The 54,979-nt window shown below is 35.1% G+C and overlaps 2 protein-coding genes across 12 annotated transcripts; one reads left to right on the top strand and one right to left on the bottom strand.

Moving 5' to 3' along the window:
* Positions 1-5,110: 5,110 nt before the first annotated feature.
* On the bottom strand, positions 5,111-37,518 carry MMUT (methylmalonyl-CoA mutase). Of its 5 annotated transcripts, XR_004804144.2 has the most exons (14): positions 37,278-37,401; positions 34,673-35,098; positions 33,032-33,399; positions 29,188-29,345; positions 27,680-27,851; positions 26,435-26,683; positions 23,796-23,907; positions 22,645-22,760; positions 20,023-20,138; positions 16,896-17,027; positions 15,363-15,510; positions 11,503-11,670; positions 9,051-9,191; positions 5,172-5,380 (listed from the first exon to the last, which is right to left on the bottom strand). XR_004804144.2 is itself a non-coding variant. In XM_025418982.3 (13 exons), the coding sequence occupies exons 2-13, from the start codon at positions 35,055-35,057 to the stop codon at positions 5,252-5,254; spliced, it is 2,253 nt and encodes a 750-aa protein (XP_025274767.1). In that variant the 5' UTR covers positions 35,058-35,098; positions 37,382-37,518; the 3' UTR covers positions 5,111-5,251. The 5 variants fall into 5 exon arrangements, 4 of the variants coding, with proteins under 4 accessions (XP_025274767.1, XP_025274766.1, XP_035553483.1 ...); XM_025418982.3 differs by lacking the exon at positions 9,051-9,191 and having other exon boundaries at positions 5,111-5,380; positions 37,382-37,518; XM_025418981.3 differs by lacking the exon at positions 9,051-9,191 and having other exon boundaries at positions 5,111-5,380; positions 37,282-37,415.
* CENPQ (centromere protein Q) lies at positions 37,477-53,915 on the top strand. 7 transcript variants are annotated; one of them, XM_025418986.3, is made up of 9 exons: positions 37,477-37,653; positions 40,875-41,017; positions 42,077-42,125; positions 43,634-43,760; positions 44,829-44,897; positions 48,654-48,783; positions 51,113-51,232; positions 51,368-51,445; positions 52,526-53,915. In XM_025418986.3, the coding sequence occupies exons 2-9, from the start codon at positions 40,916-40,918 to the stop codon at positions 52,655-52,657; spliced, it is 807 nt and encodes a 268-aa protein (XP_025274771.3). In that variant the 5' UTR covers positions 37,477-37,653; positions 40,875-40,915; the 3' UTR covers positions 52,658-53,915. The 7 variants fall into 7 exon arrangements, with proteins under 7 accessions (XP_025274771.3, XP_048948106.1, XP_025274772.3 ...); XM_049092149.1 differs by having other exon boundaries at positions 43,640-43,760; XM_025418987.3 differs by having other exon boundaries at positions 40,910-41,017.
* The last annotated feature ends 1,064 nt before the right edge of the window (positions 53,916-54,979 follow it).

Consider the following 54,979-nt stretch of genomic DNA (forward strand, 5'->3'; position numbering starts at 1 on the left):
CGAGAAATTAAGGATTCCAAAACAAGACATATGTCCCTAATCACAGCAGCCTTGGTCAATCCTAGGCAAAAAGGGAAATGCAAAATGTCTCCTTGCCTCCTATCCCATTGGCATTTGAAAAAGCTATTATCTATTATTTGAAAAAGAGGAAAAAATGCTTATAGCTCAGATAAAGAGAAAAAACATAAAATTTTGTGGCTGCTTCAGTAATATACAAATATCTTCTACTGAAATCAGTGAGCTACCTGGAGGAAGTCAATTTTTAAAAAAGATTTCACAGTAAGATGTTAATGATAAAATCCATATCCTATCTGTAACATTATCACGAATTGCATGCTTCAACCACATTGACTGTCCCCAACTCCCTGAATAAGCTCTGTTTCCACATACCTGTTTTACATACTCACACTTCTGCCCACTTAACCTCTTTCCTTGTTTCAAACTCCAGATGTTGTTTCCTCTTTGAAGCTTTCATTTCTCCCACGGGAGAAAATCAACAAGTCTTCTTGTGTTCTCACAGCACTAGGTAGAGACCTTCTTTACAACCCTAGTCACAATCTCCATGAGTTTATCTGCTGCAAACTGGCTACCAGCTCCTTGAGAATAAGAATTATGTCAAATGAATATATTATTTTTATTTCCAAAGGCTAGAAGTGAGGCTAGCAAAAAGTATGATAATAATTACTATATGAGACACTTATTGGTGGTTTACTGTCTGCCTAATAGTTCAAAGCAGGTTTCATGCATTATATCATTTAATCCTTAAAACAAACATTTGATGTGGGTTCTATCATCATCCCTTTTGTACGACTGAAAATCGCAGCAGAATACATGCAGGACTATGACAGCACAAGACTTACCAAGTAATTGGCTCCCCCTGGAGTCTGGCGGTGCACAAGCTGTGCACAACTAGCAAGCTCTTTCAATGTTTTTAGAATCAAATTTAAATGTTTAATATTAGGTTTTTACCAGATAAATTTGTAATTTAAAAAATATTTTTGGAGGTCTTGGATGCTTTAAACTAAATATGTTAGACTTATCTGCCTTGTGTCCTTTTAAACTTATTATCTAAATAACCACTTATTCTGACGGAAGATTGTCACTGATCTGATCAGTGACAATTTTGATCACAAAATTGCTCTGATGACCATATGGGTTAATAAAATGACTAAACTAAAGGAGGCAATAGGATAGACTGTTTGAAGTCCAGTAAAAACAGTCCAGAAAACCTGAGAATGTCATTACTGTTATTCTACTCTTCTATCCTCCCACACCCCAACACATACATACAAGTTCTAGATTAAGATTTTCATTCATAGAAAGAATTAGCAAAAGTGTCTTTTTGCTATGGACATATGTAATGCTTACTGGCCATGTGCAGCTCTGCTAAAACACAATAAAATGTTGTATGTTTTTATTTTCCAAAAGTAATAGCATATTAGAACTTAACAAATGGTAACCAACCAATGAAAGTACATATTACATAAATTCATGACATTTATCTTAATTATATTTTGCCCATGATCTCAGAAGCAAAAATGTGTTATTAAATAATCCTGAAAGAAGTTATTAAATTCTGCATTGTTCTTTTTTTAAGGGATTTCAAGGAAATTTATATTTTGTGTTGTGTGTAAATACTCTTAGTATGCCCTCATGGCATGTTAAGTGGTAAGAGGAGGTCAGTATAACAAGGGATTTGAATGCAGAGGGAGGAAATAGGCCATGAAGAATCAGTAACTTAAAATAAGTTAATGTCAATTAGAGATAAATTTACTAAATAGAATTCAATAATAATCTCATATCCAAGGTCATATTCTAGCTTCACTGCTAATGAACAAATCATTTTAGCACAAATGCAGCATAGTTTATGAATAATTATCAACATGTAGTTGTACTGACCACAAATCACAATCACAAAGGATGACATTAAGTACATCTAAGCAGATTATGAAAAAGATGTGCTTTTCCTGAAGTGTTTACAGAGCCTATGGGTCTCTGGATCTCTAAGATGGACATCATTTCAAATTATTTTTTCAAGGAAACAGAATAATCCTGAACTTAGAGAGACACCTACAGGTACAGCAGGAAAAATAAAAGGAAGATCTGAGAAACAGAGAACAGTAGCATTATGTTCATTCAGGAAAACCAAAATGATTTTTCTTCAAAAATACTTTTGAATGTCAAGAGGATTTTCATAATGTTAGGCACAAATTTTCGTCTAATGACCTAAAGGATGGTTCATAATTCTTCGGAAATGGAGTCAGGGTTTGCCTATTGGTAGAAATAACATTATTTGTTAACATCATCAGCATCATTTTTACTATGTCTACCAAATAGCAGTAAAAATATTTACATATTCATCACTGTGCTAAGTCTTTTTTCCTCTCATTTAAAATAAAAATATACCTGGTAAAATAAACCTGTTCTGCATTAGCAGACATTTATGTCTTAACATAAATGGTTTTATGTTAACCTTTTTTTGTAAAGGAAAAGTTTTTGAGTAGTATGAAATGAATAGGCATTTAAAGATGCTAGAAGAGGGTGGTCGAGACCCCTGGCATAACCTTGTCTCTGGGTAAATAGGTTTAGAGTTGTTTAACATGCCCTCAGCTCTCCCCTCCATTGTATTAATCCCCACTCCCTGAAATGGAAATCAGAGGAAGAAATCATCCGGTTTCTTTAACTCTTCTATTTCCAGGCAGGTTTTGTTCAGAAAGGTTGCCCCTTCAAAGCTCCCCTCCATCTCCTGTACTATGATAATATTTATATAACACTGACGTTTCCATTAAGTTGTAGGGAAAGGATTTTAATGTCTTCAGAGTACCCTTAAGATGTCATTCAGGGTGTTTCCAAAGCCAGAAAAATTCTAGTATTGACAGAAAGACTACTGGAAAACAAATCCCATTATTTGTACCTTTTCCTGATTTTGACATTATGCCAGTATATCCAGTCTCAAAATCGCTGCACATCAAAAACAGCCCACAAAGGAACAACCAATATAGGTGAGAGGATATAGCAGATTCCACACAGTGAATATTCAAGGATCAAGAGCCCCCCCCCCCCTTTTTTAAGATAAAAGAGAGATTCCATCAATTCAATCTCCCAAAATAAGATCTTACCCTCTCCATGTTTGTCATCTCTGAGCAGCACCCGAGCAGATAAGTTTCGTTACTGGAAATGCCTCTAATACATTATTCTAACAGTCTTCTCTCATTGTCAGTCTTGCCCCCACCCATCAAAAGGCATCTTCCACACCACTGGTGTGCTAAACACAAACTGTATCAGATTATTTCCAGAGAAAACCCTTTTATGATTCTGTCTTTATCTTCAGGACAAAGTCCAAATCCCTTAACTTGTCTCTGTACATAATCTGGCTCCTGCCTACCTTCCCAGTTTCCTGCCTTACCATTCACTTTTTTTCAACAATAATAATAATACAATAAAAATACCAATAGCATTTATAAAATAAACATGTCAGAACTATCCTTATAAATACTTTTATTGTGGTAAAATACATGTAACATGACAATTACCTTATTCACTATTTTTAACTGTGCAGTTTTGCGGCTTTAAGTTCATTCACATTGCTGTACAACCATTACCATCACCCATCTCTAGAACGTTTTTATCTTCCCCAATTGAAACTCTGTAACCATTCAGTTCCTTAATTTCACATTCCCTATCCTCAGGCCCTGGCAACTACCATTCTTTCTGTCTCTATGAATTTGACTATTCTAGAAATCTCATATAAATGAAATATCTGTCCTTTTGTGACTGGCTGACTTCACTTAGCATATTGTCTTCAATACTTTACCTAGTTGATGCATGTTTCAGAACTCCCTTCTTTTTTTTAAGGTTGAATAGTATTTTATTTATCCATTCATCTATCAGAGGACACTTGGGTTGCTTCTACCTCTTGGCTATTGTGAATAAAGCTGCTATGAACATGGATGCACAAATATCTATAGGACACCTCACTTGCAGTTCTTTTGGATATATACCTAGGAGTGAAATTGAAATTACTGGGCCATTTGATAACTGTTCAATTTTTTTTTTTTTTTTTTTGAGGAATCATACATTTTCCCCAGCAGCAGCAGCAGCAGCAGCAGCAGCAGCATTGTACGTTCCCACCAGCAATGTACAAGGGTTCTGTGATAACTTTAGGTAATAGGTACCTAGAATAGGTAATCAACTTGAGTGGCCATGGGATGCCCTGATTACGTATTATATCTGGGTGTGTCTGTTAGGGTACTTCTGGATAAGATTAGCATTTGAATCAGTGGATTTAGTAAAGTAGATTGCCCTCTCCAGTGTGTGAGCATCACCCAATCGGTTGAGGGTCTGAATGGAACAAAGGCAGAGAGAAAGAGGAATCCACCGGTTTTATTTCCTACCTAACTGATCTGGGACACATCATATTATCTTTTCCGGTCCCTAGGCTGTGATTTACACTATGGGCTCTTGATTCTCAGGCCCTTAGACTTGGACTGAGTTATACCAACTAACTCTTCCAGCTATCATAGTCCTTCTACATTCCCAGTTTACATCATCATTCTGAAGAAAGCCATATTAACAACTTAAGCACCTTCATTTTAGGGAATATTCATAAATATCCACTCTCCTGGGGCTTGACCATGCCCAGCAATAACAGGGTCACATGTTCATGCCCAGGAAAAAAGTAAAGTCAGATTTGAAGAAACATTCTGCCATTTCCTCCCTGTTCCAACCTTCGGGTCTGATTTAACATTCTTACTGAAGTGATTCCAGTAGAAGTTGGCTGAAGATCGTAACCATATTATATTTCTTTATATAAATACTTTTCCTTATTTTTTCCAAGGTAAGTATCATTATTTTGTTCATACATGGATTTTATTTTCTGGTGCTCAAGTCAATACAATACTAAATCAAAGAATGGGACTAGTCAGATATTTTTTAGGTAAAGTTTAATTTTTAAAATAGACTTTAATAAGAAATACTTCAAATAAATATCATGACTTTAAAATAATATCATTGTCTAGAGTTTCTGATGATGAATTAAACATATGGAGTTTTTAAGGATATATATGTTTTGATTTTTAAAGAAACTATATACACTTAGAGCATCACAAAATTCTTATAAGTCAGGTATTTTAATGTAAAGCTTTCAGGAAAGCACATATCAAATGTTGAAATAAATTGAAGACATGGTTTTATTCTCTGATCATCATTGAAAGTCTATTTTAGAAAGAAAGTTAACACAAAAAACAGGATGTTACATAGATTGTTGCTTCTTTTCCAAACACTTCTCAATATCATCAAGCACTTGAACGGCAGCCTTTGGAATTCGAGTCCCAGGACCAAATACATTGGAAACTCCAACTTCAAATAGAAACTCATAATCCTGTTGAAAGAATTTATTTAATTAAAGAAGAGACAATATTTTTAATTTCAAGGAAATGAAACTAGGGCAGTAATTACTGATGCCCCCAGCTTTCTCAACTGGTATACTATTCATATTTGAAGCTAAAAAATTTTTCCTTCCCTGGAAGTGCTAATAATAACCACTTGTACCCATTTTCCAAATACCCCAGTGTTTGATATGTGGTAGGAAACATGGCCCACTGAGCAAGAAGTTCTATGCCCCAAATCATATAATTTTCTTTTGCCTTGATTTTCACTACTTGTAATTATTTGTGTTAAATTTAGTATCACATTATAGGTTTGCATTATAAGGCTATTTATTTCCTCTAAGATATTTTGTCTACAGCTAGTGAATGCTAATACTTTTGGGGGGTGTTTTGTTTTAATTTTTTTTTTGCATATAGTTGACATACAGTGTTACACGATTTCAGGTGTACAACACAGTGATTCAAGTTTATACATTAGGTTTTGCTCACCACAAGTGCAGCTACCATCTGTCATGTTACATTGCTATCACAAGATCATTGACTATATTCCTTATGCTGTCTTTTATTTGCATGACTTTTTCATTCCTTAACTAAAAGCCTGTCTTTCCCACTCCCTTTTACACCCTCCCCTCTGGCAACCATCCGTTTGTTTTGTATTTATAGGTCTGATTCTGTTTTTTGTTTATTCCCTTATTTTTTTAAATTCCACTTATATCTGAAATCATGTGGTATTTGTCTTTCTCAGTCTGACTTACTCCACTTAGCATAACATCCTCTAGGTCCATCCATGTTGTCACAAATGGCACAATCTCATCTTTTTTACAGCTGTGTAATAGTCCGTGTTATACACACACACACACACACACACCTTCTTTATCATTTGGTCTACAGACTGACACTTAGGTTGCTTCCATATCTTGGCTATTATAAATGATGTTGCAATAAACAGAGGAGTGCACATATTTTTTTGAATTTGTGGGGTTTTTTTCTTTGGGTGAATAGTGGTACTTTGAATTTTGCTTCATGATGAAATTAGATTTTCTATAAATGAAGATTAGTTCATTTAAAAAAAAATTTCTCTCTTGTTTCCGCTGCTGTTTGTCAGTTTATTTTAAACACAAAGTTTGAGTGAGAAGATTCCCAGGACACAAATACTGCTCCAGGATGTATTCGGTTTAAAAATGAAGGTACCTGTAGCTATAATATTAAGTTTTAAGACAGGCTGTAAATCCCTGATCCTTATCGACTAGGGTGATCATATGGTTTTGTGGTTATTATTATAGCACCCTCTTTATTTTTATGAGTCTTTCTTTTTTCTATTGATGTATAATTGACATTTAACACATTAGCTCTAGGTATACAACATAATGATTTGATATTTGTATATATATTGAAAAATGATCACCACAGTAAGTCCAGTTAACATCCATCAAAAAGTCACAAAACTTAAAAAAAAAAAAAGTTACAAAACTTGTGTATCTGTGTTGAGAACTTTTAAGATTTACTCTTAGTAAGTATCAAATATATGATGCAGCATTATTAACTACAGTGTAACATTATATTCCTATGACTTATTTATTTTCATAACTGAAAGTTTGTACCTTTTGACTAAGTTCATTTGTTTTGCCCATCCCCTGCCTCCTGCCTCTGGTAAGCACCAATTTGTTCCCTGTATATGAGTTTGGGTTTCTGTGGGAGTTGTTTTGTTTTTAAGATTCCACATATAAGTGAGATCACATGGTATTTATTTTTCTCGGTCTGACTTATTTCACTTAGCATAATGCCCTCAAGTTCCATCCATATAGTCACAAATGGCAAAATTTCCTACTTTTTTATGACCAAATAATATTCCATTATGTATATATACCTATCTTCTTTATCAATTCATCCATTACTGGACACTTAGGTTGTTTCCACCTCTTGGCTATTGTAACTAATACATGAACAAACATAGGGGTGCATATTATCTTTTTGAGTCAGCGATTTCATTTTCTTCAGATAAATACCCAGAAGTAGAATTACTGGATTACATGGTAGTTCTATTTTTAATGTGAGAAACCTCTGTACTGTTTTCCATAGTGGCTGCATCAGTTTAGATTCCCACCAACAGTACACAAAGGTTCCCTTTTTCCACATCATCACTAATACTTGTTATCTCTTGCCTTTTTGATAATAGCTATTCTAATAGGTGTGAAATAACAGCTCATTGTGGGGTTTTTTTTTCATTGTGGTTTTGATTTGCATTTCCCTAATGCATCTTTTCATGTACCTGTCAGCATCTGTATATGTTCTTTGGAAAATGTCTATTCAGGTCCCCAGCATCTGTATATGTTCTTTGGAAAATGTCTATTCAGGTCCTCTGCCCATTTTTTAGACTTTTTCAACACCTTTTTAAAAGCCCTATATTTATTCTTGAAGTCACATTTAGATGATGAATATGTGGTCATGCCAATTATCCTCCAACTACTTTTTTTTCCTGTCTTTAATATTTCCTTGTAATATTCTTGTAAATACTATATCCTGGCAATGACACTTAACACATCTTACTGAACTTTTCTCCTAAGTCTGAACATATTTTTTTCTTTTTTTTTAAGATTTTTTTTATTTTGCGATGCCTGGGTAGCTAAGTTAGTTAAGTATCTGCCTTTGGCTAGGTCATGATTCTGGAAGCCTGGGATCAAGCCCTATGTCAGGCTCCCTATTCACCCTTCTCCCTCTCCCTCTGCCCCTTCCCCTGCTCATGCTCTCTCTCTCTCCTACTCACTTTCTAATAAATAAAATCTTAAAAAAAAAAAACTGATTTTTTTTTTGGTAAGTAATCTCTACACCCAACGTGCAGTTCAAACTCACAACTCTGAGATCAAGAATCACATGCTCTACCACTACCTGAGCCAGCCAGGCATCCCCTAAGTCTGAACTTCTAAAGTCAGAGAACATTTCTAATCATTTTTATAACCTCAACATTTGACACATTAAAAACACCTCAAGCATGTCATTATTCCTGGGCAGGTGCTATAGATTTAAGATTTCATAAGAAAACAATGAAATAATAAATTGGGGATGGTCAAATTGATAGGTTATCTCTTCTATCTTTCCTAATAATTCTATATATCATTTGCTCTGATCCCTGACTTACGTATTTGAAACGGAAGACTTATCTGGGAAAGGATGGAAATTTTGCAAATGGGGAAAGGGTTCTAGATCTACCTAAGCCTTATAAAATGTACTTTAGGGATCCCTGGGTGGCGCAGCGGTTTGTCGCCTGCCTTTGGCCCAGGGTGCGATCCTGGAGACCCGGGATCAAATCTCATATCGGGCTCCCGGTGCATGAAGCCTGCTTCTCCCTCTGCCTGTGTCTCTGCCTCTCTCTCTCTCTCTCTCTCTCTCTCTGTGACTACCATAAATAAATAAATTTAAAAAAATAAAAAAATAAAATAAATAAAATAAAATGTACTTTAGTGAGCAGATAAAATGTTGGAAACAAGTAACTCTAAATAAAGGATACACAGGTATTCTTTGTACTATTTTCATTTTGTATCTTACTATTAGTTTGAAATTATTTTCAAATAAAAACTTATTTCAAAACATCGTCTACTGAGCTGGCCAGGCATATAATCATAGTGTCTACTACATAAAATAAGTAAGCATCATGGGGCTGCTAACCTTGCCGAAAATATTTGGAAACCACTGCGTTGAAGAAGGTCAGAAGTTCCAGACTGTAGTTAACACACACTGGTGAGGACAGATCATATTTATTTAATTGAGCTGCAGAATCTCTAAGCTTCACGATGGCAGTGGCAAAATCTGTTTTGATTAACCACCATATATTAGTGATTCCTAATTTGAAATCTAAATGACTTTCAGCTGAGTAATAGTGCTATTTTATATACTTACTGCAAACAAATAATGCGAAAAATGCATAGGTGGTGACTGCTACAATTATAAAGGATACTCATATTAACACACAAGTGTGTCATTATTGAAAATAATCTTTAGTCTTTAAACTCACAGGGAAAAAAGTATGGAAAACATTTACAGATGCTTTGAGTAATTCAAATATCCATATCCAGAGGGTTAATACAACTTGTGTAAAATGTGTTTCTTGAAAATGTCAGCTCATTTAGATAGCAAGCCTGTGTTTTTTCTCAACTCATATTGCAATTCCAATATTTTGTGCAGCCTAATTATTTTAGTTCTTAAATTTTAACATGTCTAAGAGCTTAGACAGTATAGATTCTAAAACTGCAATACAAATAAAAGTTTCCATAGACAGACAATAAAGAATAAAAGCCCTTTCAAAAGCCCATATAGTAAAGTATATTTGTGAAAATAATAAGCAAATATGTTTAGAAAAGCAGTTTTCTGTTGACTATATCACCATAAGTATTATGTTGCTAGAAAGAATAAATAATATAATTTGGTTGCTAGCCCCACATTATTATAAACCTCACAATTTCATACATATATTTTCTGATTTCCTAAGTAGTATATAAGTCACTATTTTATATTCTGAATGGTATAAAAGAAAAAATTTTAGACTTAGACATAAGATCACATTTCAATGATAGGTTCCTACTATAGGGGAGGGGTCTTAGCATCCATCAATCTCATTTAGAGCAATCTCATATATACTTCTACTTTTTCTATTCTCAGTAGAAAAAGAAAACTTGATATAATTGAAAACTGGATTGGAAATAGAACAAATTTGTATCTTAACTAATTATTTTAAATGACAGGTAAGGTAATATGTGGAAGGTATCACCCCATCCCATCAATAAATTAACTGATTGTCAACTAGCATTCATTTCTCCTTTTCTAAGAGGATCCACATTTTTATTCAAGAATCCACCTCTTCTCCAATCAGGGAAAATTCAAACTATTGACTTTTCAGGGCTGGCTGATTCCATTTCTGGATTACGATATTTTTAGCTCTAAGAAAACTATACCCCAATCAAATTAGTTTTAATGAAGAAGATATTCTGCAAAACCATGTAACTGAAACAGCTCTGAGTTAGGGCAACATCCATGGATGGAAACATGGAAGAAATGAATAAGGTAAGCTACTCTAAACCAATAGAAGCATGTGCTGCTGACTGGTTAACCAAAGGACTCACTTCATTACCAAGACAAAGAGTGTTCCTATATCTGTGCTTGAGGGTTGATACATGCACTGGTGTGTTCATCATTCTTCTCTCTTCTAGCTGTGAGATTTTATTACTTTTATCCTGTTCCTTTTCCATCATTCTTTATTGAATATGAAGAAAGTATATATCTAGGTTACTAATTTGCAAAGAGGTAATTCCCTCATAAAAGCTTTATAAATTGTTAAATTTGGGGATCCCTGGGTGGCTCAGCGGTTTGGCGCCTGCCTTTGGCCCAGGGCGCGATCCTGGAGTCCCGGGATCGAGTCCCGTGTCGGGCTCCCGGTGCATGGAGCCTGCTTCTCCCTCCTCCTGTGTCTCTGCCTCTCTCTCTCTCTCTCTCTCTTATAAATAAATAAATAAATCTTTAAAAAAAATAAAAATAAAAATAAATTGTTAAATTAAATTATATATAATGAATTATAATATAGCTTGAATAGAAAACAACATCCCGATCAAATCAAATGTGGGAATTCTCTAAGCACAGAGCCCTGAACTCTACATAGCACTCTACATAGCTTGCCCATGAAGCAGGCTCTGTTTTGTAGTTAGCTTTCTAATCACAGGTGCTCACTAACAGGCCCAAAGGCAGAGTAGGAAACAAGCATCTTGCCCAAGAGCAAACATCCCTTGCTAGAGGGATGCAACTTTCTCTCCAACCCATGCCTCTCACATCCATCTTTGCCCCAGTTCTTTGAAACATCTTATGTAATTGGGAAACACTTGGGAGGTTTTGCTAGAATAAAGAAAAAAAAAAAAAAAAAAAAAAGAAAGAAAGAAAGAAAACAACATCCCCCACATTTTTAGTAAAATTTACTTTGTAAAATCACCAGGAAATAATTTAGATCAAAATCTATATCAAATTTATCTTTAGTAAACATATACAGTAAATTAGAAACTAAATATAAACTAATATTACTCAGAATTCCCATTACAGTACTAGAAAAATACAGAATACAGGAGATGAACAATACCTGTGGTGGTATCACCCCTCCACACATGACAAGAATATCTGGCCGTCCGAGGGAGTTAAGTTCTTTGATGAGTTCAGGAACAAGGGTTTTATGACCAGCAGCGAGTGTGCTCACACCCACAGCATGAACATCTGCATCCACAGCCTGCTGGGCCACTTCACGGGGAGTCTAAAATAATCAGAAGGTCAAGAAACAAATCATCATTTATTCCAAAAAGTATTTTAAGACTGTTACCTACTTAACTGGCATTCCAAGGTTTTCCTCATTAAAAATCTTGAAGTGAATAACTTCAAATTTCATCATTCTCAAATCATAAATACCAACTCATCCAATTGATAAAATAAACACTAGTGCTATATTTGCTTCTAGCCCTAGAATTTATCAATTAGATTTAAGTTACACCAAAATATAGTTCCCAAAAAACCTTAGATAAGAAATATAGACAAAATATATTATCTTTCCATGTTACAATTTTTGAAAACTACATCTGTTGTCTTATCAACATTTATTGAATGGTTGAGCAGTACAAGACAACACATTATATAGTATCTATGAAGTAAAAGACTAAACATAAAATTCAATATGAAAAGTGAATCTTCAGTTTTAAAATAGAATGGGAAAGAGTTATGTTAGCAAGATGGCACACTAGGAAGCTCCAGGACCTCGGTCTCCCATGAAGACACTGAACAACGTACAAATCAAAATAACATGAGAACTCTAGAAACCAGTGAAGGGACTACAACATCTTGGCAAATACATAAACAAGAAAGGAATGGTGCCAGTATGATTGTTCTTCATTATTAACTGGATTTAACCAGTATGAAATACAGAATCATAAAGGATATTTTCAAGTATTCAATTATGTACTGAGTTACCCAGAATCATATTCATTTTCTGGAATGAGTCTATACCATTTGCTTTGATCATGTGCATGTATTCAAATCACTTCATATAAAAGATACCTACAAGCTTCTCATTGTAAATATACTGTAATTTGAGAAACTTGGAAAGGAAAAGGTTATCTCAAAAACCACTGAACAATCATAAGCTCAAAAAATTATCAAAATCTGAAAATTTCCTTAATTTGGGAGTATTTTAAGGCTCATAATTTCAGTGTGAAAACAAAAGATTCTATGTTCTCAGTAATGGAGCCACATTTAAGATCTTTAGGTAAAACACACAGCGTATTGGTAAAACCTTCAGTCTGGTGAAAAATATAACCTATGAAATTAAAACCTTTAAGAAAATGTGCATATTCTTGGTATTAAGAAATTTAATTGTTATATGCATGATTGGTCATTCACATCATCCATGTTATAAAATTTATTAGATTAAAATTCCATTTAAACAAATTCAGTTCCATGCTTTATGCTTATACACATTAAATTGAATTTTGTGTTCAAATGTTGAACATCTTAAAACTTCAAATTTAATTTTAATTAAATCAGACACAGAACTGTAAGAAAGTACCTTCACCCACAGATAAGTTTTCTTTTTTTTTAAGGACAAAGTATTATGTTAACAAAGTTGGTAGTACTAAAAGGTAAATTATATTTTTATAGATGGCATTTAATGGGGAAATGAACCTACAGCTCTTTGAAAAATTCTTGCAAATGCCAATGGATGACAATTGTTTTTAATTACTTTTATTTTATATAAAAAAATATTTCCCAAAAGCTACTGACTAAATATCAGGAATTATTATATTTGGTCATTATTTAAAACAAAGGAGCACCTAGGTGGCTTAGTCAGTTAAGTGTTGGAGTCTTGATTTCAGCTCAGCTCATGATCTCAGGGTCCTGGGATCAAGACCCATGTTGGGCTCCCACTGAGTGAGGCACCTGCTTGTCTCCCTCTCCCTCTGCCCTTCCCTCCTGTCTCTCTCCCCCTCCCTAAAACAAACAAATAGGCAAACAAAAAGCTAACATAAAAGGGTGGTAGAATAGAAGTAAAAAACTAGAATGGGAAAGTATTCAACTCAAAGGAAGAATGAAAGCAATCTATTTATTTAGTCTAAAATATATTTGAGATTCTTAACAAAATCTAGCTTAAATGCATTTATGAATTTACCTACCAACACAGCTCAAGGATGTATCTATCTCCTGAAGTTCAGGCTAACTCTTCATAGTAAAAACTTCTTCTAGACTCTCTAATAGTAGTATTTAAAAATTCAAAAGGGAAAACTTACAAATTCTACAAAGGGCCGCCCTCTTCAGGAAAGTTTACTTTTTTGCTGGTGAAAAGTCTTCACCTTAGTTGACCCATCTGCAGTGTGGAATAACAGACTTTCCTTTTCATTGAAACTCTTTCTTCCTCAGTTTTTTATCTCACTCCTCACTCCATTCCCTTTCCCTTCTTTGCTGCCTCCTTTTCTTTTTCCTTTTAATGTTCAAGTTCTCATCTCAAATACATTCTTAGTGGGAAGTTAAATCAGTTTCCATGGCTTTATGTACCATTTACACATTGATAAGTCTGAAAATCTTATTTATTATGGAGGCCTCTCTTCTATGCTCCAGACATGCATATAAACTCACATGGTCATCTTCACCTGAGTGTTCTGTAAGCCAGTTCTCTTAAGCCTGCCTCCTTATCTGTAAATAGCCCTCTCTTTAAATTTTCTTCACAATCTTAGCTGACTTCTGCTAACCCTGACACTGCTTCAGTTAAGGCCTGCCTTGCTTCTCACTCAGATTACTGAACTACTTAACTGGATTCTTTGCACCTAGTCATGGCTCTTCTCAATCCACTTCAGAAAGTGATTTTCCGTGCTCGCTTCGGCAGCACATATACTAAAATTAGAAAGTGATTTTCCTGGAAAGTGAGCTTTCTAAAGTATACATTTGATTGTCACTCTGACTAAACACCTTTGGGATAATGTTCAAACTTCTCAGAATGGCATATAAGGCTCTTCATCTTAATCTACATACCATCCCAAGCTCTGTATTCTAACTGTACTAAACTTCTTACAGTTTCCTGAAGACATCATGCCTTCATGGTTCTGTACCTCTGCTCAAGCCAACTCTTCTTCTTAGCATGCCCTTCCCTGCCTTGCTCTCCAGGCTTCTGAAGGGCACAGCTCACCTATAAGTTCCAGGACACTTGGACAAGTTCCTTGTTCAAACTTCAATTACAGTGATTATTATTCTGCTATGATTACTGATAAGTAAATCTCTTTCTGTTCAGAGTCTGTAACCTCCCTGAAGACAAAAATCATATCTTACTCAACTCTGAACCTAGCATTTGATAGATGATCAATAGGTATATAGTGGATAAAGCTTTTTAATATAAAAGTTATTACAATGTACTCAACCAAAGATATTTTGTAAAGAATGACTGTTGTATCACTCTATAGAGGATTTCAGCTTCATTTACTTCCAACAAATTAACTTGCTGAATCAAATATTTTGTGATTAAATAAACTACTACTAGAGAATAACAAGAATAGAAATCTAATTATGAATTCCGCTCTCACTGTGATGTTTGATTTCCCTTTCAAAACACTTTCCACCAATCCATTATGGGCTATCTTTCCCATAAATTATTAGTCAAATCTCAATAAATGATACAATAAGACCTCTGAAAATAACCTACAGTTTCAGAAGCCTAGTAACAATTTTAGTTACTGATACTGATTTTACAAAGTTTTAGAAACACGTACATTAACATAAATTACATTACTTTCCTATTTCTGCCATAATTAACTGGATTATATGCATTTAAAAATAGATTGGGGAATTTTGCTGAACTCATCTTCTTTTATAACTTGAAAAATATTGTCACGGTTTATCATCTTAATATTATTTTTTCTGAATTTAAGTGATTTATGACCCTCTTTTTGAAACTCCAACAATTTTCAGTACCTGAAAAAGAGGACCTATGTCCACATCAAAACCAAGATCAGCAAATCCTGTAGCAATAACTTTTGCTCCTCTGTCATGTCCATCTTGTCCCATTTTTGCCACAAGAAGACGAGGTCTGCGGCCTTCGCGTTCCATAAATTTATTAACCCTAAGAACATTTTAAAATAGAACAGCTACTAAAAAGTAGTAATACTAAAATACAATGGTTATATAGCAATTGTCCAAAGGTAAGACATAAAAACTATAATTTATTAACAGCAAATCTTTCAAGTTTATTTAAAAACACCTTTTTACATCTGTTTACTCATATTTTGTGAATATCTCTATTTCAAATTGAGAATTCCATTAAGGCCTGGATATGCTTACCACCTTTCCCTTAAAGGAAAGTCTGAAAGATGGCACAGCCAATAAGCTCGTAACAATTGAGAAAATCACGGTGAAACACGATGAGGAAATGACAACTTTTCACCTTCTTAAGCCAGTCTCCAGAGTATAAGATACATAAATATTTAAATATAAACTAAAAGGTGCCTTTCAGAGTTATTTATAAAAATGTGACTCACTAGTTGTTTTGAACTGTCCGTATCTCACTTACCCATCACAAGTGTGAACTCCTCCAAGCTGAAAGCAATGTGGTGCCTTCTAATGACAGTTAATCAGAATATCTGCTAGCTTAAATCAATAAATTTACACCCCATGTGAAAAAGTACTACATTTGTTTTTTTTTTAAGAGAAAAAAATTTCCATTTTGATGACTTTCACCTTGGATGTTTTGATATTTATAACTAGTGACATAAAAAGAGGGAAATTTATTACAAAGGTTGAGAAGAACAATCATCAGAAAGCTACATACCTGGGAAGTATGAAAAATTTATATTAATTTTAATGTCCTAATCATGTTTGACAGTGTTACCTACTGTCAGTCAAGAGAGTTTGATTTTAATTTATGTATAGATGGCACAAAATACTTATTTTCAAACAGGAAAATTATTTTATAATTATAATTATTTCAGCAATTAAACAATTTGAATAAACTTAGGAAATGTATACTGTAGTAAGGAAACTAAAATATAAGTACCCAGGGGATATGAAGCAGTATCAATGTTAATTAGACAAACATTTGTTTTATTTATATTTATATATATATATATTTTTTTTTTTTTTTTTTACATTTTATTTATTTATTTGCAAAAGAGAGAGCTCACAGAGGGAAAGGAAGAAACAGACTCTTGGCTGACCAGAGGGCCCCACATGAGGCTTGATCCCAGGACCTTGTGATCATGATCTGAGCAGAAGGCAGATGTTTAACCAACTGAGCCACCCAGGTGCCCACAAACATTTGTTTTAAATGAGAAATACCTAAAGGGAACTATGGTGAAAATTCAAAATATTACATTAGTAAAACTACAGACTAACAGGACAGTCGATTCAAATGTTTTCCAAATGGTGTGTGAGAAAATTAAGCCTGTAGCTGACTCATGGGTATTAAGTTAATAAAAAAGACATTCTGGTTAAAGAAATCTCACATATTACCTCTTGATAGCAAATGTTATTTCTTTACTTTCTCCAAATTCCTGGCGATAGGCTCCACTCACCATACGATCATTAGCTTTATGTTCACCAAACACCTTTTTCATAGCATCTGTGATTTCTCCAACTGTACATCTAAAATATTAAAATAATAAAGGCGCTATTAACATCATCATTGAGACAAAAGTACTTACTTTAATACTTAATATAATTAGACATATTTTATTACCTAAGTAAAAAATAGGCTATCAAAAATCTTATGCTATTTGTCTTTCTCTGATTGACTTATTTTGCTTAAATAAGAATGCTTTTTTACTGCATTGATAAAAGTCTCTCTCCTCAGAATACTTATGAAAAATAATTCTGGAAGCCTCTATACATAGCAATATCTTTTTAACAACTGTTAACTAAAAAATGACTAAATGATTTAAAAACTGTAAGTAGATAAGCATGTAAAGGTTACATGAATAATTCACCAAATACAATTTGGCAATACAAATAGGCAAAGAAAGCAAGATTCCCACTGATACTTTTTTTTTTTTTTTTTTTGAGAGAGAGAGAGAGAGAGCATGAGCAAGGGGAGGGGCAGAGGGGGAGAGAGGATCCTAAACAGACTCCAGGCCCAGTGCGGAGCCAAACTTGGGGCTTGATCTCACAACCCTAAGATCATGATAGGTCAGCTGAAATCAAGAGTTGGACACTTAACCACCTGAGCCACCCAGACACCCCTCCTGCTGATACATTTTGATAGGAAGTAGGTCTTTTAGCATATTCCATCCATTTGTTTATTCATTCAACATTGATTGAATGCCGAATATGGGCCAACCAAGGTAAGTGCTAGACATATGGTGATAAATGAGACTGGGGTTGATCTTATAGAACTTATCTTTTAATCAGGGGACACAGATAATACACAGGCACACAAATGAATTAATAAGAATTTCATATGATAATAAGCACTTTGAACACACTGAAACAGGTGAAAGAGGGTCTCTGGGGAAGCTATTCTAAAGATAATGAAGATATTAAGATACAACTTTTCAACTAAGACCTAAATGATTTGAGAAGGAGAAACTCAAGGGAACATAAGGGGGAAAACTATTTGAAAAAGAAAGTACTAAATGCAAAAATTCTGAGAGGTAGAAAAACATGTTCTTTGCTCTAAAACTAGAAAGAAGGACACTGGGAACACAGCATCATGAAGGAAATAGAATAAGATGAAGTCACAGATACAGGTCAGAATCATATCTCACACAATCTTGCAGGCCGTGGTAAGATTAGATTTTAATTTTATTTATTTATTTATTTATTTTAGATTTTAATTCAAAAGCCATGGGAGACCATTGCAGGACTTTAGCAGAGAAGTCTTATTTCTTTTAAGAAATTAAAACTGGAAAAAAAAATACACACACACAAACCCAACCCATATACTATGTATTTACTCTATCCCTTAAGCACTTAAAACAACATGTTAAAAAAAAAAGTTCATTATATTAGGCAATACGTAACAAAAGCAAAAATAATTCATTTAGTGACATCATATACTGGAAGAAATTTTTCTGTGGTTTACTTGCTTTTCTGCATGTCCTATTAGGCAAAGCATTGACTGCCCTTTATTTTCGACTATCTATTCAAAGATAACTACACAGTGAAAAGCTTTGGAAGACAGAGAAACCTTGTCTACCTCTGAAAAGAGAGTAGGTTTACTGTTAAAAATAAAAATGTCTCCCTATACTTGAAAGTACATCAAACTTCTCAATCTACAAATGAGTGACATGAATTCATTACAATAGTTTCAAATATCCTGGGTCATGGGGAAATACACAGTATTAATATACTTCACCCACTCTGGTGAGTAGATGGTAAAGGAGGCTTAGCTGCCTCCGAAGGGCTTCAGTGAGTTTTTTTGTTTTCACTTGCTGCAACTCTTAAAAGGCTGGTTCATCTTTTCTCATCTTTGAATACTTTTGACCCTTTCCCAAACCTTGTTAGAAAGCTTTAGTAACTAGTGGCTAAACAAAATTTAGCTGGTTGCACAGATCTGTTAATGAACTCAAATACAGAATCTGTTCACTGATTTTAAATACACCTTCAATAGCTCCACATGCATACAGAATAGCTCCACATGCTTACAGAAGAGTGGACCCTAGAGTATCATGAATAATGCTTTATCTGCTCAAACCCTGGTAATGACCAAGTATTGTAAATGCATAAAATGTCTTCAGGAACCCCACTGTTTGGCTAGCTGGCCACCTGGCTGCACTGTCCTGCAGCACACTGTGGCACATGGATTCCTGGGGTGCTCAGCATGCTACCTTTCATCCAATGAAGGAAATGGGAGAGCTTAAGCATCTTTCTTGCTCAGAAAGGTTTCATGATACCCCTGGAACCTACATGAATTCACTTATAATTCATTACCATCAAGCTGCTAAAATGACCAACCTTCAGCTTTTTCCTAGAGATGGGAAATGAGCACATGCACCTGAACAGTTCTCACTACCTTATTTTGCCAGTAACTGAATATGACAAAATCAATCACTTTTGCCCTGTTTTGTTCATTCATTTGTAGAAATGTTTAGAACTAAATTAGCTAGTTAATAATGATCTGAAGGTATTTTCCTTTGTAAGATGGGCTTTCTCAAAACCTGAGGACTGCATGCTTGTATATTTTAAATGTTAATGTTTCATTTTTAAATTTTATTTAAGAGGATTAAATCCTCTTAATGTTTACATGTTTAAAAAAATATGAATGCTGTAAGCGCACAGATATTTAAAGAAAATAAGAACTAACTTCATTTGAGTTTCCAATACTTTCTTTTAGGCTCACATGGTTTTTATAATCAACTTTTTTAAGTAACTACACTTTAAAAAGCTAAACTGGTCCACTTCTATTATTTGGAAATCTCCAAATTTCTTTTTTTTTTTTTTTTTAAGACTTTATCTATTTGTTCATGAGAGACATAAAGAGAGAGAGGCAGAGACACAGGCAGAGGGAGAAGTAGGCTCCATGCAGGGAGCCTGACGTGGGACTGGATTCCGAGTCTCCAGGATCATGCCCTGGGCTGAAGGCAACGCTAAACCACTGAGCCACCCAGGCTGCCTGGAAATCTCCAAATTTCAATATCCTCACCTTGCACGAGCTGCATCCACTGCAAGAGCCAGAATATTCCCATCTCCACTAGCAGCACATTCAGTCAGTGCAGAAAGACATCGTTCAGCCAAATCTTGATCTCTGATGGCTTTGACCTTATGAAAAAGTCAAGAAAAGGGACAATTTATGTGAATACCTAATAAAACAGAGATCAGGAAATTAGACATTGATATATATCACATAGAAATTGTTCCATAATCCTAAAACTCAAAAACAAAAGGAAAGACAAGGAGAGAATAAATGTATCCTAGGTCGGATACTCATTCAATTCATTCATTCATTCATTAAATAAACATTAAAGGGCTTCCTAAAATAATACTGAATTCTGGATAATTCTGATAAGTCAGAAACAAGCAGGGCAATAATAAAAAATAGATGGTGACTCTCCCATATAGTACATGCTACTTAGGCTTTACTAAGGTAACAGGACATTGAAAACAAGTAGATCTTTTATATGCATAATTTCAAAGGCACACTAAAGAATAAGAGTGACAAGGAAGAAAAAATAATAACAGGTTATAATTTAGAAAATATTTCAGTTACATGTTGTTTTCCTTAACTAATTAACAATATATTGGTAATAATATATCCGTGTATTGTTTTTCTTTATTCAAAAATAACCCAAAGAGGGGCACCTGGGGTTGGCTAAGTCAGTTATGTATCAGTCCTGTGATCTCAACTCAGGTCTTCATCTCTGAGTTTTGAGTTTAAGCCCTGTATTGGGTCTAAAAAATAATAAAGAAAGAAATCCAGAAGAGACAAGAGACAATGAAAAATAGCAAGAGAGTCAAAAAGACAATGAAAAGCATGGTCAAAAACTTTTCCTGTCAGGTCCTAGCTCTACTCTGCTTTACCAATAACCTGCCTAAACAAAGTTACATAAAATCCAATTTCTTACAAGTTTGCATCACCTATAAAAGACTAAAATATGATACTACTCAAGATGCTACTAAAATCTTGTATCTATACGCAGAAGTGGACCAGAAATCTTATATTAAGGGCAAGGAAAAACCCAACTCCATTATCATTATTGAATTTTTCTCTTGCTTGAAATAAAGTTTAACATCATTTATGGCAAATGAAACCCCTCAAATTATGAGGGTGCAGAGTTAACAAAAGCCTAAAGTATAAGAGAAGAGAAAAGGAGTTTTCCTAACATAATAAATATTCAGACTTTTGTGATGACTGAAAATAAAATGCTACATCCTAAATAGGACCTTTTAAAAAATGACAAAAATGTGAGAGAGGGGTCATTGTCTCCTGATTGAGGGTGAAAATGGAAATAATGTCATTAAACATCTGCCATTACTGGGCGCTATATTTTATGTTGGCAAATTGAATTTAAATTTTAAAAAATTAAATAAAAAAATAAATAACTGCCATTAACTATAATAGAAAAAAATAGAAGATGATAGTTGTGCATTCAGTTTCACTGAACAAACCCTATTAGATTCCTAAAGAATATCTAAACTGAGGAGGGGAAAAAGAAGTCAGATCTTAAATTTTCACAGGGAAATTAAACTGAGGAAAACCATTAAAGATCACTAAAGAATGTCAAGTCTCTTGCCTTAGAAATAAAAGTAAGTATAAAAGATAAAGAGCCCACCATAGCTTCATACAATAGAAATATATAGGTTGTTAACTGTAAGACCATGTTTTATCTTAGTATTTCATATACTTTGATTCATCTTGGCAAGAAATTGGAACTAAAGTAAGACAGAACTCTAGTTTCAATCAAAATAAATATATTTCATTTATAAACTGTATCTTACTTACAGCACCATCAAATATATTTGAATTAAAAAGAAACAGAAAGCAAATGATTCTTTCAGAGTAGTATCAGAAACCAGGGTCTGATCAGAAACAAATTATAGTGAGAAGTCCTGGGTTCAGATACTCTGAACTTAATTTGGTTTTGATTTTGAGTGAGTTACATAATCATTTAAGCCTTTGTTTTAATCTATAAATTATGGGAAGTATTATTATTATAGCAGTTTTTAATAGCAATATGTAAGTTTCACAGAGACAGCTGTCAAGATTTAAAACATGAGTGTTACAAATAAACCATGAAGTTCCAACAAATAAACCATGAAGGTCCAATTTTTCTAAAATAAATAAATAAATAAATAAATAAATAAATAAATAAATAAAACATGAGTGTTTAGTGTCAACAGACTTACATTTGAGTCTTGGTTGTTCAATTATTTATTCTGGTCAAGTTTCTCAAACTCAAACTTATCTTTAGTTTCCTTAACATTTTTTTTTTTAAGATTTCATTTATTTATTTGACAGAGAGAGAGAAAGCACAAGCAAGGGGTAGCACCAAGAAGAGGGAGAGAGAGAAGCAGACATCCCACCAAGCAGGGAGCCCAACAGGGGGCTCAATTCCAGGACACTGGGATCATGATCTGAGCCAAAGGCAGATGCTTAACCCATTGAGCCACCCAGGTGCCTTTAACTTTAAATTTCTTTAACTTTAAAATGTTGGGAAATAATGCCCACCTCATGTAGTTGTTATGAGGCTTAATAAGCACAACAATGTAGGGGCTTATACAGTGCCGAGAATATAGAAAGCACTCAAAAAACGATAGCTGTTATTACCTTCTTGAGTTTTTCAATTTGCTTGTTACGCACTGAAGTATTATCAATCGCCAGAACTTCCACAGATTCTTCTTTTTCCAATTGGTACTTATTTACTCCAACAATTATTTCAGAACCTATTAATTTCCCAGAGGAAAACAATATGTAGATAGTAATGCTCTGATCATCACTTACTTTCCCTATAAGCTTAATATTTTTACATAGTATTCTTAAATCCTAATAAAACTTCAATATAGATCAACAAATTATATCCCAATAAAATGAGAAGAGAGGGGAAAGAAAAGTTATGTATCAGAATCTCTGTAAGGGATTTTTGTTTTATTATTGTTATTTTATTATTCTCCCAAAGTTATTATTCTTCCCAGAGTTTCCTGATAAACACTTCTAACACTACAAAATTAAAATAATAATACCAGCAACATCAAGATTTAAAAGGGAGAAGATTAATATCCAATAGCATTTCTAATATATTCTTGAATTCTCTTATAACCCAATCACTTTTAACAAAAAATACTCTTAAAATTTAAAAGTAATAAAACAGAATTATAAAGATGTTTAGATGTTTCCTGAACATAGTAAGAATATATTTTGCCTCAAACTACCAGATTATTACTGTATCTAAAGACATCCTGCCACCCACCACTTCTCCTTATTTCCCTTATAGAACTCATCACAATCTATAATTATTTTGTTTACTTGGTCATTTTCTCTTACTAAAATGCAAGCTCTAAGGGTGCAGAGAGCATGTCTAACCTGTTCACAGGTGTATGCCCAGATATGGCATAGTGCCTCAAATACTAAATACTAAAAAAGTGTTGGCTGACTGAATAAATTAATACTCCAATGCAAGCATAATGACAATATCTTTAAAACGCTGAAGATATCCACCTACACACTATACACACACACACACACACACACACACACACACAATGGCATACCTCCACTCATACTCTACATACGCTTACCCATGTGCATCCATGCAAAAATACAAAGAGACAGATAGAGAGATAACAGAGATGAAACATTTTATCCAAGTTTCATTTTTCCATTATTTTTGTCTTATTAACTACATATATTATCTTCAAACAGAAATTAATATCTCTTTTTAAATACTAGATTCACATATAAATGTTTTCATTTTATCTTACCAGAGTCTATCCTTGCCTGCCTTCGGGCAGCACATTCTTCAATTCGAAGTTTAGGTATTCCTTCTGCTACAGCTTTGGCCATTCCACCCATCTCTTCAATTTCATCAATGAGCTAATATGAAAAACAGATTAGTAAAACTGGAAAAGAATATAAAGATATTTCTATAAACTATACAATAGTTACACTATATAATTACTGATATTAATAAAGTCATAAACTATTTTAGTGGCAAGTTTAATGTTTCATAAGAAAAGAATTAAGTTAATATCAAGAGCACTGATTAGAAGTTCTACAGAGTTAGGGGCATCTGGCTGCCTTATTTGGAGGGAGCATCCAACTCCTGATCTTGGGTTGGTGAGTCTGAGGCCCAAGCTGGGTGTAGAGATTACTTAAATGAATAAATAGAAACTATAAAAAACAGAAAGAAAGAAAAAGAAATTCCATACAGTTAACAATACACTATTGTGTATTTGAAAGTTGCTAAGATAGTAGATCTTAAAAGTTCTTATCACAGGAAAAAATTTTATAACTGTGAAGTATGGATATTAATGAAACTTATTCTGGTATTCACTTCACAATTCATAGATATATATACATATATGTATATCAAATCCTCATGTTGCATATCTTAACCTAACACAACATATGTCAATTACATCTCAACTAAAAGAAGAAATTATGTACTTAAAGTTACTGAAAAACAGAAAAACTAGGACGTAGAATATAGAAAACAGTCTTGTTAGTCTTGAGAGAAAACTAACATCAATTCTGTAATCTTATTTTTAGTTACACAAGTAAAATATTCATGATCACATGAATAAATACTCTTTAAAAATATATTCCAAAATGCAATTTTATTTTTGATTTGAGCAGCAGAGTAATGATATTACTCCATCTTTACCAATACTAGAAAATACCTAAACCTTTAATCACCGCCTCATACATACACAAGACAGTGGGAAAATAAATGCTGGAAGGGTATATGAGTTAGCAGAAAGGAACAAAGTTAAATTTGTTTTTTTCCTGAAGAATTCAAGAAATAAGAATTTGTGTTGGATTCAAAAGAAGCCAAAGCTAAGATAGGAAGCTAAAAAGAGGGGAATACTTTAGAATTTGCAACTACCTCTTTCCCATTCTGTCAAGAGAAAATGCCTTGAGGAAGTTTACTACCCGCAGAAAATGGACCAAAATTTACTTCTGCAGAAAAGCAATGGGCTATTAAACACCAAGTACAGAAAGAGGCAAGGATAAGATGTCTTGGTGAAATAAAAAGCTGCATTCTGAATAATAAGACTAAAGACAAAAGGCACATAGAGGAAACAGACAATACGGGATACAGAAGAAAACTTTAAAAAATATAATTACTATCCTCAGAAAAGAAGATTAGGTTCTGTATTAATGAAGCAAGTAGGATTAATATACAAAGGAGAAATTCAGAAAACAAAAATGAGCTTTTGAAAATTAAAAAAATGATATATGAATTTTAATATATAAGTAGAAATTTAAAGTTGATGACTCTTCAAGAACAGAAAACAGAATCTCATGGATGAGTTATATAACAGATAAGAACATCAGAGTATCTTTTAAGAAGGTCCTTATCCAATAACTAGGAGTTCCAGAAAGAGAAACCACAGAAAAATGGCAGGGAGGAAATTATCAAAAAAAGTAATACAAGACAATTTCCCAGAGCTATGAGAACACGAAAGTGGGCGAGATTAAAAAATGCCCACTGAAGGTCCAGTGCAATGTAGGAAAAAAATACATACACCAAAGTCCAGCAACTCAAAAAATAAAGAGATCCTAAAACTGTTAGAAATTTCCTGAGAGTGAAAATAGCATGAGATTTCAAACAGAAATAGTTGGAAGTTAGAATAAAAAGCTAGGATAAAAAGTAGATCAATGCTTATACACTCCCAAATGAAAATAATTTCAAACACAGACTATCTATCAAATCCTGAGTAGAGTGAAGACATTTTCAAACATCCAAAGTTTCATATATGTCATCTCCCAGTTACCACTTTTAAAGGAGGTTCCTATGAAGTGTGCTTCAAAATAACAAGGGATAAATCAACAGAGGTGGACACAGGATTCTAGATACAAATTCAACATAGCGGACGTAAAAATAATTCCCAAGGTAATGTCAAAGGGAAGTCAAAGGACTATAATGGTCAGCAGGTCTAGAGAGAAACTAGAGAGAAAAATCAAAGGAGAGCATTGGAGGACTTCAGAAGGATATATACATACTATTGAGATATAATTGTATTGGTAGTATTATAAGACAAGAGAAAGCAGAGGTAAGAATCAGCTAAAATACTACACTACCATACTACAAAGCAATAGATAATGAAGAACTTAGACCTAATAGATACGTGTAATTTTAAAATATGGAGATAAAAACAAACAAAACTGATGTATTTGATTCAAGGAAGCAGGAAAAAAGTAAGTAGAAGACAAAGGACTACTTTTTTACGTTCCAGCCTTTTAACACTAGTAGGCTTTTCAATTCTTTGAACAAAATACTTTAATATGAATACACATGTATTTTTAAATTATGTTTCCACTTGTATACTATTAAAGTTGAATCTGAAATTCTTTTTCTCTCATTTTATAAATCTTGATATAAATAAGAGAAACTGACCTTCAAGGCAGCATCATAAACATCATTTGTGAGAGATTCCATCATATAGGAACCTCCCCACGGATCAGCCACTTTGGGAATCCCAGATTCTTCTTGAATAATGATTTGTGTATTCCTGGCAATTCGAGCACTTTTCACAGTTGGCAAACCCAAGGCTTCATCAAAAGAATTTGTGTGCAAAGACTGAGTGCCTCCAAACACTGCTGCCATTGCTTCTATTGTAGTACGAATAATGTTATTATAAGGATCCTAAAACATTTAGTGAAAAGCAAAAAGGCAAAACAAAACAACAGTTGATAAACGATGCTATGATTAAGCAGTGGCTGCTGTATACTTTCTTGCCAATGTCTATACTAGGCTTCAGAATATCCAATAAATTAGTAGACGCCAGACTTAACAGGCACTCAGCAAATGATTTATTAATAAATGATAAATGAAGCAGATAAACAATGTACTAGGAGATAAAAAATCTGGATTTATTCTGTTCCTGACTGTGATCGGCAAATCACTGGACCTTTCTGAACTTTAGTTTCCTTAACCATAAAAATGAGGAGGTTAAGACAAATGATTATTAAGGTTTCTTCTAACCCTGAAACTGTATATCTTCATTTATAAGTACCTGAAGTCATATTTAATATGGATATATTAGTTTTTATGCACTTTTAAATGTGTAAGAACAATGTAACTTTAAAGTTATGAATTATTTTTAATGTATCAAAATAATTTAATATATAAAGAAAATGCATGAAAAAAGATCACCACACGATTTTCTAATAGAACGAAATTAAAACACTCACATGACAATAGCCTTTAAATGGGTCTGTGTGCATGCATACTTACTTAAACATAACTAAAATATTTTATGTGCACAAAATTTTAATTAGGCAATTTTATGTTATGAATTTGAGTTAAAATTACTTAGGACAATATTAACTAAGTCATGATTTTTACTTCCTCCTTATCATCACATTTTTTTTTTTTTTTTTTTTAAAAAGGTAAAACAGCACTACAGTTAAGTGGATTTATATGATTTTATATTGTTAACCACTAGAGGGAGCCAGCCTTATTTATTATAATATGTGTAAAAAATCTAAATGTGCATTATATTTCAGAATGATAATTTTCAAATATTAACAGCTGGTTTCTTAAATCTACTTCCTGATTGTGCTATGTTGCTTATAAGACAATATATGACTAAAACTTTACACTTTATATATATATATATATATATATATATATACATACCTGCTCAGTAAGTGACCATCCTGATGTCTGACAATGTGCTCTTAGAAGAAGAGATTTAGAGTTTTTAGGCTGAAACATTTTCTCTATTAAGTGAGCCCAGAGTCTTCTCCCAGCTCTCATTTTTGCTATTTCCATATAAAAGTTCATCCCAATTCCCCAGAAGAAAGACAACCTAAAATAGTAATGTTAAGTCCATTATTTGTTTATACATATTTGATTATACAACATAAAATGGAAAATAAAACTAATTGTATCACACACTAAAGAAAATAGTGTCCAGATTTTAATTTCAAACAATTTAATTTGAATTAGAATCAAAGAATATATATTAAAGTAGCTTTAAACCTAACAAAGTACAGTTTTAGGCACACAGAAGAAAGGGCTGTGATTATTTGCCTCACTAAGAAATTATTCACTTTACAATTGGTTTTCTTTATAAAAGAAGTTCCTCTTGCACCCTTAAATAAAGAATGAATAGTTATCCAAAAATAAAATACTTCAAGAATACCCAATATGTAATTCAGGGGTCACCTACACAGGGAATCAAACAACAAACTTGTTTTCTTCGGATAGCAAGAAGTTTTCCTGTTTTGGTTTTTTTTTTTTTTAAGACTTTATTTATTTATTTGAGAGAGAGTGAGAGAGATCGTAAGAGAGAGCATGAGCAGGGAGGAGAGCACTACTGGGGAGAAGAGGGAGAAGCAGACTACTCCTGAGCAGGGAGCCCGAGGCCAGGATTCCCAGGACCCCTAGATCATGATCTCAGCCAAAGGCTGACGCTTAACCAATGGAGTTACCCAAGAGCCCTTGTTTTGTTTTGTTTTTAAAGAATAATGATATATTTGGTCTAAGCATACATTTCTCCAATTGCCCCCAAGCCCACTACTACTTTTTATTTTATATTCTGCACCTAGTTACACATTTGGTTTACTTGCCTGTGCCTAAAGGCACAAAGGCTGTGTTTCTTTCTATAAAACTAGGTGAGTCTGAAATAAAGAAATTAAAAACTAATAAAAATTCTTGATACGCCTTTTGCTGTTCTCAGATATTTGTCTCAGGATACCTTTTCATTCTTAAAAATTACTGAAGATCCCCAAGGAATCTTTATTAGGATAATATCTATCAATGTTTTATATATTAATTCATTTAGAAACAAGAAACATAGGACACAAGTAACATAAATAATATTTTTATGAAAAATAATTATACTTTGTCAAAAATTGTAATAAAACAGTCACTGTTTTACATTTTTGCAAATCTAATGTGTGGCTTCAGGGAAGACAGCTAGAATCAATATCGTTACCAGAAAGAAGTCAAATTTAATTCTGAAATTTAATTATACACAGTATTGGCTTATTCTCTAATTAGTACTCCAATAAAACATAAGAGAATCTAGTGTGACATTTATATATACAAGTTAATTTTATCAATAGGTCTACTGTACACTCATAAATTGGTCCTAAAAACTTTCCTAATATTGAGACAATCTCTGTGGTCAATTTACTCACCTTGGTGCAAATTCATCAATTGTCAGACCAGCTTGGAGTCCAGTTCTACAGTATTCCAACCCATCAGCTATAGTATAGGCCAGTTCCAGGATGGCATCAGCCCCTGCTTCCTGCATATGGTATCCACTGATTGAAATTGAATTAAATTTTGGCATGTGCTATAAAAATAATAAAAAATATAGCAGTGAATAAAAATTTTTAAAGTTTCTATTAAACCCATTTTCTAAAAGACTATTATTTTTAAATGATGTTCAACTCAGTATACTCTTTAATATTAACTGAAAATATTTAATGCTTACTTTGTTACATTTAATTCACTCAATTTAAGTGGTGATTCAATGAACCATCATAAAAACTGCACCTGTTTTATTTTCCTAGTGAAAAAGAATTTTCACTAACCATTCTTTTGAGTCAAAGTTTAAAATAAATTAGTTGAGATTAGAAATGCAACCAACCCTCAGTCTGAGAATTAAATAAGACATCTTTAATTCCAAAGCAACGACTATGACCTCTTACGAGGTTCTAAGATCTTGTAACTTTGGGTTAATTTGCTGAAGATATATAAATTTAAGTTTTACTAATTATCAATTTTATTATTTGAATGAAGTCATTAAACATGAACAAGTACATGGTAGGGGAGGAAAGAGAAAATGACTCAATCCTTAGTACTATATATTAAAACACAACAGGATAAATACATGGTTTAAAAATCTAAGATTTCAATTTGACTTAGTGTGACATTTAATGCTAAGCATACCCAACACAATTTCTAGCAAAATCACTACGAGAATGGCATTCCTTTCAGAGGGCACCTAGCTGGCTCAGTGGGTGGAACATGTGACTCTTGTGGGGTCGTGAGTTTGAGCCCCACATTGGGTGCAGGGATTACTTTTAAAAATAAATAAATAAAAAGATTAAAAAAAGAAAAGGTCATTTCTACCATTCCCCTAAAACTTTATATTAGGGAGGGTACATATCATACATATTCTGTAAAGCCTCCAAATTATTATCCTTCCCAAGAATTGGCCAAACATAAAATAATAAAAACTTAATCACTGAAACTCACTATGATAATTAAGAACATGGGCTCTTGAGTCAGAATGCTCAAAGTCTAGCTATGTTACTTAACTAGCCGTAAGACTTTAGGCAAGTTTCTCACCCTTGTTATTCCCTAGTTTCCTAAAGCATAAAATAGAGGTAATAATTATGCCTCCCTCGTGTAATTGTTATAGGATTAAATGAAATGATTCATCTAAACCATTTAGCATTATGCCAGTATGCAATAAGCATGCAAAAGGTGCTACTTGTTGCTGCTGTATGCTATTGATCTGCAACTTACCTTTTTTTGTTTTTAAAGATTTTGTTTATTTATTCATGAGACACAGAGAAAGAGGCAGAGACACAGGCAGAGGGAGAAGCAGGCTCCATGCAGGAAGCCTGATGTGGGACTCGATCCCGGGACTCCAGGATCACGCCCTGGGCTGAAGGCAGGCACTAAACCACTGAGCCACCCAGGGATCCCCTGCAACTTACATTTCTTAATATTTTATTTATAATTAACCAAAAGCAATTGAAAAATGTTCCATTGCAAAAACAGTAAGAGGACTGAATTACATGGAATTGAGAGATTGCCCAAATATATAGTTTATAAATAAGAAGCAATAAAACAAATAGGTTCTTCTCTACAAAGAGGAGTTTAGTAGTAGAATTTCTTTAAAAATAATAGAGGGATCCCTGGGTGGTGCAGCGGTTTGGCGCCTGCCTTTGGCCCAGGGCGTGATCCTGGAGACCCGGGATCGAATCCCACGTCAGGCTCCCAGTGCATGGAGCCTGCTTCTCCCTCTGCCTGTGTCTCTGCCTCATTCTCTCTCTCTCTCTGTGACTATCACAAATAAATAAACATTAAAAAAAAAAAATTTAAAAATAATAGAAATACTGGGATATTAGAATATTATTCAGCCTTAAAAAAGGTGGTTAATTCTCATACATGCTACAACAGAGATGAACCTTGAGGACACTGTGCTAAGTGAAATAAGGCAGTCACAAAAAGACAAATAGTATACGATTACATTTCTAGGAGGTAGCTAGAGTAGTCAAATTCACAGAGATAGGAAATGGAAAGATAGTTTCCAAGAGCTAGAGAGAAAAGAGGATAGGGAATTACTATTTAATAGGTACAGAGTTTTAGTTCTCCAAGATGCAAAAAGTTCTGGAGATGGATGGTGGTGATGGTTGCACAACAGTGTGAATGTACTTAATGCCACTTAACTGTACACTTCAAAACAGTGAAGATGGTAAATTCTATGTCATGTGAATTTTGCTACAATTAAACATTTTTTTAATCAAGAAGTTGACAGTTTTCAACGTACTTCAATACAGCATTATTATGTCAGTATATGCAACCAGCACTTTCATCACTTATGTGAAGGATTATATAAAGCAATTTTGAACTTGAAGAGGATACTAGGAGCTTTACAAAGGTAAAATGTCCAACAACCTAACAGCATAAACTGTACAAACTGCTACTAACTATTCATTTCTCCACTCTTCTCCTATAATACCTGAACCATAAATGCAGAATGCCAATTTACAAGAACTGTACTTCCAATCTTCTCTCATTACTGTGGGCATCCACTGGGATAAACGTGGTTGCACTGGCCAGGAAGTGAGTCCACTGGGATAAAAGTGGAACTGGGGATTCTTCCTTCTGGAAATTTACCTTAAATCAGAGGAGCTGAGTCCATCCCTCCCTTCAACAAACACATCCAGTGCACCCACCTCTTCAACCATGAGTGGCATAGTAACAAAAGAGGACAAGCAAGATTAAAGGAGACTGGAACCCTGGTGACTGTGGAGCTCCCATACAACCAAGCTCTTGACAGCCTACTTTCCAATTTCTTTCAGACAGAGGGTCCACTTCTATTTAGTTTAAGCTACTACTATTTGGGTGTGTGCGTCTGTCATATGCTGCTAAATGTATTCCTGTGCATATGTTCTTGAAATTGAAAAGGGGGATAGAAATATACAGTTCTATACAACACAGTTCACATGGGCAGAGATCTATGAAAAGAAATAAAATTGCCAAGCGTAAAGGCTAAATATTGATGAGACGAGGCAATGCTTGCAGGAGTTCTTAGACAACAGCAATTATAAGAAATAAAAAAGATTAAAAAAAAGTTTCATGGTGGAGGGGAGATGGGCCCTTTGCCATGAAATAACATAGTCTAACCTTAAGGTAGATTAAGAGAGCATTGCAAGCAAGAAGCAAAGTGTGAGTGATGGCAAAACTACTTATTAATTACTCAGAGGAAGATGAAAAAGCGTTATGTTTCCCTTACAGAGATTGCTACAAACACAGAACACTGTAAAACCCTTCTTTTCCCACCACTCTGATGGTGAAGACAACCTTATTCAGAGGTGAAATACCAGGAAACTCATTCTAGATGCAGATATAAGCAATATCTTATAAAGCTGTTGTTTTGATAGCCAAATGTCTGACCCCAGTGTATACTTCGAAACTAAATATGAACTCTGGAAAGAAATAAAGAAGTGTAAATTATGAGCCCTCCTTAATTCTAAAAATTATCAGATAATAAAAATTTTAATAAAGAAAATACGGTATGCATCTAATGCTCAGATTCCTATAGATAATAACAGACTATAAGATGAGTACATTAAAAGCAAAACATACAAATTAACAACACACATATACATAAAACTCATACTCTGACTTTACACTAAAACTATTATTTTGACTCATTTATTAAATTCAAATTAGGTGATATTTTATAAAAAGTCTTACATCTAAAGAAGTAAAGCAAATCTCATAAGTAGCAGGAAATACCTGTGCTGTATATTGGAAGATGTCAGCAATAATTCTCATGGATGGTTCTGGAGGAAAAATGTAAGTATTTCTGACCATAAACTCCTTTAGTATATCATTCTGGATTGTACCAGTAAGTTTCTCTTTAGGTACGCCTTGCTCTTCTCCAGTTACTATAAAAGTTGCAAGAACTGGAATAACTGCTCCATTCATGGTCATGGAAACCGACATTTTTTCTAAAGGAATTCCATCAAAAAGAATTTTGGTATCTTCCACGGTGTCAATAGCAACTCCAGCCATTCCAACATCACCACGAACTCGAGGGTTGTCTGAATCATATCCGCGATGTGTTGCCAGATCAAAGGCAACTGATAATCCCTGCTGACCAGCTGAGCACATAAAGAAAAACAATGTAGGATTTAAGGAGTCTGGCACCAAAGTAAACTCATTTACATTAACACTACTAAAGGAGTTGATTCACCTCATCATAATATATATTTTTTAACATTTTTATGCTCATACATGTCAAAACAAATTTAAATAAAGATAGTACATTTCCTAAGTTGTTTCCCATGTGGTAAAATGCACAACTTGAATTGCAGAACGGCAAGAATAAAACATCTCACCTTATGTCTGAGGATCTTTTTTATCTTAGCACTTTTTAAAAAATAACTGAAAGTATGTACCTCTTAATCTCCTTCACCTATTTTGTCTTTATCTTAACAATTTCAGATAGAAATATTTTTTAAGGTACACAAGAAGACCTATTTATAAATAGTTAACATAATTTAGTATCTGTATGCTTATATAATTAGTTCTTGTATTTAATAGGGTAGTAAACAAGATGTCCTGGCTATTCAAATATTCTGGAAAACAGAATTATGAACACTATGCAAAAAACAAAAAGTGTACACTGAATATAAGATCAGTCCTCTATGTGTAATATAAATTTACAAATCCTCAAATTTAGCAAATATGATTTTAATACAGATCAAATAGAAAAAATAGTAGTTAATATAATTTTCAGAGACATGAATGCCAGACTGCACTAAATATATTTGTACATTATCGTTGGCTTATTACTTTACCTGGGCATCTTTTAAATTGTTTTCCCCTTCAATTCCCATCTTGACAATGTTAATTAAAAGCTTTTCAAAGAGAAAGCCCATGTCTCCTTTCATCATACAATTTCACCTAATCTGTTTTACATAAAGTGCATGGTTTGTTTTTGTTTTGTTTTGTTTTTTAAGATTTATTTATTTATCTGAGGGGCAGGAGCCACAGAAGAACAAGGGGAGTCTTCTTTAAGTAGACTCTGTGCTGAGTGCAGAGCCTGACCCAGGGCTCGATCTCAAGACCCTGAGATCATGACCTGAGATGAAACCAAGAGTCAGATGCTCAACTAACAGCACCACCCAGGTGTCCCCATAATATGCAGGTTAACTGTTGTTAGCATTCAAGAATTTAGCAATTTAATTTGGTTCACCTATCCTTTGACTATGGAAGTTGAAAACATTCATCTTTTTCAGAGTATAGTCTTAACTACAAAATTACAAAGTGACTATCATCTTTACCAAGATTAACCAGTGTCCCTTCAAAAGAAGCCAAGAACAGGAAACCTATGTTTGATTATGAATATGATGTGCTGCATTAAAATCTCACCCTTAATATTGTCTTTATAGAACTTATTGCTTTCTTCCACAGTACTAAAACCAGCATACTGGCGGATGGTCCAGGGTCTAAAGGTGTACATGGTGGGATATGGTCCACGTGTGAATGGCTTCACTCCTGGAAGTTCTTCAGCTAAGTCCTTGGTATCCCTGCTGGAATACAAAGGCTTTATGGAGATCCCTTCTGGAGTGTGCCATATTAAGTCTTCTGGGTTTTTGCCTTTCAACTGCTTTTTAGCCAGGGCAGCCCATTCTGGGTGAAGGGGTTGTTGCTGATGCAGAAGTCGACGCCATATAAGCCTGGATCCTGGTGACTCTTTGAGCTGCTTCAGATGGTGCGGTGAAAGCAAAAGAAGCCGAGTCTTAGCCCTCAACATGATGGAGCATGAAAAACACTCAAAAAAACCCAAGAACTGGCCTAGAAAAAGAAGCAGAGTATACATGTATTCACAAAAGGCAAAATGGGAACTATTGGTGAAAAGATAACGAAGGCAGCATTTTAGTATTATTTCAGCTCTTCTCCTTTTCTGGTTCCAATAGTTTACATTTTGTTAACTTTGGCCCCTCTTCACAACTACTATCATTGTTCTAGTCTTCTTCTCAATACTTTCTTAGCTGGTTTTACTGGCCCGTCTTAGCCCCTCTAATCCATTCTACAAACTGACACCAATGCAACTATGATTATGTCACACTTCACTTAAGATTTCTCAAAGGTTCGGCATCATGTAGAGGATAAAATACAGCTCCTAATTTTTTCACTGAAAATATTTTTACAGCTACTTTATGACAGGCATTGTGTTGGGAGCTGGAAAAAAAAAAAAAAGTGGTGAATAAGACAAGTAAGACAAATTCAAGGCCTCTATGACCTGATCTCTGCACACCTCTCAGACTCATCACTGCTTTTGTCCTCTACACCTTTTGTTCTAGAAATATTGGATAACCTAGAGCTCACTGCATATATCAAGTTCTGTGACTTTCTCTTGCTCTTTCATCTACCTAGAATGTTCTTTGGCTAATGTGGCTAAGGTATCCCAATACATAGGGCTTTCTATGTGCCAGGCACTGCTGTAAGAACTTTATAAGAAGTAGCAATTTTAATCCTTTATAAAGAGTAGCAACACCGAGACAGGTACTAATAATATCCCCATTTTACAGATGAGGAAACTAAGGCACAGAAGAGCCAACATTTAAACCGTAGGCAGCACTAGGTTTAAAAGTCCTTGTATTTATTTATTTATTTATTTATTTATTTATTTATTTATTTATTTATTAATTTACGATAGTCACACAGAGAGAGAGAGAGAGAGGCAGAGACACAGGCAGAGGGAGAAGCAGGCTCCATGCACCGGGAGCCCGACGTGGGATTCGATTCCGGGTCTCCAGGATCGCGCCCTGGGCCAAAGGCAGGCGCCAAACCGCTGCGCCACCCAGTGATCCCAAGTCCTTCTATTTAAATAATACTCACAGCCTCTCCCTGAACTCAAAAGCTGGACTAAATGAGCTCTTAGGTAACAGTTTCTGTTACACATCAATCATCTTCCATAGCATATTAGAACACTTTTTTGTGTGTTTATATAAAATGTATTTAAGATGTATTTCATATTTATACAAATACATATATAAAATAAATACGTATTGCGTCAACATACAGAACCTAATATTCTAAAAGGCTTTGAGATGCAAAGTTTATTAATATATTCATCATGCCATATGATATATAAGGCAACAAGTAAAGTGAGCTTAAAATTATATTTTCCATACCGTCTCCTGTCAATTTAATGAGGCTTACAGAAAAGTAAGAATACCCAACATTTGTCAGGGGGCTGTGAAGCAAAGGGCAGTTCTGAATGAAACATCTTTCCAAATAATGTGCTTTCACATTAATATGGCAGGAAAGGCTAGCTACCCCCAATGTTCAGCTAATTTGGGTTGGAGATGACAACATACAGCATGCAAATTACACTTAATATTAGTGTAATATTAGTATAAACCTATCCTTAAATATAAGAAATTGTTGGGAGAAAAATCACCAAGTGATTTCAAGCTTTACACAAAAACACGTTTATCCAAGGTCGCGAGCTCTGAAAAACCGCTCTCTTTCAGGGTAAAAGAGAACAAGTGAGTAATTTACGGTTTTCTGTCTTTCCTAGTTCACCTCTTACCCTTCCCTCCACCTGTATACACAAAGTCACTTTCAGTCCTATCACCTCGTATCCAAAAAACCTCAGAGGACAAGAGCCGCAGCCTGGAGGGGAGGCAGCTGTGGAGGCAGATCACCCCCCCCCCCCATAATCCTGCAAGCGCCCCCTGCCTAGCGGAGTCTCGGGGTGCTGGCGCGGCCGGGGAGGATGACGCCGCGCCTCGGGGGCGAACAAGCACCTTCTCTGCAGCATTACCTCCTCATTCCCACGTGCGACGCTGGCAGTGAGAGGTCGGTCGGGAAACTAGAGCCAAGGAGAAGGTAGAGGAGAGCGGGGTGCCGTCACCGTGGGAAGAGGAAAAGGACAGGCTCAGGGGACAGAGGGAAGTGGGGAGAGAGGAGCCAGAGGAAAGGAGGGAGCTGAGAGGCTGACGCATCTCGAGGCGCACAGTCTTACTCACTGGCTGGCCTGTCTCGGACCTCGGCTGTGACAAAGGGCGGCTGGACTTCGGAACCCCAAGCCCCGCGACCCAGAAACACACAACCGAGCTCCTCACTGACCTTGCGCAAAAGCCAGCTGGAGGGGTCAGGGGGCGTAGGCCGACACCGCCCTCCCCGCCGCCAATCTCCTCGCGCTTCCGTGGGCGCGCTTCTGATGACGTTAGAACTGTGACCCGAGGCCCGCCTCTCCCGACAGGCGTTTCCGGTTTCTGCCCGCCCACTTCCGGGCTTCGTCGGTTTTTCAATGGTTTGGGCGCGAATTGCTGTGACGTTGACTCGCTGGAGGGCTGAAGAGGCTTCTTTGGTGAGTCGTGGAAGCTCTTAACCTGCCGGTGAGTCCAGCTCGCGGCTAGCGCGATTGTGACCGACTCCGCGGTTTGTTTCTCAGGAGCGTGGGGGTGAGACTCCAGTGGATATTCCATATCTGCCTTTGCTTGGGGCCAAGGATTGAAGTGTTTTTATTCGCAAGGATGGAGTGAAGGGACGCCTGGTTCCTCGGTTCTTCCCTCCATCCCCCAGTTCATCCTCGTCCTCGTTCTTTTTTTCTTTCTTTTTTTTTTTTAATCTCCCGCGGCCCAAGTGGGGCGAAGTGCAGCCTTGGAGATTAGCGTCTTTAGGCATTGAGGACACTAGCGTCGCATCCCGAGGCTTTTGTCAGGAGGTAAACATAGCCTGGTTGTGTTTTGCCAGACTTGGCGCTAGACCTGGGTTGAGAGACTTGGTTTCCACGAATTTCACTAAGGACAACAAGAGGATTTGGGATGCCTCCCTGTTTCCTACAGAGTAAGGAGTGAACTCTACCGCAGCATGTAGTCTGGCCGCGGACTACCGTTCCAGCCTCCTTTCTATTCCATCCAGACACCGGCAAGTCTGGCTGAATTTTCCGTGTCCCCCAGCAGACCAGTTTCTTTTAACCTGTTCTGCTCTCAGACTTTTGCTGCTTTCTCTCAAATACTTTATTCCCTGTCTTTCTGGCTAAATGTTTCGAAATGTAATTCACATATTACTTTTTTTTTTTCTGGCCGCCCCCAGCACACGCACACACATCAATTTGAGATAGCCGTTCACTCATTTGTCTTTTATAACTTTTGTCACATGGTGTATACTTTTATATAGTAGGGTTTTTTTAAATTTTATTTATTTATGATAGTCACAGAGAGAGAGAGAGGCAGAGACACAGGCAGAGGGAGAAGCAGGCTCCATGCACCGGGAGCCCGACGTGGGATTCGATCCCGGGTCTCCAGGATCGCGCCCTGGGCCAAAGGCAGGCGCCAAACCGCTGCGCCACCCAGGGTTCCCTATATAGCAGTTGTTTTTATATATCGGCGTCTACCCACTGTCACTGAGCTGTGGTTTCCTGTGGATCTAAAACAGGGCAAAGTTTCTGTTCCTTTTACATTTACAGTAAAATGTCTATTCTCGTTCCTGGACAACCAGCCCAATAGAAAACTATGACTTTTATGTATCGAATTGTTACCGTGTCCCATACGTCATTCTAGGCACTTTACATATTCTGTACGAAGTTTTAGCTTCACAAAAGCCTTTAATGTTGGTGCTTTTAAACTTTAACCCATTTTGTCAGGGGGGAAATTGAACAAATTTACGTGCCTAAGCTTGTACCGCTAGTTAAATGCCAGAACCAGGATTTGGAACCAAGCTTTTTATCTATTTATCCTTATCCCTGACTTGCTCTTGGCAGTGTTTCTCAGGCTGAGGTGTCTTCATACCAGGGGACATTTGATAATGTCAGGGGACAGTTTTGGTTGTCACACCTTGGGGTTGGTTAGGAGGAATGGAGAGCAGGTGGCTCTTGCACTGGGGAGGTGGGCAGAGACAGGAGAGCAGCTCAGGTGGAGGGCATAGTGCATGCCTCACTCAGTGTGTACTCAAAATCATCAAATCTAGCTAGAGAGAGAGTCTTATAAGGCATAGTGGGAGAGAAGTACAGAAAACTAGACCAGGCTAACGGTTAAGAACTGTAAGTGGCATGGTAAAGCGTTGGATATTGTGTAGTAGGTATTGGGGAAGGATTTTTTATTTTATTTTATTTTTAATTTAAGAAAGTCATTTATTTTGTTCCAGAATTTGTGATCAGGAACAACGTGGTAGAACTGACTCCTGTCTTTTCCATTCAGGGTCAGCTGCAGCATATTAGCTTAAGTACATGTGCCAGGCTGGTAAGATGGCCCTGGGTATTCTGGGAGTTCAGCTGGGCTTTTGCTTGGGCCTTTCACTTCCTCTCCATGTTGGCCTTCCTCAGAGCATGGTCGCTGGGTTCCAAGAGCAAATATTCCAAACATGAGGACGTTGCAGCTATGAGTCTCTTCATGTTTAGGCCAGTAAACTGGTACAGAATCATTTCCACCATATTCTGCTGCTCAAACAGCTACAGAGTCTGCCAAGATTTAAGATAAAGGGACATAGACTCCATCTTTAAATAATAGGAGTAAGAAGGAATTTGCACCATTTTTTAATCTACCAAATGGGGTAAGGACTAAGTCTCAGCCCTCACTTGCTCCCTCACCTTCTTCCTTGAACAACTTGTACTCTATGTACGGTAGCCCTTCCAGGGGAGGTCCTCAAGTGAAACTGTCATGTGGATTGGTTTTGAAGTAGGGGAAATATAAAGGCATGGATGTCACATTGAGGGAATTAGGCATCTCAGGAATGTAACTTAGACTAGGTATGAAGTAGGGTAAAGTATAATTTAGCTTCCACTGTTTTTTGTAACTGATCTTACGTGTACTCCCTAAGTGTAGTTTGTCATCTTTCAATTAATTATTTCTCACTATTTCTGTTAATCTTACTGAAAAAAAGTTTCTTACTGAAACTTTACCTTTTAAATTTCAAAGAAATAGATTTATCCAAAGTACCTCCTTTATTATCTATCTCAATCCACCTATATAAACTATTAATATAATTAACTCTGAATTTTTAGAAAAGGAATGGTGACTGATTTGTATTGTTATGAAAGGACAGAATAATCAGTATTCTTCTGTGCTTTTTAAAAATGCAAGTAGCCCACACGGAGTAGTAGCTTAAATCCTTATGAGTGACCTTTCTGCTTGAATTTCCACAACATAGTTTCATAGTATGGTCTTAAAAATTAATTCCTTTCATCTCTGGCATAAATTCTGAGAATACATTAGGCTTAAAATAAAAAGACCTGAATATTACTATATTACTATTCCAATTAATATTGTCTGTGACAGGGTAATACAATTTAATACATTATTATTTCCATTTTCTTGGCTCTAAACATGGAAGTAATGTTATTGTATAGGGGAGTATAAAGGAAAGATGCAAGAGCATTTTCACATGATTTTTTAAAGCCATAAAAATGGAAGAAATTTCCAGGAATGAAATTGAATCAAATACACTTACTTTAATAGTAATCAGTGTTACTTGTTTTAAAGTATGTTCAAATGTTCTAAAAACACTATCCCAAACCTTTCATTATTTTTTAAGGCAAACTTGGAACATTTATAGGTAGTACTTTTTAACAAAATGTATGTAGGATTAAGCTTATTTTTGTGTCCTTTTTATTTTACAGATTTTTTGACGTACTATTATAATTGTTCTGTTTAGATCAAGATGTCTAGCAAAGCAAGTGCTTCCAAGAAAAGATCTCAACAATTAAAAAGAAACCCTAAAAGAAAAATTGATGATGAAGATGTGGAGTTGCCAAAGAAAAAGGTAATAAAAATAATTGAGTTTATCATTCTGAACTTTTTGAGTAAAAATGTAATTTGTTCCATATAAAGGAATATATAAAGACTAAAGGTCAATTTTACTACAAATTAAAGTAATTCATATCGTTATGTGGGAGCTGTTGCAACATAATTGGTAAAGGTTCTCAGATAAAAATTGTTTCAGTTTCTAAAGATACTGACCAGAAAATTCTTTGTTGAGGAGGGGGTCATAGGGCGTTTTTAAGGTGTTTGAATGTAAAGACTAGGAATAAACTATATACAGATTCTGTGGTTAAAGATAGGAAAATCTGTCAGTTAGTGGGAAGAGATTTTTATTAACATAGAGAAAAATTACTTTGGGAGGAATTATCTTCTTTCTACCATAATTTTGCCCATTTCTTAAAAAAGAATATAAAATTTTTTAAAAATTTGCGTGTTTTATCCTATAAGAGGCAATGCCTATGTTTTTTGCAGGTAAAGTATGTACCACTATTTCACAGTCAAAATGACTAATGATTTCTTTAACATATTCTTTGATACGGGGCAATGCCTATGTTTTTTTGCAGGTAAAGTATGTACCACTATTTCACAGTCAAAATGACTAATGATTTCTTTAACATCTTCTTTGAAACGGGGTGCCTGGGTGGCTCAGTTGGTTAAGCATTCTATTCTTATTTTTGGCTCAAGTCATGATCTTTTGAGTCATGGGATCAAGTCCCAAGCTGGGCTCTGCACTCAACGGGGAGTCTGCTTGAAAAATTCTCTCTTCCCTCTGCCCCTCCCCCACTGGCAAGTTATCTCTCTAAAATAAAAATAAGTCTTAAAAAAATTATTTGACCCTCTATGGAATTCTATTATACATTATCACTATTGTCCAGGAATTGCTGTAGTATATCCCGTGCCTGGGATAAATACACACCCTTTCTCTGCACAAGCAGCAGTATGTTTTTTCTGTCTAGCCAGAAGATACATAAATACTCTTCAACATACATGACAAATATATTGCAAAAGTGGTATCTTTTATCTGATGCTTAATTACATGTGTATGTGTTTTTCTCTCTAGGTTAGAAACACTGCAAAAAATAAAAATCCAAAGCATCTGCCTTCCAAAGGTATTTATTTTCTGTATCTTGTTTAACTTGTCCGTCTCAAGCTGTGTGTATTCATGAAAAACTTCTCAGCATCTTGTTTATGAGTTGTACAAAAGCAAAAGATAGTAGGGGCTCCTGGCTGGCATAGTCCTTTGAGCAACTGACTCTAGGTTTCTTCGGCTTAGGTCATGTGATCTCAGATTCATGAGATCAAGCCCCATGTCAGGCTCTGTGCTCAGTGAGGAATGTGCTTAGAATTATCCCTCTCCCTCTTCCCCTCCTTCCTCACCCACACATGTTCTCTCTCTCTCTCTCTCTCTCTCTCTCAAATAAGTAAATCTTTTTTATAGAAACAAAAGACAGTAATAAACAGCTGCATTCTCATTTTTGCAAGAATAAATTGTACTGGTTAGTCTGTTATTTTGGTCAACTGAAATTTTACTTGCTGCCTCTAGCACATATTGTGGAAGGTTCTAAATTGATAGGAACTAGAGAAAATCAAAGTTTCCCACAATCTGAATTATTACTGGTCTGTGATCTATAGACACACCTACTGATTTTTCTTTAAAACAGATATATTTCTGTCCTACCACCATTGCATAGATTAGTTTGGGACTACTGTCTAACTTTGTTTGGAGTAAACTAATTTGGAGTAGTCATCTTTACTTAGGCATCACTTCATCTAAAAATTCCTACTTTCAGGGGGATCCCTGGGTGGCTCAGAGGTTTAGCGCCTGCCTTCAGCTCAGGGCGTGATCTTGGAGTCCTGGGATCAAGTCCCACATCGGGCTCCCTGCATGAAGTCTGCTTCTCCCCTGCCTGTGTCTCTGCCTCTCTCTCTCTCTCTCTCTCTCTCTTTCTCTCTCTCTCTGTGTGTGTGTGTCTCTCATGAATAAATAAATAAAATCTTTAAGAAAAATAAAAATAAAAATTCCTACTTACTCCTCACCAAGACCAAGCAAAGTCCATGGTTTTGTACTTCCATAATGCACAATACTTTTGTAAGGCTTTGCATACTTGTATTTATACTAAATAATTATAATTAGTCTCCCTTCTCTCTAAAACTAATCATCATATGAGCCAATAGTATTATCTTCTTTGTTTATCCTTTATAAATAGAATACCAGCAACAAGACCCTGAATATTTTGTTTCAGTTGCCATTCAATATTTGGGAGAAATAGCTTTCTAGTCTTCTCAGTGAAACTCTTTAATTTAGGTCATTTCTGAGAACCAGACTTTTATACTGAATCCTAATAAAGTGTAGCCTGCTTTTGCATTTAGAATTGTCTTGGGTTTTTATCTGCAGTTTCAGTTAATAGTATTTTAATTAACATAATAGCATAATCATATTCAACACCTGGCATATTATGGGAATAATGGCAATAAAAAGGGAATTAAACAGTTTATGCAGCTTTATCATATTTTGGTTCTCATGATTCTGTTAGCTTTTTAAAATAAATGTATACTTAAATCAGTTTTTAAGTAAAAATGTAAAACTTTGAGATTGACCAGTCTCGTCTTTCACCAGTAACAGGACAAACAGAACATACTAATCTAAAACAGATTAAGATAGCATCCAACAAGAGGAAAACCTGGCAACTTCTTTCAGAGAGTATCAGAGAGCATTTGCAAATTATGATGGACTCAGTTATAATGTAAGTATGAAATCTTTCCATTTCATTCTTGATCTCTGCTTACATGTTCCCCATAGAAACATATTTCCTGAGACACCTGGGTGGCTCAGCGGTTGAGCATCTGCCTTTAGCTCAGGATGTGATCCTGGATTCCCAGGATCGAGTCCCACATCGGGCTACCTACATGGAGCCTGCTTCTCCCTCTGCCTGTGTCTCTGCCTCTCTCTATCTCTCTCTCTCTCTCTCTCTCTCTCTCTCTCTCTCTGTGTGTTCTCATGAATAAATAAATAAAATCTTAAAAAAAAAAAAGAAACATATTTCCTTAGAAACATTTCCTTTTATATGTCATTTTTTAAAAATTTTATAGTGATAGGATGTTTTTCAGAACAAGACATATGTAATGTCTTTTGATGCTGTTAGCTTTAAGCAAGAAGTCTGTTAATTTCAGAAGCTTAAAATTCCCTGGTGAAAGAAAAGAAGTCTATGTGGCATGACCTGCTCTTTGTGAACTTTAAACTTGTTCTAGGGATCCCTGGGTGGCGCAGCGGTTCAGCGCCTGCCTTTGGCCCAGGGCGCGATCCTGGAGACCCGGGATCGAATCCCACGTCAGGCTCCCGGTGCATGGAGCCTGCTTCTCCCTCTGCCTTTGTCTCTGCCTCTCTCTCTCTCTCTTTCTCTGTCTCTGTCTCTCTGTGTGACTATCATAAATAAATAAAAATAAATAAATAAATAAAAATAAAAATAAAAAATAAATAAAAAACTTGTTCTATCACTAGGGATACTTTAAGAAGATGTTGAGTTCAAATTGACACTTTATATGTAAGCTAACATGTTAGAGGGGATACAAAGAAAATAAGATAGTATTCTGCATCAAGAAGCTGAACTCATCGAAATTAATGACAATAATAGAATGTAGTAAGAATTTTGATTGTATCTATGCTTAAAATGTATTTGGTATAAAATAAAAAGTGGTTGATTCTGCCTGGCTAGTGAGGAGGGGCACTTGAAAGAAAGCAGGGAAAACAAGTAAGTGCATTATATTAGTTGTGTTTCAAATTGTTACCTATTTAATCTCTTTTTCTTTTCTAGAGCAATTTTGAGTAACAAGATTAGAAAAAATGATCAAGTTCAGTATCATCTTAACTACCTGAAGAAAAGGTAATATAGTTATGTAATAGAACATTTTTTTAAATATAATTAGTAAAAATCTAACTTCTTCCTGTGTTACCAGAACAGACATTTGTGTGTATAAAAGTTTTCCTTTCATTTTGTTTTTTTTGTTACTGTTTTTATTGTTTTAAGATGAACAACTTGGAAATGTATATTCTAAAGTGCTGCTGCACAGTTATGAAGTAAGTTAAGAGAATCTATTTAAAAAGAGAGTCTGAAAATCATAAAATGCCAACTTCTACAATTTATTTTTTGTATTAAGATTTGAAAAAATATTTTGTCAACTTTAACTCCATCTTCATTTTGAGCAACTTGAAGTTAATGGTTTACCATTCTTATATTTATTCCATTGCTATTTTCTCTTCACTTCAGATATTGTACTACATTATTTTCATAAGCAGCAAGTGTGATTTTCCTGGGTATTACTGCTCTTCATCTTCTGGCAAATCCCAAATGGAAATTTCTTTTCAAATGCTCTTAAAAGTCACACCACTGCCAATGATATTCTAACTACTATTTGCACAACTTTATCTTTTTCTTTAAAGATTTTATTTATTTATTTATTAGAGAGAGAGAGAGAGAGAGAGAGAGAGAGAGAGAGCATGAGCAGGGGGAGGAGCAGAGGTAGAGGGAGAAGCAGACTCCTCACTGAGCAGGCAGCCTGATGCAGGGCTCGATCTCAGGACCCTGGGATCATGACCTGAGCCAACAGCAGCTACCTAACCAACTCAGCCGTCCAGGTACCCAACTTTTTCTTTTCAAGAAAAATGTTCTGCATCTTAGTTTCAGGTTTGCTTGGAAATGTTTGTGAGCTAGTACTTTATTCTTGGAAAGGCTGAGCAGAAATTCTGCTTACTTCAAGTATAATTTCAACAATAGTAGCAAAACGGAAAGGGTGGATGGGGCTAGTTTATAAAAAGGTTGAAGAGATTGAAGAAGGTTTACTAGAAGCAGGCCTGCAACCTGCTTTCAAGAATGAATTAAAGGAGGAGGAGTATACAAGAATCTAGTATATAAGCCAACGCATAAAAAGTGTAGCAATTTATTCCCTTTTAATGTAGAACAAATAAGTCGTATGTGCTGTATAAAGAATATTGTAGTACATAGTAACTGCTCTTCACAGTGATCACTGTGGGTCATTAGATCTGTTCAACATTTAGGCTTTCTTTATCCTGTAGCAGCCTTGGAGATACTTCAAAGACTGCCTATTGTCTCAATTTTGCTTTCACAACTCAGTCTTTTGGCTTCCAAGTAACAATATTCAAGATAGTTTTCCTTCTGCTGATATAGCAGAGTACTGCCATAGCAAATTGATTCTTTGGATCTCTGAATAAACTTTCCTGTAGCAGCATTTGGAGTGCCTGTTCTTAAAGATACTCTGTGAATAAAAGTATAAAAGAATAAAAAAATAAATAAATAAAAAGTAAAAAAGAATATATAGTGAATTATGTTTGGGTATATTAACATAAAAGTCCTACAGTGAACAAATATTTTTCATTTTGTTTAACCTAACATCTTCAAAATTGGTATATTTACCACAAGAATTCTTTATTTCATATATTAGTCTCAACTCTGCCTCTGGCTTGTTTGTGGGCTTCATTCTTTTAGACAAGTTGTCCTCACTACCTTAGAATTGTAGATATAAATAGTTCCCTGTTTATCTCTTCAGCCTTGTGAAGAGGAGAAATAGAATTCATGTCCTCTTAGCTTCGGTTAGAAAGTTCTGGGAAATGGGCTCTGATTGGCCCAGATTAGGTGCTACATGTATCTTTAGACTGATTTTGTGGCAAGAGCTGTTAGGATTCATACAGACCGGGTCGTGTGCCTATCTCTGTGATCAGACAAACAAAACAGGGTTGCTAGTCAAACAAAATGGGTTAGCCACTGCAGTTTCTAGAGGAACATACTTAGGGAAAGTTTGCCCTATAGAAAAATAGTATAAATGATGATTAGGTGTTGTTGACATAGTAGGGTGTATTCATGTTATGCTTTCGGTTATTTTAGTTAAGAAATCAAGAACTATATATATATATATTTTTTTTTTTTTTTAAGATTTATTTATTTTAGAGAGCAAGAGATCAAGCACTAGCGAGTGGGGGGAGGAGCAAAGGGAGAGACACCCATGCAGACTCCAGGTTGAGTGCAAAGACAGATGCGTGGCTTGATTCTACAACCCAGGGATCATGAGCAGAACCAAAATCCAGAGTCAGACACCTATCCAACTGAGCCACCTAGGTACTCCACAGGTTTTTATTCTTAAACGTGATGTCTTAATGATTATTAACTTAATGATAGTCAAGTTAATCCCAACAGTTTAACAAAAATTATGACTGGTGTATTTTTATATTGCCTACGTTTTTCTTTACAAAAATTAGTATTTTGGGACACCTGGGTGGCTCAGCGGTTGAGCGTCTGCCTTTAGCTCAGGGTATGATCCTGGAGTCCCACATCAGGTTCCTCAAAGGGAGCCTGCATTTCTCTCTGCCTGTGTCTCTGCCTCTCTCTCTATCTCTCTCATGAATAAATAAAATCTTAGAAAAAAAAGTAATGTTTTGAGTAAGATCCTAGGAAGATGAATTTTAGTTTCCACTATTTAAATTGCCTGCAAATCTTAAGTAGTATGGTTTTTGAATACCTCAAAATGCTGCTATTAGGTAGAAGCAACCAAATTTAGATTGTCCTCCTGAATTTCTTCCTCTTAGAATCCAAGAATCCAACCTTTTAGAAAAGCTGTATTACTCCCTGCTACCAGTGAGGGTAATAATAGGTTAGTTTCCATTGGTGATCTAATAAACTTGGTTTGAAGGAGGTTTTCTTAATCTTTTTAGGTTTTGTTAACTTTTCTGCTTTTAATTTTTTTCTTCTTTCCTTTTTTTACATATTTAGAGAGGATTTTTTTTTTTAAGATTTTATTTATTTATCCATGAGAGACATAGAGAGAGAAAGGCAGAGACACAGGCAGAGGGAGAAGCAGGCTCCATGCAGGGAGCCTGATGTGGGACTCGATCCTGGGACTCCAGGGTCACGCCCTAGGCCAAAGGCAAGCACTAAACCACTGAGCCACCCAGGGATCCCCTAGAGAGAATTTCTTAACTTTAATACTGCACAGTATTCATGATGATTGTACTTTTAAACAAAGTAATTTAATCTTAATGTTTTATTTGCCTTAAACTCTATGAGACCTCCCTGTCTTTAAAACCACTGTTAGAGTAACTGATCCAGAGAATCTTTTTCACTGGTCACATTGTCCAGGACAACTGAACTATAGAATCTAGGGCCATAATTATGTCTTCCAGAGAAGTATTTCATCTCTTACCCAGCTGTTCACAATAAATGATGTAATTATGTGCTATAATAGTCTAGGAAACACATTCAGAAGATATAAGGAAAGTTTTATTTTAAAATGTGCATAAATGAAATTGTGCAAATAAATATATATAATAAAATTGATTGTTAATAGTGTAAAGTAGAAATTTTTCCTTTCATTAAACAATTTAAGTGCCCCATGATTTGAGGTAAATCTTAATAAATCAAAAGGCTAAAAGATGACGTGTCACAGCTTTTTATGGGTGAGTCATTGCTAATGTTAGCTACTGTTAATAAAAGAATAGTAGAGCCCTTGGGAATATGAGGGCAGAAAAAAGATGACAGCAGTATTTCTAACACAACAAAACAAAACAAAAAAACATAAAAATAATGGTAGTACAAAGGTAAACATAATTACATTTTTATTTTATCCCTAAGATTGCTACAACTGTGTGAAACCCTTAAAGTCCCTCCCAAAAAGCTGAAAAATTTAACTAACGTGTCAAGTCTACTGAAAATGGAAAGGGCACAGCACAGAGCTAACGAAGAAGGTCTGGCATTATTACAGGTATGAAATTTGTAAAGGGACTCCATAATTAGAAAGGAGAAGAGAATAAGAAATTTTTTTAATTATCATGATAGTCTCTGATATTCTCTGAAAAATAAATACTAGATCTTAGAACAGTTTTCATTAAATTCTTCTCTTTTTTTTCTTTTTTTTAGTCAGCAAAAACTTTGCCTAAACTTTGAGCCTCTAAAGTTGAAAGTATTTCTAATATATTAGTGATTAAGTACTACTATTTTTTTTTCATCTGACTTTAACTGAACTATTTTTGGTTATCAAACTACAGGAACTCATCACTAAATGTAGAGTTATTCTTGGTGGTGACTTTCCAAAACCTGTGTCAGCTAATAAGTAACAGAAGTTATATTCATTCAACAACAGTGTATTCATTGAGCTCTCTCACTCAGTGATAGTGCTGTAGAAGAGGTGGTAGTGAGCAAAGTCTCTGTGACTGAGAAGATGGGATAGGAACTGCTGGGGCTTAATCTCTATGGACCTCTGCATAAGAACAGAGCCATAGAATTTCACAATCAGAGTTAGCGTAAGAAAATATAAAAATAAGGACAAACAATAGCAATCCACAGATAATGAAAGCACGCCGAAAACAAGAGTTCACAAAACAGATGAACACTATCTAATTCTTAAGCAAACAAGTGATTCAGAAAAACAGGAGTTATAGAAAAAAATTATAAATCAGTATTAGAAATACTAAAAACTGAAGCTACAGAATTCAGGAAAAAATTAGAAGTAAAAAAAACCTTTTCAGATGCAGATTAAATTAGAAGGAGAATTAAAGAAAATCCAAGGATAAATGCTTTCAATAAGTAGTAAAATAAGGAGAAAAGGTTAATAAAAAAGAAACATGTTTTTAAAGGTATTGAGAACAAATGACAAATGTAAAAGCTCAGCAAAGAAGATATGGCATGGTAGGAATGGTAGGAATACCCAAAGAAGATAACCAAAGCAATGGAACAAAATAATTTTTTTTTAACTACAATGGAATTTTTTAGTCCTTATTATAATAACTGTTTCCTTTTTTCATGCTGTTACTCATTCCCTCTCTAGTGGGTTGAATAGTGACCCCAAAAATAATATGCACAAGTCCTAACCCTAAGAGCTGTGAATGTGACCTTATTTGGAAAGAGAGTCTTCCCAGGTATAACCCTAAGAGCTGTGAATGTGACCTTATTTGGAAAGAGAGTCTTCCCAGGTATAATTAAAGATCTCAAGACGAGATCATCCTGGATTATCTTGATAGGTCCTAAGTCCAAAGACTAGTGTCCTTAAAGAACCAAAAAAAATGTCCTTATAAGAGTTGGAGACATGGAGGAAAGGGCTATGTGAAAAATGCAGAAATTGGAGGGATGCAGCCACAGGAATGCTGATACCATCAGAAGCTGGAAGAGATGAGAGGGGATAATTGGAGTGGAAAACTATAGATGAAAGGAGACTTAATATGTACCTACTAGAATGGCCAAAATCTAGAACATGGACAGCAACAAATGCAGATGAGGATGTGGAGCAACAAGAATTCTCATGGCTGATGGGAATGCTAAATGGTACAAACACTTTAGAATACAGTTTGGCAGTAACTTACAAATTGAAACATACTCTACTACATGATGCACAAATCATGCTCCTTAGTTTATTGTAGATGGATATTTGAATACTGCACATGGATATTTGTGGCAGCTATCTTCATAATTGCCAAAAGTTGGAAACCCAAGATGTCCTTCTTAGGTGAATGGATAAATAAATATGGTACATCAAACAATGGAATATATTCACCACTAAAAAGAAATGAGCTATTAGACCCTAAAGAGATATGGAGGAACCATAAGTGCACATTATGAATCCTAAGTGAAAGAAGCCAAACTAAAAAGGCTCCATTACTATAGGATATGCAACTATATGATATGCTAGAAAAGGCAAAACGAGAATGAAAAGACCAGTGGTTGCCAGGGGTATGTGGTAGGGATAGAGATGGATAGGCAAAGGACAGGAGATTTTTAGGCCATCAATCCTTTGGCTCTGCTAGGTTCACATAGGTCTTCCAGGATCTCTGATTGTAGCAGTTTCAATGAGTTTTTGAGGAAATATTCTTGTACATGGATTATATCTCCTTGTTCCATGGAAATTAAATTTCCTTATAAGGAATTATTCTGGTAAATTAATTTCTTGGAAGTCTGTTTTTTGAAAGAAGAAATTTACCAGTTTCTTGCAAAAATGTTTCAGTATATGAGATATTTTTAAAAATGTATATTAATACCTATTTGGGTTTCATTTAATAATATATTTAATTTAAAACATCAACTTTCTCTTTCTGACTCAGGAAGAAATAGATAAAATAGTCCAGACCATATTGTCAATGACTGGGAATATTGAGAGCTTAAAGAACAGAATTCAAGTTCTGAAAAGTGAGGTGGAAGAAGAGGAGGAGAAAGTAAAAAAGGTAATTGTTTAATAATGTGTTCCTAGAGCCTGGATCAATTTTTTAATGCTTACCTCCCACCAAGACAACTTTTGAATATAAGAAGAGAAAAATTGGCCTTTTGAAATAATCTATATCTTTCTTTTTCTACTTTAGATGTTTCAAATAGGTAGTAGTGGGGTACTCTCTCTTCCAGAACTTTCTCAGAAGAGTCTCAAAGCTCCCATACTTCAGGTAAATGTCAATTTACCATATCAACTATATCATCAGTTATGAATTGCATATATAAAATCATAATATCCTTCTCCTTTGTTAAAACAAATGAAATCCATGATAAAAGTTCTTAGGCAACATTTTTCTCACTTGACAGAATAGTTTGAACATCTTTCCTTGTGAGCATCTTGCATGAGAAATCTTCTCATTCTTATCAATAGCTGTATAACATTCCCTTGTATGAATGTACCATACTATAACTTGTGAATTACTGATAGAAATAAATAATTTTTGCAATTACAGATAATGCTCAGTATACCCTTTTATATATAGCTTTACATATTTGTGTGGTCATAACTGGGATAGATTTGTGGAGGTAAATTCCAATAGTTGAGTTTGGTTATGCTTCTAACAATGACATATCTCTTCACGAAATAATGTTGTGTTACTTGTACCAGACTATATACTTGGATCTGTTTTCACAGGTTCTAATATAGTGTAAATACTTATAGTGTTAGAAAGTCTTCAAGGTTTCTCAAAAATAAAGTAGTCCGTCTGTAATCCATTTAGGTCGAAAGGAAAGGGACTGGGCAAAAAATAAAACAGTAATACAAATTTGAAAAAACAGGACTGAGTTGATTACTGAAGTTGGTTGATGAGTATATGAGGTTTGAACCATCCTCTCTAAATAACATACATTTGGTATTTCTCATGATAAGTTAAAAACTATTTATGTGGGTAAATGTCAAAAGATACAAACTTCCATTTATAAAATCAAACAGTCATGGAGATGTAATGTAGAACAGAGTGACGGTAGTCAATAGCACTGTCATATATTTCCCAGTTGTCAAGGAAGTAGATTTTAAAAGTTTACATCACAAGAAGAATTTGTAACTATGTATGTAAATTTGTATGCTACATATTTTTTTTGAGGTGGGGCGGGGTTGGTGCTACATATTAACTAGACTTGTCCTGGTGGTCATTTTGCAATGTACACAAATATCACATCATTGTGTTATGTACCTGAAGCTAATATGATGTTATATGTCAATCATATCCGTTTTGAAAATTTTTAAACTAATTGTACCATCATACCTACAGAGAGAAATTTTGACATTAATTCCAAACCATAACGCTCTTCTGAGGGACTTGGATGTTCTCCATAATTCATCCCAGATGAAGAATATGTTAACTTTCATTGAAGAAGCATATAAGAGACTGGATGCCTCTTAAAGAGTTTTTTTTAGATTGTTCTATATTAATTTAATGTTTATGAGTTTGTAAAAACTGTTGGCCTATGATGATGCTGCAGAGGCTGAGACTTCTTTGGGATTTATTTTCAATATGCACTTAAAATTAGCCTCTGTAGATCTATTAGCATCTAATGTAGCCCTGAAAACTGTTTTTAGTAGTTGCCAAATTGAGCTCACATTTCTGTTGCTATGTCTTGTTGTTTGCCTAAGCTGCAATCTAATTATTTATAATGGCTGAATAGAGCTCATTTATTGGTTAGTGCAGAGGAACTATGATATTATGATATAATGTATGTAAAGTGTGTGGAATGCCCGGTACAAAAGAACATGATCGTTTGCCATTATTATTGTTCTTTAGTTCATGACTTGGATTTTCTGTCTGGTCATCTGGAACTTGAAAAATCCCCAAATGCTTTTATTCTTTTACATAACCCTCTAGACCTTTTGTGACATAATTAAGATTTGCCAAGTGTCTTTACCTTTGGGAGTAGCATGAACATTTTATTTCTTTGGTTGGTTTATTGACTAGGTGTTGAATATTTTCCACTATCATTAAAGCATACTTTTATTTAAAGGAACATGAGCACATCTGTTCCCTTAAAAGAAAAATCAAACAAACAAACAAAAAAAACCCTTTCTATAAACTTTTTCGCGTCGTCTGAATGTTAGGAGTTTGTTGGACAGTTAGGTAGTCAGGGCTGGAGTCCTCAACAAGAGAACATAGAGTCAGGACAGCTAAGACAAAACAGTACTGATGTCCTGTTTCGCAGCTTAAGCAAGACTGCACTACCATTTTGTTCTGCAGCCTTTGTAGAAATGACTTCTGCAAAATGTTGTAAAATAAAACAAAGCATTTGTCATTATCATGAGCTGAGGCAGTTAAGACCTAAGTCCCCAGATGTCAGCCCCAAAAGACCATCAGCATGTAGCTATTAACCTAATAGGTAGACAAATGTCTGATTTACATGCCTTAGTACACCCCGGTTGTTTAAGATAGTACTCCAAAAGAGTTCATAAAAACCTCTAGACTTAGAAACTCCAGTGGCAATCCTCTTGGGTCCCCTCCCTCTTCAGGAACTTTGGACTATTGCTCATTCTTTATCCAGTCTATCTATTCCTTCTTCCAAGCAGCATGACCAAGACCTGCAGCACTAAAGGAAAAGAAATCCTGAAACAAATATATACATGTGAATAAATTATCACTTAAATATATTAAAAATCTTCTCTAGTCACTACAATATATTGTCTGGTTTGCTTTTATTTATAAAATAAAATAACTGCAATTTCTAATTATTTTTCCTCTAGCCTAGAATATCTGATCAGTTAGGTAGAAGGTGCCATAATTCTGTTGGTACCCTCCAGGCAGAAACCACCAAGAACACAGCTTTAGTTAAATACAGTGTAATGCTCATTGCAGTGAGGGAGACATTGTCGTGTGGAATCCGAGAGAGCTTAGTAAAAGGGTCAAAAGCAATATCCTCTTAGGAAATAATGGTTATGGAGAACATTAATGGATTCTAGAGGAAAAGTCTTCAAGAAAGGAAACCTATAGTGCAGCACTTAAAACATTTTTGTGTACTTTGGACTGCCTGCTATATGCCAGGCAAAGCAACTAAAAGTAAAAGAATAATACAAAATCTCTGTAAAACCCCTCACTTGGAAACTTAGAACTTCTTGCTTTTAGAGTGATGAATAGAGCCCCAGCTCACTGATTTTTATTGTTAATCATGATGTTTATAATAGCTTTTGATGTAGGGGGGATTAATAGAAAGTCTGCTATTTCTCTTAGAATATCCACTCAGTGGGTTATTGATAAAGCTGGAATTTTTAAGTTTTGCAGAGTGATAGTGCTTTACCATGCATGACTGGTCATATTGCTTTCTTGCAGTTTTGAAAAGTACATGACCTGATTTTGAAAGATCTACCATATCTTCTGGCAGATAGTGGGCAATCCAAAACATACACAATATTTTCTTCAAAGGCTAAGTTTGTTGTACTCTTTGTGAAGAATTTAAGAGTTAATTACAGACCCAAATAAAATTAAAATTCAACTGCACATGATCCCAACAATTCAGATGGCTATCCTCCTATGTAGTAGCTTCTACACCTATGTTCTCATACAAGTCATGCCAACTATAGTATAACTTCTCACCACAACAAGTGGAGAGTGCCACTTGCCACAAACTTTCAAGTCTAAAACATACAAATTTTGGAAGATATATAGTATAAATACATAGTGTAAAAGAAAGAAGGTAAGTTATGACTCGGGAGGCAAATAGGTGTCTTGTACAGACAAATGGAA

The sequence above is a fragment of the Canis lupus genome, chromosome 12 (genome assembly GCF_003254725.2).
Source record: "Canis lupus dingo isolate Sandy chromosome 12, ASM325472v2, whole genome shotgun sequence".
Lineage (NCBI taxonomy): Eukaryota > Metazoa > Chordata > Mammalia > Carnivora > Canidae > Canis > Canis lupus.

What these genes read in the sequence shown, in the direction of transcription:
- MMUT (XM_025418982.3), bottom strand. Translation starts at nt 35,057, where the DNA reads ATGTTGAGGGCTAAGACTCGGCTTCTTTTGCTTTCACCGCACCATCTG. An exon ending in ATTGATGAATTTGCACCAAG is followed by an intron (nt 27,852 to 29,187) that starts GTGAGTAAATTG and finishes TTACTATTTTAG; the next exon opens with GTTGTCTTTCTTCTGGGGAA. An exon ending in ACATAGGTCCTCTTTTTCAG is followed by an intron (nt 11,671 to 15,362) that starts GTACTGAAAATT and finishes TGATTATTTTAG; the next exon opens with ACTCCCCGTGAAGTGGCCCA.
- CENPQ (XM_025418985.3), top strand. Translation starts at nt 37,566, where the DNA reads ATGGTTTGGGCGCGAATTGCTGTGACGTTGACTCGCTGGAGGGCTGAA. An exon ending in AGGAGGAGAAAGTAAAAAAG is followed by an intron (nt 51,233 to 51,367) that starts GTAATTGTTTAA and finishes TTTCTACTTTAG; the next exon opens with ATGTTTCAAATAGGTAGTAG. An exon ending in TCAAAGCTCCCATACTTCAG is followed by an intron (nt 51,446 to 52,525) that starts GTAAATGTCAAT and finishes TCATACCTACAG; the next exon opens with AGAGAAATTTTGACATTAAT.